General features: G+C 43.6%; 4 non-coding genes across 4 annotated transcripts; all 4 read right to left on the bottom strand.

Annotated features, from left to right (window-relative positions):
• Positions 1-87: 87 nt before the first annotated feature.
• LOC130126915 (U6 spliceosomal RNA) lies at positions 88-193 on the bottom strand. The gene has a single exon (XR_008811764.1). It is a non-coding gene; the product is annotated as a U6 spliceosomal RNA (small nuclear RNA).
• Positions 194-25,429: 25,236 nt separating this feature from the next.
• On the bottom strand, positions 25,430-25,535 carry LOC130126914 (U6 spliceosomal RNA). Its single transcript, XR_008811763.1, has one exon. It is a non-coding gene; the product is annotated as a U6 spliceosomal RNA (small nuclear RNA).
• A 21,078-nt stretch (positions 25,536-46,613) lies between these two features.
• On the bottom strand, positions 46,614-46,719 carry LOC130126922 (U6 spliceosomal RNA). Its single transcript, XR_008811771.1, has one exon. It is a non-coding gene; the product is annotated as a U6 spliceosomal RNA (small nuclear RNA).
• Positions 46,720-53,903: 7,184 nt separating this feature from the next.
• LOC130126913 (U6 spliceosomal RNA) lies at positions 53,904-54,009 on the bottom strand. Its single transcript, XR_008811762.1, has one exon. It is a non-coding gene; the product is annotated as a U6 spliceosomal RNA (small nuclear RNA).
• Positions 54,010-59,698: the final 5,689 nt, after the last annotated feature.

Raw genomic sequence — 59,698 nt, 5'->3', positions numbered from 1 at the left:
GCACACAATTCGCCACTAGAGGTCTTCTTCACGCCATTATAGCAAATGCTATGAAAGCTGAATAAATATTGCAGACATAAAAATATTAAAAATATGGAACGCTTCACGGATTTGCGTGTCATCCTTGCGCAGGGGCCATGCTAATCTTCTCTGTATCGTTCCAATTTTAGTATGTGTATTGCCGGAGCAACACATTTAAACAATTAGTCTGGGCGCTATATAAAGCCCGCTAAATCCAAAGGAATCCCCGTGAGGGTGTCAACCTTTTGAAGTACGTACAAAACACAACACAGTCAACACAAGACGTAGCAAATGGGATGTGGATTGGTTTTAAATGTATATAGTGATTTTAAACGTATTTGTTTTAACACTTATTCTGTGCGAGAAAGCCGCGAAGAACTCTGGGAGTTATTGCGTCAGTCAGCCAGGATTGGTGTAGCGGTGAGGAGACACGGCGATGGATAAACCCGCTCCCACGAGGAACAGCAGGCAGACCATGTAGAATCTCACACCACAGAAATGACAGAGGACTGCGAGCATTAATAATAATAATAATAATAATAATAATAATAATAATAAATGACACGTATATAGCGCTTTTCTAACACTCGACGTCGCTTTAAAAAATGACGATGGCCCAAAGAGGGATAGCGTCCACTGCCGAGGGAAAACAAAATAAAAACATCCAGCTGGAGTTGAGGGACGGAGCCAGATGTGCGAGCTAGCGTGCAGAGCCAGGAGGCCAGAGGTCACGTAAAGCTAACGTTAGCCGAGTGCTAGTTAGCCAGTTAGCTATTTAGGCGGCTAGCACGGAGGGACGAGAAAACGGAGAGAGAGGGGAAAGACAAGATGGTGTGAGAAGCGGAAACCACACACGACGCCGGCAGTACTCTCCGATTTAAACAACAAACAGACACACAAATAGCGAGGAAGGTAAAAAAAAACCACACACACAACAGCAAATCCAGCCAACAGACGTGCAGCGGCAAAGTGCGTCTGCTCAGGCCGCCATCTTGGGCGGATGATGCATGAGCATTAGTCGACGTATCCCCGGTCCGTCATAAATCGTTGCGATCGTAATCTGACTACCGTGGGTTCGTATGGTGGAAGTGAATAACAAAACTGAATTCATCAGTTTGAAATGCAGACCATAGTATCTTCCCAGAGAATTCACTTCAACTGTATTAGTTGGTGTTTACATGCCACCACAAGCTAATGCTAACACAGCCATTAGCGAACTTTCGCAATACATTTCCCATGGTGGAAACTCCAACCCTGACACGTCTGTCATCGTGTTAGGTGGTTTCAACCATACGAATCTTTCCCTCGAGTGACAGATATTCCAGGTGAATTGACATCCAATTTCTGGAAAAGCAAGGAGATATCAGAGAGACGTAGACAGAAAGGCTTGCAATATGCATTTGAAAGCTACATCCGTGATATAATTTGTCAGCGTGTGAATGAAGAGGAAATTAAAATCGTGACTAAAGCCTACAGGTCCCAATATAAGACCCAGGCACCCCACGTCTTAACTATTCACGTTAAGGACAAGGAGATAAATGAACAACAATACTCGTGTACAGCAGGGTATTTTAAGTTGTATTTTAAGCTGACATTTAGTTATGAGTCCATATAGCCCACTAGCTAGCTTTCACATCTAGCTAACATTAGGCTATGTTTTAGCTAGCCAGGCTAGCCAGCTGGATCAGGGGAGCTCACATGCACTTTCCCGTTTGTTTAAAGTGCACCAGGATATTGCTCACACATCGTGGGCTTGATCCATACACTGGATCTCATAAAGGCAAGAACAGAAGAGTCAGCTAAGTCCTGCACAAGTTTGCCACAACAATGGCACAAACCAAGAGGTGGTAAAATAAAGGCTGTGCCCGTATCATCGGTGGTGGTCGCAAAGGCTAGACAGGCTCGAAAGCGGAGACCAGTTGACCGTCACTACACCGGGAGCAGGTAAGTTAACTGGACTGTCACTGACTACCAGGAATGACCTGTCATATTCCCCCCAAAATGACATACTTTACATATTCAGCAGTAGTCCATATTGATATTAATAATGTTTTCATATTATTTTCCAAGGACCCCCTCAATAACGGACGAGGACTTGGCACTACTGAGACGGCAGACGGGAGCACCCATCAGCTGCTTGGCGAACAGACCGCCTGTCGATATAACTATGGGGGAAAACAAGTACCCCCTTGGAAGTGGTTTGAGCCAACAGGTAAATGAAAAAGGATTTGACTGAGTCAACATAAGTATTTATTTTGTATCCAAAAGTGACTTGTTACATAGGCAATAGTGTACAAGTAATTTCAAGTAGGTTAGTATCATACAATATTACATAGGATTAATATGACTAAAGACACATGAAAAAGGATGTAATGGACATGTACCTGTATTATAGGACAGTAATACACCTTGTAGACAGAAAGGTACGAGAGGAGGGGACCCTTAGCCACCAAGGCACCTCCTGATCACCGGTCTTTGATGATGTGTGGTTGGAAGTTGGACAGCATGCTAACCACATACCATATCTGATTTATGTTGGAAAGTCGGGACATTGGTATTCTACCAGAAACAATCTTAAACTTTTTAATTTTGGCAATTGCCCTTTCCACATGAACTCTGTGTTTGGCGATTTTTTTGGTCATCTCAACATCTGCATGTGGCATCTGACGGCGCTGCCGACGTCCGACCACAAACATAATCAAGGACTCATCTCACCCAGGCAACCACCTTCTCACTCTGCTGCCCTCTGGGAGGCGCTATAGGTCTTTCAAGACCCGTACTTCCAGACTTTTGAAAAGTTTCACCCCAAGAGTCATTAAAGAACTGAACTCTGTTAAAAAAAAAAACTCCATGGTTGCAACAATATCCTGAAACTGTGCAATAACACCTGTACATCTGGCATGTGCAGTGACTATACTGACTGGGGTTAGTGCAATACACAGACTATTTATCTAGTGTAATAGATATTACACTTTAGACACATAGGCATACATTATCTATATGCTGATTGTGCTGCATATGTGTGTCTATTTGTATTTTGACTATTTGTGTGTGTGTGTATAATATATATCGTGCACACACACACACACACACATATATATATATATATATACACACACATATACTACACACACACACACACACACACACACACATACACACACATATATATATTTATTCATTTATTTTGTACCACTGGGGGAGTTGCACTTAATTTCGTGGTACAGCTGTGCAATGACAAATAAAGGCATTCATTCATTCATTCATTCAAAATCTGACACTGGGCAGGTGCTGAGTGACCATACTGCAGTTCGTCAGTGTGCTGTCTTTTTTTACAGTAATCTGTTTAAATGTGAGCATAGAGAGCAGCAGTCAGTGTCTCAGAGTTTTTATACCGATCTCCCTCAGGTTGAACAGCAGAGTAATGTAGAGTTGGAAGCAGCTCTCTCCTCTGATGAACTCTATGCTGCTCTGCAGAGCACGCAGAGTGGGAAAGCTCCTGGAGTTGATGGTGTACCTGTTGGTTTTTACAAATCTTTCTGGTCGGTAGTTGAAGGGGATCTGCTGGCAGTGCTAAATTATAGTCTCACCAGAGGGCATCTGCCATTAAGCTGCAGAAGGGTGGTTCTCACCTTACTGCCTAAGAAAGGTGACCTACAGTCCATTAAAAACTGGAGGCCTGTGCCTCTGCTTTGCACAGATTATAAGGTCCTGTCAAGTGTTAGCAACCAGGCTGAGGGAAGTGATGGAACAAGTGATTCATTCTGACCAGACCTACTGTGTACCTGGCAGGTTGATTTCAGAAAACATCATTCTGATTCGAGACTTTTTAGAGATCTGTAAACTGTTTGGCCTCCAAGCTGGCATCCTATCAATTGATCAGGAACAAACTTTTGATCGTGTTGAGCATGAATATTTATAGCTCACATCGAGTGCCTTTGGTTTTGGTCCTGGTTCATTAACAAAATTAAGGTTCTGTATTGTGACATTCACAGTGGGCTGAAACTTAATGGTGGTTTGAGTGCTCCTTTTCAAATCCAAAGGGGAATTAGACAAGGCTGTGCCCTCTCAGGCATGTTGTATTCCCTAGCATTTGAGTCTCTGTTACATAAACGTAGATCTGAACTTCAGGGTATAACTATCACAGGTTGTAGTGCACCCTTAAAACTGTCAGCCTGTGCAGATAATTTAGTAATTCTGGTGAACAGTCAGCAGGAAATTGACATGTTGGTGAGGGACATCATCCTGCTTGGCTTAAATAAAAACTGTAGTTTATAATTATTTAAGTTCAAGACGTTACAGGATGTAATGAAACTGCCATTAACTGACACTACTGTTTTTTTTTTGACGAACAGAACGCTGGGAGACTCCCACCACCTGTTCTACCAGCTAGAGTCTATGACACCTCTTCATATCACTGACTAGAGAAACAGTGTATGACTCTATAATAAGCCTGTTGGTCTCTGTCTTCCAGCACATGGACATTATCATCATCCAACATGGCCTCCTCAGCTTGTCGGTATTAATGCTCTGGAGTACAGGTAATGTACAGTATCATCACCTCTCTGTAGCAGAGATGGACACATCATCTAAAGAATAAGTCTTACTTTTAAAAAGGGGTGATTTCATTGTTAATCTTATTTGCTTGTTCCTATTCTTTTTCATTTAAACATTCTATTGTTTGCTGTTGTGTTACGTTCATTGTCACACATGTGAAGAACCCACAGAGTCAAAGTTGTATGTGCGAATGTGTTTTGTCAATAAATCTGATTTTATCTCACTGAAAAATAGTTTTGTAATGATTTTAAACCACAATTGTACCTTGAAACAAATTTTCCATGTGTAACATTTTCAATACAGGTTTTACTGATGGAGGAATTAGAACACTAAAAGTCAATGGTGGAAATGGTTTTAAGCAAACGTCTTTGTGAATTGGAATAACTGTCTTGACTAACCTTTACTGCACATATAAACAGGTTTTATGGATGGGAGTGATGTCATCCAGACCTCTGTACTGTGGAGAAACAAGGGTGAATCTGCCACAATGAACTGCAGTCATACCAAGGGTGCTTTGTACAACCAAATGTACTGGTACAGACAGCTTCCAGGGGAAGGAATGAAACTAATGGTCCTTACAACTGCAAGTGGTAAACCTGCGTATGAAAATGACTTCAGTCAGGAGAAATTCCCCACCACCAAGCCAGACGCTCACAGTGGAAGTGTGACGGTGAAGGAGTTGGAACCAGAGGATAAAGGCTTGTATTTCTGTGCTGTCAGCCAACACAGTGATGCAGACATCCTCCATAGCTGAACAAAAACCCTCATATACTGTAGCATCTAACTGCTGCCAACTGCATGGCAGTATTCTCTCATCCACTGTAGGGGGCGTCTTCCTCTAATTCTCCCATCTACAGTTTGATTCACTCTGTGGACTTTGATCCATGTGTGTACAGGATCACACCACATCACAGACCTGTGGGACCCTCCCTCCACCTGTTGTACCAAATATAAAGCCACTGTGATAACTCCTCACATCACTGTGACCAACCTAACAGTCACATATGAGGCTCTGGTTTCTTTTGTGTTGTGGTGTTTACTTCTAAAGAACTAGCACACACAGCTGCTGAGACGAAGAATGAAGGAAATGCAACACACATTTCACCACCTAAAAGACTTTACTCTTACTATTTCACATCCCTACCAACAGAACTGTCTAGACATTTTTTTAGGATTTGGTTCTTCAATATTATCTGTGATCATCATAGCTGGACAATATGGCTGCCAACTAGGTCAGATCACATGTCACATGTTACTCTACAGGTAACAATTTCTGAGAACATTAAATATCATTATTACATGGCTTTGTTGAATACTCGATTCTGATTGGTCAGTTACAGCATTCTGTGGTCTGTTATTTCAAAGACCGTTGCTATGGATACACTTCTAACGGACAAATGGACTATTTTTAGCGGAAGCAAGAAATATACTTTTTAAATCAAATTACAGGATAATTAATACTGTGCTGCCATTCATGTAGTATTTTAATCCACATATACGTGTCTGTTGGTTACCAGCCAGGTTATGTGGATACCAGACAAATTAAACATTATATGTAACACAAGAAAAACTTTAAATACTATCTACCATTACCACCATTAGCTTTATAAGACCATGTCACATTCAGAAAACACAGGACTCTTCATTACAGTCCACTTGACAATACTCTACGAGAGGTACGGCAAGTTTTCAGCAAATGTACCGTTTGTTGTTTAAGTGAGGGGACTTTTGGTTGTCTTACAAAATGAAACGTGGACCTCAAATCTTTGTTGTTGTGTAATCCGCCATTAAATTCTATCACTATGATGCTGTTCCATGGCGTAGCCTAAGCCTAACCACAATAACATCCATTCCTGTACTGTATATGTCAACTCAGCAGCCCGAGTTGGAGGGGTAGCTGAGGTGTATATGGGGGGTAGGAAGGTGGTTTGATGACGTCACTCTCTAAGACAGTCACGTGTTCAACATTCACATAAATGTGTTGGAGAGAAAAATGGGTTTGCTAAAATGATGCGTAGCCTCACCAGAGCAAAGCTGCACAAGTCTAAAGACCATGTACTGTGTGTTGCGGAGTAATAATAATAATAATATGAACTTGGATTATGCCTCGTAGTCAACCACTCAGAACAAACAGCATGATCATCGTCTTTCTCAGCATCACGGCATATGCTTTGGTGTCAGGTAACATCTGTTCATTTATTTAGGTTTTCAAGCCGTTTCATCACCACTTAAACTTCACTTCTTCAGATTAATAGATATCAACCACCTTTAGAGATACTTACAGTCAGGCTGATAAAGTTTTCCTGACATTCAAATAAAATGTGCTGTTTTACAAATAAATGAGCCAAGATGGCTTGTAATGCCATGTAAACGTTATGCTGTGAAATGTCTCTTCAGTGCCACTATATTCTTCTATTAGGAGAGCTGCGAGGGTAAAGCATGTGACCGTAACGTGCTGAACATGGATCACATACACAACCTGTTGATTTCTGCTCCACAGGTTCCTCTCTGAGGGACCAAGTTCACCAGACTCCAGCTGTCTTGGTCCTGGACAACAACACAGCACAAACACCCACCATCACCTGTCGACACACTATTGATGGCTACAATGTAATTCTTTGGTACAAACAACTGAAGAATGGAACGATGCAATTCCTGGGATACATGAATGTGAACACCGAAAGGGCCGAACCTGGACTCTCTGTTAAACTGGAAGGGAGTGCAAATAAAGACCAAAACTGTTCACTAATAATTGAAGACATCAGGCTGGACAGCAGTGGGGTTTATTTCTGTGCTGCTAGTCTACACAGTGCTCTGCAACACTGTTCTGCAATACAAAAACCTGCTCCGTACATTCTCACATCTCTGGATTGTAGCAAACGACGCCTCACACCTGCATTAAGATGTTATCACCAATAATCCTCTTCCTTCTCATTCGCTGCCAACACACAACTGGTAGATAGATTAAGATGGCAGGTTTCCTTTCTGCATCACAGCAATACTTCCTGTTTATAGTCACCAACCACAGCATCATTATATCTATCATAGGACCACATTAGGCTTCATCACTGTTGTTTGAGAGGTAAACCATTCTCATATCTGAATACAAAAACAAGCTGTCATTCACCCAGTTCTGCTGGTACTTCTGTCTTATAGCAACAACACATTTCATGCCAAAGTGCAACACATAGAAACATGAAAAGTTGTGAAAATGACAAGGACTCCAGCACAACATTTCTGCATGTAGCTCCTCATCATGACTTTTCTTTGGGAAGTTATTGGATATTTGTCAACCGTTGCTTGTTTGCACCAATGCATCTAGATTCAGAATCCACATACAGGATTCTTAATGGTGGTCTGGTTAACAACACTTCTATGGCATGACAAGAGCAGAGAAAAGCTTTCAGCAAGTTTCTGGTTTGGTTTTATAAGAGTCCTACAATTTTGTTTTGTTTTTTTTCATCATCATCATCAGGTCGAGTATCCTCGGATGGCTCTGACCCTCTCACGCCACCCGTCTCTATCCTGCAGAGCAGCTGGAAGATCATCAGATGGATGGTTTTATAAGAGTCCTACTGTTTTGTTTTGTTTTCTTTTTGGTTGTCTAAAATGATTTGCTCATCTGAAGGCTCTTTGTTGTGTAGTCTAATTCTTCATGAAGTGTTATCACGATGATGTTGTTACATGGAAAAGCCTATGCTTAATGACAATGAAATCCCATCCATTTATCTGTACTAACTAGTCGGATGTGTAGCTGAGGAGAAAATGGGCTTTAGGTGAGATGACGGTGATATGACGTCACTCTGTAAGATAGCCAGGTGTTCAAAATGCTGATAAACAGGATAGAGATTAAATGAGTTTACTAAAATATTCTGCATACACCGGATTAAACCACGGCTCGACTTTCACAATGTTTCCATAGAAATGATGAGAGTGTGAACTTGGACCACTCAGAACAAACACCATGATCATGGTTTTATTCAGCTTGACTGCCTTTGCTTTGGCTCCAGGTACCGGTGTAATATAATTTACATTTTCAAGCCAGTTTCTAATTAACTGCACTGAACATTTCTACATTCATATTAACTACAACCTTTAATATTCCAGCCAGGCCCCAGATTTCCTTGGACATGCAATTAAAAATACATGAATAATTTGACATTCAAAGAAAACCAGAATATTTTTTAATGTCATTCTCTATCTAGCTGCAAGAAATCTTATAAGGTTCTCAGTGACTCAGTGTTTGACTTTGTGGAAATCAGAAGAACCAGAGGGCGGCCGAGGATAAAAACCCTCTGACAGTTGCAGCCTACTGCGGATGTGGAGTCATCTAGTTTGGTTAACATGTTTAGTAAGGGAGTTTCTCATAGTATAGACTGACAGCTTGGTGTATAACATGGAGGCCGTCTCCCTACCCTGCTGTATTGCTCCCAAGCTCTCCTCTCCTAAATATGTGAAGCACAATAATCACAATGAAGTTAATGAGACATGTAAGAGTGAGGAGTATTTACTTATTGGGGGAGATTTTAACTGTACTGAGGACAGCATGTTAGACAGGACCAGCCTCAAGCTGCCTCTCCCAGTCATCTGGTTCATCTTATTGAGGCTCCTGAATTGTGTGATGGATGGAGAGGTTTTCATAACAAACAGAGACAATACACCGGGACACATGTTAAGCATAACTTGATATCTAGGGCCAGGCTTGATCGTTTTCATTGTTTTAAACATCAGTTTAATGTATTCAAAAGTTGTGTTATCAGCCCTGCTGGTTTTTCTGATCCCTCACTAGTAATGGTTTCTGTCTTTATAAAATGTGTAAAACCCAATAGTGTTTATTGGCATTTTAGCACGGCCCTACTTGAGGATAAAAACTTCCAAGGACGAGTTTGTTTGTTTTTGGACAAAACCAGCAAGGTAAAAAATCTGATTTTGTGTCTGTGCAACAGTGGTGGGATATTGGAAAAGTCCAAATAACACAACTGTGTCAACACTACACTCTGTATGTCACACAAACCTTAATGAGTTCAGTGATTACTCTAGAGTCTGAAGTAGAGGACCTCCAAGACTTAGCTGAGGCCACAGGAGACCAGCACCATACTGAGGCACTCGCAGTGAAAGGGTCTCGTTTAAACACCCTGCTGGGTGTTTCAGCTCAGGGGGCTTTGGTCAGGTCCCGCTTTCCCATGTAGCCCAGATGGATGACCCATCACACTTTTTCTTTGGCCTGGAGCGTAAGAATGGACAGAAGAGGTTCACTCACAGATTAAACAGACAGAAAGCGGGAATCCTGGGGTGGGTTTTGATACAAAATGAAATGCATTAATTCAGTGTAGCCTAGCAATCCAAATGCATTCATGTACATATTCCTTGATCAATCTATGAAATTAAAAGTTGTGTGTAAACTGTGTGGTAGAAAGAAATGTCATGTCCTTTCAAACTCAATGAAATTGTTAATGTTACTTTGATCGCTCGTCACCATTTTGTTGGAGGCTTTCGACAACCCCCATAATATTCCTTCCTCTGCACAGGTGCAGGGATAGCAGCTATGGGATTCGGATAATCAGGTGTAGGCTGTCCATTCACAAAATGCTAAAATATAGTAACATTTGATAGTTAAGAGCGTGCATACCTTCGCAACCAATGTTACCAGCTAGTTTCTTTTATGTGCTAAATTTGCTATGATACTTCCCCTTTCTTTGAACTAGCTAGCTAGCAGCGCTATCGGCGTCTGTATAAGAGACTAGGGTTGTCAGATGTAATGTTAGCTGGCAACTTCTCTACATTTGAAAAGATGTTGCTGATTGAGATGATGGAAGAGTTTGGGGCACTGAGATGATAACATAACTCATAACATACAAAGTTAGGTATAAGGTTTGGTGGAACCGGACTAAAATGTAATGAGCATTGTTAGTACTAGATAGCTAACCTAGCTAGCAAGGCTAGCTAACGTTAGCAAGCTTACCTTGGAGAGAACAAATGTGTTTTTGTTTATTCTCGATGGATTCAGCTGTGAGTGAGGCCGTCCACACTGTTTGATCCACATTGGACATTTTTCCTCTTGTGTTTTAGGCTTAGGAAAAGCCCAAAATACGACCCCACCCTCCAAACTTTTAGGATATCTGCTGTCTGATTTGCAGGTACCGTAAGCACATCGCTTCGGCATTTCCTCGATAGCTTGCCAGGCCTCCCCTGCTTAGTAACGGTTACTAACGTAGCATTGGACAGTGGCTGTTCTAGGGCAGGGCTTAGCGAAGGGTCCATTGGCCAGCTACAAACTGGGGAGAAAAAGGGGGAAAAGTGGAAGGGACAAAAAAGACAGAAAAAACAATTACAATTCCTACAAAAAGAAAAAAACTGGGCATGCAAAAACAACAATTCTCTTCCAGTAACTCCAGAGCAATATGGAAAAAAACTTAAGGAAATGACAGATTATAAAAAAAGCCCCTGCTCCCCTCCAGTTAATGACCATAACATCCTAAATAAATTAAATTAAATACGTTTTATGCAAGGTTTGAAAAACCTATTCCACCAGCCATCCCCCCTACTCCTACTTCAATGTCAACCTTCTGCATCCAGGAGGATGAGGTGACAGCAACATTCAAAAAGCTGAACATTAGGAAAGCAGCAGGGCCAGACAGCATCAGTGCTGCTTTGTTGAGCCACTGTGCAGCACAATTGGCCGCAATATTTTCCACCATATTTAACACCTCTCTAAGTCAATGTACAGTCCCACAGTGCTTCAAACTCTCTACCGTCATTCCTGTGCCAAAGTCCTCCAAGATCACCTGCCTCAATGACTTCAGACCGGTTGCCCTAACATCTGTGCCCATGGAAGCATTTGAGCGCATCATTTTGTCACACTTGAAATCTTGCACCTCCCCAATGATGGACCCATATCAATTCACCTATCAAGCCAACCGGTCTGTCGAGGATGCAGTTAGCATAGCCCTGCACCATGCCCTGCAACACCTGGAATCACCAAACACCTACGCACGCATCCTGTTCATAGACTTTAGTTCCGCCTTCAACTCCACCAACCCACTCAAACTCTTTACATACTCTTGGATATGAACATCGACCCCACCATATGCCACTGGATTCGGAGCTTCCTGTGGAACAGGCCACAGAGGGTGAAGGTTAATAACCTAACATCACACCCTCTTACCCTCAGTACAGGTGCTCCTCAGGGCTCGGTTCTCTCCCCCTGGCTCTGCTCACTTTACACCACCCACCTCACATCCACGGATAGCGCTGTGAAAATAATAAAATACACAGACAACAGAACCATTGTAGGCCTCATCTCCATTTATCAAAGAGTATGCTAAAGGCGTGTAAAAAAGTCTCCAACATGAAGGAGCTTCAGAATGATGTTATAAAAGAATGTGGGTGTATTTTTAAAGATTTTTCCTCAAACAAAGCTTAAGTAAAAATTACACACCTTTTTCATGGAATTGCAGAAAGTCAAACTGTCCCTCAACCTCCTCCAACTTCACGTACTTCTGCTGTTGGCTGTTCTTCACCTGGACCAGCATTTTTACTGGGACGTGCAAGAAAGAAAGGGGGAAAAATAAAAATTTAAAAAAATAAAAAGTGGACAACTACAGACACGTGTAACGCGTGTGCGTGATGGCACACAGTAGTTGCGGTCACGTTGACTTTGAACCGCCATGAAAGAAACACACAGCGCGACCCTTCAGCTCCAGCAAAACCAAGATTTATACAGTAAAAACACAGCTTTGCTTTTCCACAGCCATGAGCTTGACGGCAACTGTTGTTCCATCGTCACTGAAGAAGCTGGAGACGGTTTTACTAGCTAATGGCTAGCTAGTGTAAATGGTTATTTTCTTGCCTGGTGCGGGATTCGACGCGAGGTGTACTGCACCACAAGGCGACGTCACTAACCGCTCGGCTAAAGGGTCAGACCCGTTACCTAGGGGCTAACGTGTCTTATTATTAGTTTACATTAGCTAGCTAGCTAGCTAGCTGACGTTTGCTAGCCTTGAAGATACGGCTGCATGGAGATAATGTGTGTATAGCTAGACTAGAGTCGACTACTCTGAATAAATGTTAGCTGGCTAGTTTTCTCAAATGTATCGAACCGCTTTGTTTTATTTAAGGTGTTTGTGAATTAATGTGAAAACGTTCCCCATTTACCTTGGAGCGAATCGAAAACGAGCACCCAAGCTGCGACAGCAGCAAGCGACGACTGCTGAGCGAGGGAGCGAAAGTGAGACAGACTGGAGCAGGGGGAGGAGGAACGATCCTGTTTAATACGAAATTTTCTTATCATTACGGGTTCATGTCTTGATTGGCTCGTCTAAAATTATGATCAGTTTAATAATTAAAAAAAATGTAGCCGGTTATTTCCCTGCCCGGTGCGGGATTCGTTATGAAGTGTACTGCACGACAGGGCCACATCACTAATCGCTCGGCTAAAGGACCACACCTGTTAGCTCGGGACTAACGTGTCTTATTAGTAGTTTACATATATTTCAAAGGCAGCTCTTTTGCGTATTTTAGATGATCAACTCGTAGTCGCGAGGCGGAGCGGCTACGCAGAATGCGTTGAGGTTGGCAGGTCTGCGATATGTTGGGCAAAGGAAATTTACAACATCTCAGGAAGGAGACACCGCCCTCTTGTGGCTATGAATTGAAACTACAGCCGTAAAAAACTTGCCATTTGTATTCCACTTTTCCCCCAAGACAGAATCCCCTGATAAATTGATTGGTAATGATTTTATTGTAAGAAACTGTCTTGGGATTCTGAATCAGATCAGAAGTGTTAACAAACTGCCTAATGTCTCAATATACACCCCTATATGTAATAACCATTCCTTTTTGCCATTACAGACGGATGGGGCGTTTGCTTTCTGGAGGGACAGGGGTATTGCGACCCTTGCAGATTTACATATAGATAAAAAGTTTGCAACATTTAATCAGTTGAAAACAAAATTTAACATCCCTAACACCCACTTCTTTCATTATCTCCAAATTAGGCATTATGTCAAAGACAAAATTCCAAATTTTAGAAAACAGGCCAGAGAGTTGCCCATTCTCTGACCTCCTGCAGCTTCCTCCGGACTCCAAACACCTGATATCTCACTTTGTGTGTCTGTTTACCACCTCTGTATCTACTAACCATCAATGCGTATTCTCTCCATCTGTATGATCATAATCATACAGATGGAGAGAGTACGCTTCCATACGTCTAAAGCACCCAATAGATTCCTGAGCATATGGGGTTCATTCATTGACGTTCTTAAAGAAAGATAATTGTTAATTAACAGTCTGTAGTGATGCAACCCGGTACTCTTTACATTTTATCTGCACTCTTGTAATACATGTGTAATTTCTTTAAAACTGCTGTGAGCCAAATTATATTACATACCATAGGCGTTTCTAGCCCATTTTTGGGGGTGCTGCAGCACCCCTAAATTGAACCCCAGCACCCCTAAAATTGAAGATATTTTTTATTTTTTCCTGTATGTCCATGATTAATAAGCTGAAGAAATGTCAAAACCATATCCAGTATATGGTTTAAACGTAATATTTTAACAACAAAAAATACAGCACCCCCCCATACTTCGAAAATGGTTTGATCCACCCCCCCCAAATTGATCTTGCCTGGCCGGCCAGCACTCTGGGTGCTCAGCACCCCTAAAGCTCTGATCCTAGAATCGCCCCCGTTACATACCTATATATGTCTGGCAGCTTTTTTTCTCCCTTTTCTTTTTGTTGCTTTTGTAAACTACAAATAAGACACGTTAGCCCATAGCTAACGAGCCGACCCTTTAGCCGAGCGATTAGTGACGTCGCCTTGTGGCGCAGTACACCTCGTATCGAATCCCGCACCGGTCAAGAAAATAACCGGTTCCTCTTTTATGTTATTTTTTTGTTTTGTTTTATCGTGTGTGTGTCTTGAATATAAAACCGAAAAAAAAAATATATATATAAAGAAAACACAGTACTCTTCATTACAGTCCACTTGACAATACTCTACGAGAGCTACGGCAAGTTTTCAGCAAATGTACCGTTTGTTGTTTAAGTGAGGGGACTTTTGGTTGTCTTACAAAATGAAACGTGGACCTCAAATCTTTGTTGTTGTGTAATCCTCCATTAAATTCTATCACTATGATGCTGTTCCATGGCGTAGCCTAAGCCTAACCACAATAACATCCATTCCTGTACTGTATATGTCAACTCACCAGCCCGAGTTGGAGGGGTAGCTGAGGTGTGTATGGGGGGTAGGGAGGTGGTTTGATGATGTCACTCTCTAAGATAGTCACGTGTTCAACATTCACATAAATGTGTTGGAAAGAAAAATGGGTTTGCTAAAATGATGCGTAGCCTCACCAGAGCAAAGCTGCACAAGTCTAAAGACCATGTACTGTGTGTTGCGGAGTAATAATAATAATAATATGAACTTGGATTATGCCTCGTAGTCAACCACTCAGAACAAACAGCATGATCATCGTTTTTCTCAGCATCACGGCATATGCTTTGGTGTCAGGTAACATCTGCTCATTTATTTAGGTTTTCAAGCCGTTTCATCACCACTTAAACTTCACTTCTTCAGATTAATAGGTATCAACCACCTTTAGAGATACTTACAGTCAGGCTGATAAAGTTTTCCTGACATTCAAATAAAATGTGTTGTTTTACAATTAAAAGAGCCAAGATGGCTTGTGATGCCATGTAAACGTTATGCTGTGAAATGTCTCTTCAGTGCCACTATATTCTTCTATTAGGAGAGCTGCGAGGGTAAAGCATGTGACCGTAACGTGCTGAACATGGATCACATACACAACCTGTTGATTTCTGCTCCACAGGTTCCTCTCTGAGGGACCAAGTTCACCAGACTCCAGCTGACATGGTCCTGGACAACAACACAGCACAACCACCCACCATCACCTGTCGACACACTATTGATGGCTACAATCGAATTTTTTGGTACAAACAACTGAAGAATGGAATGATGCAATACCTGGGATATGTGTATGAAGACACCAGAAGACCTGAACCTGGAGTCTCTGTTCAACTGCAAGGGAACGCAAATAAAGACCAAAACTGTTCACTAATAATTGAAGACATCAGGCTGGACAGCAGTGGGGTTTATTTCTGTGCTGCTAGTCTACACAGTGCTCTGCAACACTGTTCTGCAATACAAAAACCTGCTCCGTACATTCTCACATCTCTGGATTGTAGCAAACGACGCCTCACACCTGCATTAAGATGTTATCACCAATAATCCTCTTCCTTCTCATTCGCTGCCAACACACAACTGGTAACGTCTTTCACAGACAGGTGAAGTTTATGGTTCATGGTTCTTCGGGGCATTCCCATTTCTAACTTCTATAAATAAAACAATAACACTACTTGCATTTAGTCATGTATTTTCTCAAAAAATCTGACACAATCATGCGTGTAAATTAAATAACTGTTAAGCAGTTTGAGTGGTTGTTGTAGCTTGAAAAGTGCTATATACAATGGAACTTGTTTGATTGATTGATTAAGATGGCAGGATCCCTTTCTGCATCACAGCAATACTTCCTGTTTATAGTCACCAACCACAGCATCATTATATCTCTCATAGGACCACATTAGGCTTCATCACTGTTGTTTGAGAGGTAAACCCTTCTCATATCTGATTACAAAAACAAGCTGTCATTCACCCAGTTCTGCTGGTACTTCTGTCTTATAGCAACAACACATTTCATGCCAAAGTGCAACACATAGAAACATGAAAAGTAGGGAAAAATAACAAGGACGCCAGCAACATATGTTTGCATGCAGCTCCTCATCAAGACTTTTCTTGGGGAAGTTATTGGATATTTGTCAACCGTTGCTTGTTTGCACCAATGCATCTAGATTCAGAATCCACATACAGGATTCTTAATGGTGGTCTGGTTAACAACACTTCTATGGCATGACAAGAGCAGAGAAAAGCTTTCAGCAAGTTTCTGGTTTGGTTTTATAAGAGTCCTACAATTTTGTTTTGGTTTTTTCATCATCATCATCATCAGGTCGAGTATCCTCGGATGGCTCTGACCCTCTCACGCCACCCGTCTCGATCCTGCAGAGCAGCTGGAAGATCCTCAGATGGACATCCTCTGTAGTTGACAAGTTGATTGATGTAATTTCTTGCAGGCCTTCCCACACGTCTTTCCACGTGTGAGTGACCAAGGCAGAGGGTCGCTTGCAAGTTCTTCCTTGCTCCTCCAGCAATGACCAGCAAATCTACTCCTTTGTTCTCGGATAGTGTTTGAGATGGCAGGTATACGGTGACGCAGTGGTTAGCGCTGTCGCCTCATAGCAAGAAGGTCCTAGGTTCGAACCCCGGGGTTGTCCAAGCTTGGGAGATCATCACAGGTCCTTTCTGTGTGGAGTTTGCATGCTGCCCCCGTGTCTGCGTGGGTTTTCTCAGGGTGCTCTGGTTTCCCCCACCATCAAAAAGACATGCATGTTAGGGTTAATACCCCTGTCTGTGCCCCTGACCGAGGCATGGCAAGATGAAATGGAGTTGGTCCCCAGGAGCGGAACGGCAGCTGCCCACTTCTCCTGGCTACACAGCTAGGATGGGTTAAATGCAGAGGAAGAATTTCGCCAAGGGGCTCAATAAGTAGTAAAATACTACTACTACTACTACCACTACTGCTACTGCTACTGCAGCAAGTACAACTGCTACTGATACATCTGCTGCATCTGCTGCTACTACTACTGCTAAACGGCTATAACTTCAATAACCAGCACAGTATATGTAATGATATGTGCCTACCGGGCCAGTAGGTGGCAGTATTGGTATCTTGTTTATTGTAGAGGGTTAACGTTCATGCGCAGAACGTTCTAGGATCAGAACACGTGACAGCCATGTCCCACGTGCTACTTAGATACGTCTCTAGAAGGAGCTCACTTATTTTTGAAACCCACAAAGCAGCACTGTACAGTCACATAACCTACAAACGGATTGGAAGATGAAGCAGAAATGTCCAGCTACGAAATGAAGGTTCAGTTTATTATACATCTGCATGTGTAAGGTTATTCAGAGCCGGCCCAGGGCATAAGCCAACTAAGCAGCCACTTATATTTGTGTGTGTGATCTATCATATCAGTAGTAATCACCAAAAAAACAAAAACTAAATATTGTGATATCATGTTGTTAACAGACTGACAAATTAATGCTACTGGTTTAATCATTTCCGCTGCCTGTGTCAGAGCTGGGGTCAGGTTCATGTGCATTATAACTGTAAGCAAGTACATCACGACAGTATGTCACCTAAAAGGGTTTAGTTTACTTAGTTGGTAAGACTTGTTGTTTTGGGTGTTGCTTTGATTGTTTGCTCTGAGTTATTTGAGTTTGCTATAAGTTATGGTAATAAAATAGACTCAGATTTTAAGGAGACAAAACAAAGATTTTAGGGAGAATGATAAATTAAAGCACCTTATTTTGGGATATTTTCTGAACCATTTGCACACCTTTGAACACAACAGTTTTCCAAAACGTTTTTATTCATCTACATATTCTTTAATATCTATTGTAACATTGTTAGATGTTAGAAGTTCCTCTGTTCATTGTATGTCATTAAATAACTTTTTATTTAATTTATTTAATAATGTCTGTTTTTACATTTGCATTTTATATAAGAATATAATTTATTTCTTTGTTACTGTCCTGCACTTTTGCACAGTTCAAAAGCAAGTAAAGTAGTTAACTTGTTCAGTAAATGCATTGTCTGCTGGTTTATTTTAAGACTTTCCAGCACAGTAGTAAGTCATGACAATGGTATGGAAACGATCAAGCATGGACATAATGCTGTCCGTGGTGGGAGGTGGGTTTAAGGGGGGAGGCACCTTATTCACTTTATTATGACCAGCAGTTAGTATGTACTATATCTCGTCAGAATCAGAATCAGAGACACTTTACTTGTCGTTTCATTTCATGCACTGCGCACATAAGATGAAACGAAACATCATTTCCTCCAGCCCACAACAGCGCAACACAAACACAACAACACATCCAAAACTACAAGAACTACAAGAACACACACATCCAAACTAACACACATATCTAAACTGAAAAAAAAAATCACTGTCCGGGAGAGCGAATGAGCCTGGATGACTGTCAGAACTGCCAGTCAGCATGGGCTAGCAGTTAGCTTAGCCTGCCCCACTACCATGTCCTGTCAGACCAGCCTCGGTCTTCCCTCTTGGGGCGAAGCTCCAGGTCCACAGGACGCAGCAGACAAAGCTGTCCCAGCCGGTCCAGCGCCAGCTCTCCCAGCCATCAAACAAAGACAAACTTAGATGGAGACGAGGACAAAGACACTGCATGGATCAACGTCAGACATAAACTGATCCAATTCAAAGTCATCCATAGACTCCACTATTGAAAGACCAGACTACATAACATTTACCCGTCCGTTTCTCCACTGTGTGATGGAAGCAAAGTTGAAGAAGGTTCTCTCGCGCATCTTTTCTGCCTCTGTCCTCACAGATGTTGGTGTGAAATATTCCAGTGGTTCTCCAGAGTCTATGAAAGGGACGTTCCTGCTGATCCAGAGCTGCCACTCTTTGGATGCTCAGAGTCTGCTTTAAGCCATACACCTGAGGAGCAATCGGCATTGATGGCTGGCGTGGTAGCTGCAGAGAAAATGATCCTAACAGATTGGAAATCACCTGCACCCCCCTGCTTTCAGAAATGGCTCAATGCGTATTCTCTCCATCGGTATGATCATAATCACACAGATGGAGACAATACGCTTCCATACATCTAAATCAGGGTTTCCCAACCCAGTCCTCAAGGACCCCCTATCCTGCAGATTTTCTTTGCGACCCTGAATAGGTACCTGTTTGTAGTCATTCAACCAATCAGCAATGAAGTATGTCAGATGTTGCACACCTTGCATAATTAAGTGCTGTGACATGATTGGTTGAGTAAGTACAAGCAGGGCTACCTATGCAGGGTTACAACGGACATCTGCAGGGCAGGAGGTCCTTGAGGACTGGGTTGGGAAACGCTGATCTAGATTCCTGAGCATATGGGGTCCATTCACTGACATTCTAAAAGAAAGATAATTGTTAATTACAGTCTGTAGTGATGCAACCCGGTACTCTTTACCTTTTATCTGCACTCTTGTAATATCTGTGTAATTTCTTGAAAACTGCTGTGAGCCAAGTGATATTATATACCTACATACGTATGTCTGGCAGCTTTTTTTCTATTCCTTTTCTTCTTTTTGTTTTTTTTTTTGTTTAATATTTTTTTGTTTTGTTTTATCTTGTGTGTGTCTTGAATATAAAACAGAAGAACTAAAAAAAGAAAAAACAAAAAGAAAACACAGGACTCTTCACTACAGTCCACTTGACAATACTCTACGAGAGCTACGACAAGTTTTCAGCAAATGTACCGTTTGTTGTTTAAGTGAGGGGACTTTTGGTTGTCTTACAAAATGAAACGTGGACCTCAAATCTTAAATTCTATCACTATGATGCTGTTCCATGACGTAGCCTAAGCCTAACCACAATAACATCCATTCCTGTACTGTATATGTCCACTCAGCAACCCGAGTTGGAGGGGTAGCTGAGGTGTATATGGGGGGTAGGAAGGTGGTTTGATGACGTCACTCTCTAAGATAGTCACGTGTTCAACATTCACATAAATGTGTTGGAGAGAAAAATGGGTTTGCTAAAATGATGCGTAGCCTCACCAGAGCAAAGCTGCACAAGTCTAAAGACCATGTACTGTGTGTTGCGGAGTAATAATAATAATAATATGAACTTGGATTATGCCTCGTAGTCAACCACTCAGAACAAACAGCATGATCATCGTTTTTCTCAGCATCACGGCATATGCTTTGGTGTCAGGTAACATCTGCTCATTTATTTAGGTTTTCAAGCCGTTTCATCACCACTTAAACTTCACTTCTTCAGATTAATAGGTATCAACCACCTTTAGAGATACTTACAGTCAGGCTGATAAAGGTTTCCTGACATTCACATAAAATGTGCTGTTTTACAATTAAAAGAGCCAAGATGGCTTGTAATGCCATGTAAACGTTATGCTGTGAAATGTCTCTTCAGTGCCACTATATTCTTCTATTAGGAGAGCTGCGAGGGTAAAGCATGTGACCGTAACGTGCTGAACATGGATCACATACACAACCTGTTGATTTCTGCTCCACAGGTTCCTCTCTGAGGGACCAAGTTCACCAGACTCCAGCTGACATGGTCCTGGACAACAACACAGCACAAACACCCACCATCACCTGTCGACACACTATTGATGGCTACGATCGAATTTTTTGGTACAAACAACTGAAGAATGGAACGATACAATATCTGGGATACATGTATGAAGACAGTGCATATCCCGAACGTGGACTCAATGTTCAACTGCAAGGGAACGCAAATAAAGACCAAAACTGTTCACTAATAATTGAAGACATCAGGCTGGACAGCAGTGGGGTTTATTTCTGTGCTGCTAGTCTACACAGTGCTCTGCAACACTGTTCTGCAATACAAAAACCTGCTCCGTACATTCTCACATCTCTGGATTGTAGCAAACGACGCCTCACACCTGCATTAAGATGTTATCACCAATAATCCTCTTCCTTCTCATTCGCTGCCAACACACAACTGGTAGATAGATTAAGATGGCAGGTTCCCTTTCTGCATCACAGCAACACCTCCTGTTTATAGTCACCAACCACAGCATCATTATATCTCTCATAGGACCACATTAGGCTTAATCACTGTTGTGTGAGAGGTAAACCATTCTCATATCTGAATACAAAAACAAGCTATCATTCACCCAGTTCTGCTGGTACTTCTGTCTTATAGCAACAACACATTTCATGCCAAAGTGCAACACATAGAAACATGAAAAGTTGTGAAAAATGACAAGGACTCCAGCACAACATGTTTGCATGCAGCTCCTCATCATGACTTTTCTTTGGGAAGTTATTGGATATTTGTCAACCATTGCTTGTTCGCACCAATCCATCTAGATTCAGAATCCACATACAGGATTCTTAATGGTGGTCTGGTTAACAACACTTCTATGGCATGACAAGAGCAGGGAAAAGCTTTCAGCAAGTTTCTGGTTTGGTTTTATAATAGTCCTACAATTTTGTTTTGGTTTTTTCATCATCATCAGGTCGAGTATCCTCGGACGGCTCTGACCCTCTCACGCCACCCGTCTCTTATCCTGCAGAGCAGCTGGAAGATCCTCAGATGGACATCCTGTGTCGTTGACAAGTTGATTGATGTAATTTCTTGCAGGCCTTCCCACACATGTCTTTCCACGTGTGAGTGACCAAAGCAGAGGGTCGCTTGCAAGTTCTTCCTGGCTCCTCCAGCAATGACCAGCAAATCTACTCCTTTGTTCTCGGATAGTGTTTGAGATGGCAGGTATACGGTGACGCAGTGGTTAGCGCTGTCGCTTCACAGCAAGAAGGTCCTAGGTTCGAACCCCGGGGTTGTCCAACCTTGGGAGGTCATCCCAGGTCCTTTCTGTGTGGAGTTTGCATGTTGTCCCCTTGTCTGCGTGGGTTTTCTCCAGGTGGTCTTGTTTCACCCACCATCAAAAACACATGCATGTTAGGGTTAATACTCCTGTCTGTGCCCCTGACCGAGGCATGGCAAGATGAAATGGAGTTTGTCCCCGGGTGCGGCACAGCAGCTGCCCACTTCTCCTAGCTACACAGCTAGGATGGGTTAAATGCAGAGGGAGAATTTCCCCAAGGGGATCAATAAGTAGTAAAATACTACTACTACTACTACCACTACTGCTACTGCAGCAAGTACAACTGCTACTGTTACAACTGCTAAATCTGCTACTACTACTACTACTACTACTGCTAAACTGCTGCTACTTCAATAACCAGCACAGTATATGTAATGATATGTGCCTACCGGGCCAGTAGAGGGCAGCATTGGTATATCTTGTTCATTGTAGAGGGTTAACGTTCATGCGCAGAACGTTCTAGGATCAGAACACGTGACAGCCATGTCCCATGTGCTACATAGATATGTCTCTAGAAGGCGCTCACTTATTTTTGAAACCCACAAAGCAGCACTGTACAGTCACATAACCTACAAACGGATTGGAAGATGAAGCAGAAATGTCCAGCTATGAAATGAAGGTTCAGTTTATTATACATCTGCATGTGTAAGGTTATTCAGAGCCGGCCCAGGGCATAAGCCAACTAAGCACTCACTTATATTTGTGTGTGTGATCTATCATATCAGTAGTAATCACCAGAAAACAAAAACTAAATATTGTGATATCATGTGTTTTTGTTTATCCTCGATGGATTCAGCTGTGAGTGAGGTCTTCCACACTGTTTGATCCACATTGGACATTTTTCCTCTTGTGTTTCAGGCTTAGGAAAAGCCCAAAATACGACCCCACCCTCCAAACTTTTAGGATATCTGCTGTCTGATTTGCAGGTACCGTAAGCACATCGCTTCGGCATTTCCTCGATAGCTTGCCAGGCCTCCCCTGCTTAGTAACGGTTACTAACGTAGCATTGGACAGTGGCTGTTCTAGGGCGGGGCTTAGTGAAGGGTCAATTGGCCAGCTACAAACTGGGGAGAAAAAGGGGAAAATTGGAAGGAAAAAAAAAAGAAAAAAGAATTACACTTCCTACACAAAGAAAAGAACTGGGCATACAAAAACGGAAACAGAGATCAGTACAGAGCAGCCAAGTGTAAGTTGCGTGCTGCAATAAGAAAAGCAAAGTCCAGCTACGCAACAAAACTCGAACAACAATTCTCTTCCAGTAACTCCAGAGCAATATGGAAAAAAACTTAAGGAGATTACAGATTATAAAAAACGCCCCTGCTCCCCTCCTGCTAATGACCATAACCTCCCAAATAAATTAAATTAAATACGTTTTAAATTTGAAAAACTTATTCCACCAGCCATCCCCCCTACTCCTACTTCAATTCCAACCTTCTGCATCCAGGAGGATGAGGTGACAGAACATTCAAAAAGCTGAACATTAGGAAAGCAGCAGGGCCAGACGGCATCAGTCCTGCTTTGTTGAGCCACTGTGCAACCCAATTGGCCGCAATATTTTCCACCATATTTAACACCTCTCTAAGTCAATGTACAGTCCCACAGTGCTTCAAACTCTCTACCGTCATTCCTGTGCCAAAGCCTCCAAGATCACCTGCCTCAATGACTTCAGACCGGTTGCCGTAACATCTGTGCCCATGGAAGCATTTGAGCGCATCATTTTGTCACACTTGAAATCTTGCACCTCCCAAAAGATGGACCCATATCAATTCGCCTATCAAGCCAACCGGTCTGTTGAGGATGCAGTTAGCATAGCCCTGCACCATGCCCTGCAACACCTGGAATCACCAAACACCTACGCACGCATCCTGTTCATAGACTTTAGTTCCGCCTTCAACTCCACCAACCCACTCAAACTCTTTACATACACTTGGATTATGAACATCGACCCCGCCATATGCCACTGGATTCGGAGCTTCCTATGGAACAGGCCACAGAGGGTGAGGTTAATAACCTAACATGACACCCTCTTACCCTCAGTACAGGTGCTCCTCAGGGCTCTGTTCTCTCCCCCTGGCTCTGCTCACTTTACACCACCCACCTCACATCCACGGATAGCGCTGTGAAAATAATTAAATACGCAGACAACAGAACCATTGTAGGCCTCATCTCCATTTATCAAAGACTATGCTAAAGGCGTGTAAAAAAAGTCTCCAACATGAAGGAGCTTCAGAATGATGTTATAAAAGAATGTGGGTGTATTTTTAAAGACTTTTCCTCAAACAAGCTTAAGTAAAAATTACACACCTTTTTCATGGAATTGCAGAAAGTCAAACTGTCCCTCAACCTCCTCCAACTTCACGTACTTCTGCTGTTGGCTGTTCTTCACCTGGACCAGGATTTTTACTGGGACGTGCAAGAAAGAAAGGGGGAAAAAAAAAAAAAGTGGACACCTACAGACACGTGTAACGCGTGTGCGTGATGGGACGCAGTAGTTGCGGTCACGTTGACTTTGAACCGCCATGAAAGAAACACACAGCGCGACCCTTCAGCTCCAGCAAAACCAAGATTTATACAGTAAAAACACAGCTTTGCTTTTCCACAGCCATGAGCTTGATGGCAACTGTTGTTACATCGTCACTGAAGAAGCTGGAGACGGTTTTACTAGCTAATGGCTAGCTAGTGTAAACTACTAATAAGACACGTTAGCCGCTAGCTAACGGGTCTGACCCTTTAGCCGAGCGGTTAGTGATGTCGCCTTGTGGTGCAATACACTTCGTTTCGAATCCCGCACCGGGCAAGAAAATAACAGGTCACACTAACTACCATACAGTGCTAGCTAGCTAATCACCTGTACAAGTTTGTTGTACACTTCTGGCAACAAACAGCTTTGTAAAGCAAATATTATCCGTAGGTGTTTTATTGAACACGCCATCGTTTTATAATTGTTTCAGTAAGTTTAACGTAATTGCGCTTACCCTGTACAACTGCATGGAGGAGGAGAATGGAGCCGACTTGTCTCCTCGTCTCCGACCGAACAGGTGAAATACGTGGGAGCTGAATTACATCTCTGCGGAGTTGGAATAACAGCGGATAACGCTGATGTGATCAACTCTGCCACATAAACACCCAACACCTTTTAAATCACCACGTGTTACATTAACACTTGACCGCTGAGGAAAAAGCAACCGCAGCCAGCTTTCACTTCTCAAAGGGATTCCTACCGTCTGAGATTACACAGTGCAGGCACACAATTCGCCACTAGAGGTCTTCTTCACGCCATTATAGCAAATGCTATGAAAGCTGAATAAATATTGCAGACATAAAAATATTAAAAATATGGAACGCTTCACGGATTTGCGTGTCATCCTTGCGCAGGGGCCATGCTAATCTTCTCTGTATCGTTCCAATTTTAGTATGTGTATTGCCGGAGCAACACATCTAAACAATCAGTCTGGGCGCTATATAAAGCCCGCTAAATCCAAAGGAATCCCCGTGAGGGTGTCAACCTTTTGAAGTACGTACAAAACACAACACAGTCAACACAAGACGTAGCAAATGGGATGTGGATTGGTTTTAAATGTTTATAATGATTTTAAACGTATTTGTTTTAACACTTATTCTGCGCGAGAAAGCCGCGAAGAACTCTGGGAGTTATTGCGTCAGTCAGCCAGGATTGGTGCAGCGGTGAGTAGACACGGCGATGGATAAACCCGCTCCCACGAGGAACAGCAGGCAGACCATGTAGAATCTCACACCACAGAAATGACAGAGGACTGCGAGCATTAATAATAATAATAATAATAATAATAATAAATGACACGTATATAGCGCTTTTCTAACACTCGACGTCGCTTTAAAAAATGACGATGGCCCAAAGAGGGATAGCGTCCACTGCCGAGGGAAAACAAAATAAAAACATCCAGCTGGAGTTGAGGGACGGAGCCAGATGTGCGAGCTAGCGTGCAGAGCCAGGAGGCCAGAGGTCACGTAAAGCTAACGTTAGCCGAGTGCTAGTTAGCCAGTTAGCTAGTTAGGCGGCTAGCACGGAGGGCCGAGAAAACGGAGAGAGAGGGGAAAGACAAGATGGTGTGAGAAGCGGAAACCACACACGACGCCGGCAGTACTCTCCGATTTAAACAACAAACAGACACACAAATAGCGAGGAAGGTAAAAAAAAACCACACACAACAGCAAATCCAGCCAACAGACGTGCAGCGGCAAAGTGCGTCTGCTCAGGCCGCCATCTTGGGCGGATGATGCATGAGCATTAGTCGACGTATCCCCGGTCCGTCATAAATCGTTGCGATCGTAATCTGACTACCGTGGGTTCGTATGGTGGAAGTGAATAACAAAACTGAATTCATCAGTTTGAAATGCAGACCATAGTATCTTCCCAGAGAATTCACTTCAACTGTATTAGTTCGTGTTTACATGCCACCACAAGCTAATGCTAACACAGCCATTAGCGAACTTTCGCAATACATTTCCCATGGTGGAAACTCCAACCCTGACACGTCTGTCATCGTGTTAGGTGGTTTCAACCATACGAATCTTTCCCTCGAGTGACAGATATTCCAGGTGAATTGACATCCAATTTCTGGAAAAGCAAGGAGATATCAGAGAGACGTAGACAGAAAGGCTTGCAATATGCATTTGAAAGCTACATCCGTGATATAATTTGTCAGCGTGTGAATGAAGAGGAAATTAAAATCGTGACTAAAGCCTACAGGTCCCAATATAAGACCCAGGCACCCCACGTCTTAACTATTCACGTTAAGGACAAGGAGATAAATGAACAACAATACTCGTGTACAGCAGGGTATTTTAAGTTGTATTTTAAGCTGACATTTAGTTATGAGTCCATATAGCCCACTAGCTAGCTTTCACATCTAGCTAACATTAGGCTATGTTTTAGCTAGCCAGGCTAGCCAGCTGGATCAGGGGAGCTCACATGCACTTTCCCGTTTGTTTAAAGTGCACCAGGATATTGCTCACACATCGTGGGCTTGATCCATACACTGGCTCTGATAAAGGCAAGAACAGAAGAGTCAGCTAAGTCCTGCACATGTTTGCCACAACAATGGCACAAACCAAGAGGTGGTAAAATAAAGGCTGTGCCCGTATCATCGGTGGTGGTCGCAAAGGCTAGACAGGATCGAAAGCGGAGACCAGTTGACTGTCACTACACCGAGAGCAGGTAAGTTAACTAGACTGTCACTGACTACCTGGAATGACCTGTCATATTTTCCCCCAAAATGACATACTTTACATATTCAGCAGTAGTCCATATTGATATTAATAATGTTTTGATATTATTTCCCAAGGCCCCCCTCAATAACGGACGAGGACTTGGCACTACTGAGACGGCAGACGGGAGCACCCATCAGCTACTTGGCTAACAGACCGCCTATCGATATAACTATGGGGGAAAACAAGTACCCCCTTGGAAGTGGTTTGAGCCAACAGGTAAATGAAAAAGGATTTGACTGAGTCAACATAAGTATTTATTTTGTATCCATAAGTCACTTGTTACATAGGCAATAGTGTACAAGTAATTTCAAGTGGGTTAGTATCATACAATATTACATAGGACTAATATGACTAAAGACACATGAAAAAGGATGTAATGGACATGTACCTGTATTATAGGGCAGTAATACACCTTGTAGACAGAAAGGTACGAGAGGAGGGGACCCTTAGCCACCAGGGCGCCTCCTGATCACTCGTCTTTGATGATGTGTGGTTGGAAGTTGGACAGCATGCTAACCACGTACCATATCTGATTTATGTTGGAAAGTCGGGACTTTGGTATTCTACCAGAAACAATCTTAAACTTTTTAATTTTGGCGATTGCCCTTTCCACATGAACTCTGTGTTTGGCGATTTTTTTGGTCATCTCAACATCTGCATGTGGCATCTGACGGCGCTGCCGACGTCCGACCACAAACATAATCAAGGACTCATCTCACCCAGGCAACCACCTTCTCACTCTGCTGCCCTCTGGGGGGCGCTATAGGTCTTTCAAGACCCGTACTTCCAGACTTTTGAAAAGTTTCACCCCAAGAATCATTAAAGAACTGAACTCTGTTAAAAAAAAACTCCATGGTTGCAATAACATCCTGAAACTGTGCAATAACACCTGTACATCTGGCATGTGCAGTGAATATGCTGACTCGGGTTAGTGCAATACACAGACTATTTATCTAGTGTAATAGATATTACCCTTTAGACACATAGGCATACATTATCTATATGTTGATTGTGCTGCATATGTGTGTCTATTTGTATTTTGACTATTTGTGTGTGTGTGTGTGTGTGTGTATAATATATATCGTGCACACACACACACACACACACATATACACATATACTACACACACACACACACACACACACACACACACACACACACACACACACACATATTTATTCATTTATTTTGTACCACTGGGGGAGTTGCACTTAATTTCGTGGTACAGCTGTGCAATGACAAATAAAGGCATTCATTCATTCATTCATTCAAAATCTGACACTGGGCAGGTGCTGAGTGATCATACTGCAGTTCGTCAGTGTGCTGTCTTTTTTTTTTTACTGTAATCTGTTTAAATGTGAGCATAGAGAGCAGCAGTCAGTGTCTCAGAGTTTTTATACTGATCTCCCTCAGGTTGAACAGCAGAGTAATGTAGAGTTGGAAGCAGCTCTCTCCTCTGATGAACTCTATGCTGCTCTGCAGAGTATGCAGAGTGGAAAGCTCCTGCAGTTGATGGTCTACTTGTTGGTTTTTACAAATCTTTCTGGTCGATTGTTGAAGGGGATCTGCTGGCAGTGCTAAATGATAGTCTCACCAGAGGACATCTGCCATTAAGCTGCAGAAGGGTGGTTCTCACCTTACTGCCTAGGAAAGGTGACCTACAGTCCATTAAAAACTGGAGGCCTGTGTCTCTGCTTTGCACAGATTATAAGGTCCTGTCAAGTGTTAGCAACCAGGCTGAGGGAAGTGATGGAACAAGTGATTCATTGTGACCAGACCTACTGTGTACCTGGCAGGTTGATTTCAGAAAACATCATTCTGATTCGAGACTTTTTAGAGATCTGTAAGCTGTTTGGCCTCCAAGCTGGCATCCTATCAATTGATCAAGAACAAACTTTTCATCGTGTTGAGCATGAATATTTATAGCTCACATCGAGTGCCTTTGGTTTTGGTCCTGGTTTATTAACAAAATTAAGGTTCTGTATTGTGACATTCAGAGTGGGCTGAAAATTAATGGTGGTGTGAGTGCTCCTTTTCAAATCCAAAGGGGAATTAGACAAGGCTGTGCCCTCTCAGGCATGTTATATTCGCTAGCATTTGAGTCTATGTTACACAAACGTAGATCTGAACTTCAGGGTAAAGCTATCCCAGGTTGTAGTGCACCTTCAAACTGTCAGCCTGTGCAGATGATTTAGTAATTCTGGTGAACAGTCAGCAGGAATTTGACATGTTGGTGAGGGACATCATCCTGCTTGGCTTAAATAAAAACTGTAGTTTATAATTATCTAAGTTCAAGATGTTACAGGATGTAATGAAACACCCATTAACTGACATTAGTTTTTCTTTTTTTGACGAAAAGAACGCTGGGACACTCCCACCACCTGTTCTACCAGCTAGAGTCTATGACACCTCTTCATATCACTGACTAGGGAAACAGTGTATGACTCTATAATAAGCCTGCTGCTCTCTGTCTTCCAGCACATGGACATTATCATCATCCAACATGGCCTCCTCAGCTTGTCAGTATTACTGCTCTGGAGTACAGGTAATGTACAGTATCATCACCTCTCTGTAGCAGAGATGGACACATCATCCAAAGAATAAGTCTTACGTTTAAAAAAGGGTGATTTCATTGTTAATCTTATTTGCTTGTTTCTATTCTTTTTCATTTAAACTTTCTATTGTTTGCTGCTGTGTTACATTCATTGTCACACATGTGAAGAACCCACAGAGTCAAAGTTGTATGTGCAAATGTGTTTTGTCAATAAATCTGATTTTATCTCACTGAAAAATAGTTCTGTAATGATTTCAAACCACAATTGTACCTTGAAACAATTTTTTTTCCATGTGTAACATTTTCAATACAGGTTTTACTGATGGAGGAATTAGAACACTAAAAGTCAATGGTGGAAATGGTTTTAAGCAAATGTCTTTGTGAATTGGAATAACTGTCTTGACTAACCTTTACTGCACATATAAACAGGTTTTATGGATGGGAGTGATGTCATCCAGACCTCTGTACTGTGGAGAAACAAGGGTGAATCTGCCACAATGAACTGCAGTCATACCAAGGGTGCTGACCACTTCCAAATGTACTGGTACAGACAGCTTCCAGGGGAAGGAATGAAACAAATAGTCCTTACAACTCCAACAGCTGAACCTGCGTATGAAAATGACTTCAGTCAGGAGAAATTCCCCACCACCAAGCCAGACGCTCACAGTGGAAGTGTGACGGTGAAGGAGTTGGAACCAGAGGATAAAGGCTTGTATTTCTGTGCTGTCAGCCAACACAGTGATGCAGACGTCCTCCATAGCTGAACAAAAACCCTCATATACTGTAGCATCTAACTGCTGCCAACTGCATGGCTGTATTCTCTCATCCACTGTAGGGGGCGTCTTCCTCTAATTCTCCCATCTACAGTTTGATTCACTCTGTGGACTCTGATCCATGTGTGTACAGGATCACACCACATCACAGACCTGTGGGACCCTCCCTCCACCTGCTGTACCAAATATAAAGCCACTGTGATAACTCCTCACATCACTGTGACCAACCTAACAGTCACATATGAGGCTCTGGTTTCCTTTGTGTTGTGGTGTTTACTTCTAAAGAACTAGCACACACAGCTGCTGAGACGAAGAATGAAGGAAATGCAACACACATTTCACCACCTAAAAGACTTTACTTTTACTATTTCACACCCTTACCGACATAACTGTCTCAACATTTTTTTAGGATTTTGGTTTTTCAATATTATCTGTGATCATCATAGCTGGACAATATGGCTGCCAACTAGGTCCGATCACATGTCACATGTTACTCTACAGGTAACTATTTCTGAGAACATTAAATATCATTATTACATGGCTTTCTTGAATACTGGATTCTGATTGGTCAGTTACGGCATTCTGCAGTCTGTCATTTCATAGACCGTTGCTATGGATACAGGTCTAACAGACTAATGGACTATTTTAGTGGAAGCAAAAAAATACTTTAAATCAATGAAGTCACGTTTAATTCAACATGTTGGTCAAATGACTGATGATTTTAGTAAGTAGCTGTGTAATAACAGGATAATGTACAGTGAGCAGGACATTATTGTGAAATAATGTCACAATAATGACCTGCTGGCTGTACATTATGCCTTACATATATGTGAAATGGCAGGTCAGTGACTGCAGGGACTGTTGGGCCAAATGTACTTCACAACTGATTTTAAGTGTCAGAAGTTTCACTGAGGAATAAAGGTTATTCCACACTTTACCAGGTGTTTCAGTTTTTAGTTAGTGTGAAATGTCTGCACCCACGGCAGGACGGACTACAGACTGATGTGATGGTAACAGCAGTCAGCTGGACACACCGCTCTGAGACTCATTGGACATGTGAACTACAAAGATGTCACCACGGAAACACGGTTTGAGAAGCAGTTCAGAACCATCGGGGATCTGAGTGGGGCAGGAGTGAAGAACAGCTCTCTTCTAGCCGACCTGACGGGACCTGAACACAACGCAGTCTATTACTGTGCAGCCAGCGATGCACGCTGACCAAGATGCAGCTCTGCTCTTTACAAAACCACCTGCACTGGTTTGGATTAAGACCTGCACCAGAGTCTTCCTACAAACCTGCATTTGTGGATATAATTTAGTCTGACGCCTGGACATGTGGATTCTGGACTGAACTGATTATGTTGGACATGTGGATGATGGACTGAACTGATTATGTTGGACGTGTGGATGATGGACTGTACTGATTATGTTGGACATGTGGATTCTGGACTGAACTGATTATGTTGGACGTGTGGATGATGGACTGAACTGATTATGTTGGACATGTGGGTGATGGACTGAACTGATTATGTGGGACATGTGGATTCTGGACTGAACTGATTATGCTGGACATGTGGATTCTGGACTGCACTGATTATGTTGGACATGTGGATTCTGGACTGACCTGATTATGTTGGACATGTGGATGATGGACTGAACTGATTATGTTGGACATGTGGATTCTGGACTGAAGTGATTATGTTGGACATGTGGATTCTGGACTGATTATGTTGGACATGTGGATTCTGGACTGAACTGATTATGTTGGACATGTGGATTCTGGACTGATTATGTCGGACATGTGGATTCTGGACTGAACTGATTATGTTGGACATGTGGATTCTGGACTGAACTGATTATGCTGCACATGTGGATTCTGGACTGAACTGATTATACTGGACATGAGGATTCTGGACTGAACTGATTATGTTGGACATGTGGATGATGGATATTGTGAATACTGCTGGCCAATAGTGATGTACAGCTTGGTTTGTGTGTCGTGCTGTTGTGTACAACATGCCCGTGGTCATGTTATATGGGGGCTTCTTTTGCTAACGTGGGCTATCTAGACACACACATATCATCACCTCACTTAATGGAGACAAACTGAACGGCATTGAATTCTTCACCTTTTCAGGACTTTGCTTAAGATTCCTCTGAATGTGAATGGCCTGCTGGTGTGTGTGCCAGGTTTAACAGGGTGAAAGGTGTTTGTGTGTTTGTGTACCACGTGGCCAGCAGCTTCCCATGAAATATCGTCTTCCTTTGCTTGAGAAAGTGTATTTTATTTAATTTGGATTATTGTCTTAGGGAAAAGTGTTACCCTGGTCTCACTAGAAGAACTTACATTTTGAAAGAGTTCAGTCTGAATGTAGGCTACATGGAAAGTGATATTTCCCTTTTCAAATCCTTTCAACATCTAAATAAGTAACGAATAGACTATAAATTGGACTTATCCTTCCAACAACCTTGGTGAGATCAATTTTATATATTGATTTGAATAAAAGTCAGAATTTCAACAAAGGCAGAATATTGACCATTTATTTGACAATAACTGCATCTGCCTCTCAATTCAAGATCAAATCTGACAGAATTTTATCAACAAATAACATGAAAATCTATTGGTGATGTTCACATTTCCTGATGCATACTTCCACCTGCTAAATATTACATTCACACACATGAATAGCCCATATAAAGCTCGAACAGTTAGACAGTGCCCTATTCATGCATGTTAGGGTTAGTACTCCTGCCTGTGCCCCTGAGCAAGGCAGCTGAAAGAAGAACTGGAGTTGGTCCCCGGGTGCTGCAGCTGCCCACTGTTCCAATACAATAGGATGAGTTAAATGCAGAGACCACATTCACTGTAACCTGTAACCAAAATAGTCTTTCTTTCTTTCTTCTAATTGTGTATTGTGGAACTACAGGATAAATTAATACTGTGCTGCCATTCATGTAGTATTTTAATCCACATATACGTGTCTGTTGGTCACCAGCCAGGTTATGTGGATACCAGACAAATTAAACATTATATGTAACACAAGAAAGACTTTAAATACTATCTACCATTACCACCAGTAGCTTTATAAGACCATGTCACATTCAGAAAACACAGGACTCTTCATTACAGTCCACTTGACAATACTCTACGAGAGCTACGACAAGTTTTCAGCAAATGTACCGTTTGTTGTTTAAGTGAGGGGACTTTTGGTTGTCTTACAAAATGAAACGTGGACCTCAAATCTTTGTTGTTGTGTAATCCTCCATTAAATTCTATCACGATGATGCTGTTCCATGACGTAGCCTAAGCCTAACCACAATAACATCCATTCCTGTACTGTATATGTCAACTCAGCAGCCCGAGTTGGAGGGGTAGTTGAGGTGTATATGGGGGGTAGGAAGGTGGTTTGATGACGTCACTCTCTAAGATAGTCACGTGTTCAACATTCACATAAATGTGTTGGAGAGAAAAATGGGTTTGCTAAAATGATGCGTAGCCTCACCAGAGCAAAGCTGCACCAGTCTAAAGACCATGTACTGTGTGTTGCGGAGTAATAATAATAATAATATGAACTTGGATTATGCCTCGTAGTCAACCACTCAGAACAAACAGCATGATCATCGTTTTTCTCAGCATCACGGCATATGCTTTGGTGTCAGGTAACATCTGCTCATTTATTTAGGTTTTCAAGCCGTTTCATCACCACTTAAACTTCACTTCTTCAGATTAATAGGTATCAACCACCTTTAGAGATACTTACAGTCAGGCTGATAAAGTTTTCCTGACGTTCAAATAAAATGTGCTGTTTTACAATTAAATGAGCCAAGATGGCTTGTAATGCCATGTAAACGTTATGCTGTGAAATGTCTCTTCAGTGCCACTATATTCTTCTATTAGGAGAGCTGCGAGGGTAAAGCATGTGACCGTAAAGTGCTGAACATGGATCACATACACAACCTGTTGATTTCTGCTCCACAGGTTCCTCTCTGAGGGACCAAGTTCACCAGACTCCAGCTGACATGGTCCTGGACAACAACACAGCACAAACACCCACCATCATCTGTCGACACACTATTGAGAGCTACAATCTAATTTTTTGGTACAAACAACTGAAGAATGGAATGATGCAATACCTGGGATATGTGTATGAAGACACCAGAAGACCTGAACCTGGAGTCTCTGTTCAACTGCAAGGGAACGCAAATAAAGACCAAAACTGTTCACTAATAATTGAAGACATCAGGCTGGACAGCAGTGGGGTTTATTTCTGTGCTGCTAGTCTACACAGTGCTCTGCAACACTGTTCTGCAATACAAAAACCTGCTCCGTACATTCTCACATCTCTGGATTGTAGCAAACGACGCCTCACACCTGCATTAAGATGTTATCACCAATAATCCTCTTCCTTCTCATTCGCTGCCAACACACAACTGGTAACGTCTTTCACAGACAGGTGAAGTTTATGGTTCATGGTTCTTCGGGGCATTCCCATTTCTAACTTCTATAAATAAAACAATAACACTACTTGCATTTAGTCATGTATTTTCTCAAAAAATCTGACACAATCATGCGTGTAAATTAAATAACTGTTAAGCAGTTTGAGTGGTTGTTGTAGCTTGAAAAGTGCTATACAAAATGCAACTTGATTAAGTGATTAAGATGGCAGGTTCCCTTTCTGCATCACAGCAACACTTCCTGTTTATAGTCACAAACCACAGCATCATTATATCTCTCATAGGACCACATTAGTCTTCATCACTGTTGTTTGAGAGGTAAACCATTCTCATATCTGAATCCAATAACAGGCTATCATTCACCCAGTTCTGCTGGTACTTCTGTCTTATAGCAATAACACATTTCATGCCAAAGTGCAACACAGAAACATGAAAAGTTGTGAAAAATGACAAGGACTCCAGCACAACATGTTTGCATGCAGCTCCTCATCATGACTTTTCTTTGGGAAGTTATTGGGTATTTGTCAACCGTTGGTTGTTTGCATCAATGCATCTAAATTCAGAATCCACATACAGGATTCTTAATGGTGGTCTGGTTAACAACACTTCTATGGCATGACAAGAGCAGAGAAAAGCTTTCAGCATGTTTCTGGTTTGGTTTTATAAGAGTCCTACAATTTCGTTTTGGGTTTTTTTTTCTGGTTGTCATCTGGAGACTTTTTTGTTGTGTTGTCTAATTCTTCATGAAATGTTATCACGATGATGATGTTACATGGAAAAGCCTGTGCTTAATGACAATGAAATCCCATCCGTTTATCTGTACTAACTAGTCGGATGTGTAGCTGAGGAGAAAATGGGCTTTAGGTGAGATGACGGTGATATGACGTCACTCTGTAAGATAGCCAGATATTCAAAATGCTGATAAACAGGATAGAGATTAAATGAGTTTACTAAAATATTCTGCATACACCAGATTAAACCACGGCTCGACTTTCATAATGTAGTGATCCACCAGTCACCCAGACCACGGTGTTGTGGAGAAATGTTAGCCAATCTGCCACAATCGACTGCGACCACACAAAGGGAGCAGACTATAATCAGATGTACTGGTACCAACACGTCCCCGGTGAAGGGATGAAGCTAATCGTGTTCACATCAACCAGCAGAGCCGACCACGACTTTGGAGACAACAGCCAAGAGAAATACTCTGCCACCAAGACTGCAGCTGAGAGGGGGACTTTTACTGTGAAGCACTTGGAGGCGGTGGACAGCGCCTTGTATACGCCCATTTCACGCCGCGGCCATCTTGGATTAAAAAAAAACCAAGTGGTGGGAATTTAGCCACGCCCCCTTCTTACTCAATCGGAAATCAATGCAGCCGGGGCCAGCAGCAAACATGGTTTGGACTACCAACCTCGAGCACCTACCGTCATTTACCACAATATGAAAACTAAGCTGGATCTTTTCTTCTTCGAGTACTTTCTGCCTCTCCTGTGCCAGTGAGGAGAGACACACACACACAGGGCTGTATTCAAAGAAGCTGTTTAATCACAATAAAATAAAAAATAAGGGTAACACTTTAGTATGGGGAACGTAGTCACCATTAATTAGGTGCATATTAGCATGCAAATTAGCAACATATTGGCTGTTAATTTGTCATTATTACGTACTCATTAATGCCTTATTCTGCATGGCTTTATTATACAACCAGTAAGCCATTAACTATGAGGTTTCCCTCTATAACCTCAGAATTATTGCTTATGAGTAGTACCATCTCAATACGCTTTGCTTAGTATGGACTTTATAAGGTGGTAGTACCACAAGAAGAGTTATTCTCCCTTACTAACACTTAATGAATATGGTCTGTTCTTACATAACAAAACACAAAACTACAAGTGTTAATAGTGTTAAATTACTGTAAATTAAGTTTTTGTTACTTAGAATATGTTCCCCATACTAAAGTGTTACCAAGATACATTTCATTTTTATACTGTACATTCAATATTTATACATTAGATTGTCCCATCTACAATATTTTCATTCTTTGTCCTTTAACTTTAACAAAACTGTTGGTTCATTTTAAACTAAAATATGTTCGGTCAACTGTCATTCTGTTGTAGCAATAAACTGGAACTCGCTACCAACTCAGATCATCAATTGTTTACTAAACTAAGATAGTGATTGCTCATCTCAAGGTGTGGGCTAAAAAATGGGACTGTGCTGAAATGAAGTTCAATATGTTTCAATCTATCTAAGGTTTGTGTGCACTATTTTCTTGTGAGCTGAATTTAACAAAGGTTTAAAACATTGGTCCCTGAAAATTTGTTAGGAGAGCACACTCAGTCCACAGTTGGTTGACTGTTCCACTTAGTGAAAGGGGTATGACTCCATCAAAAATGTGGTACTCCTTTATGCGTCTTATTGACCGTTCGACGTGTATTCTCAAGCCAGCAATACTCTGTGTGTCTGTGAGCTCATCACAGCTAAACTGTCCACTTGGGCCTAAAAATGCAGGGATGACAAGTTTTACATCTATTTCATCGAGCAGGTCTTTGATAAGGAAGCCCTTATCGGCCATGACCTCATCACCTGACTCTAAGAGGTCCAGAACACCTGACCTCTTAGTTATCTCCTTATCAGAAATACATCCTGTGTATAGATTACTTACCAGGCTAACTGACCCTGAGGGAGTGACCCCAATTAGGGATTTCAGTGTAGTGTTACTTTTATAATGGGAGTATGTCATGGTGTTCAAAACCTTCCAACTAGCTGTCTCGATGCGGATCTCTGTGCAGTCTAGTATCACTCTTGTGTTTGGGTAGAATTCCCTGAATACTGGTGGCATTAGCTCGTCTACTGCTGCTCTACTAGGCCATATTGGGAGGGTCCCTAACATAAAGAGCAAATAGTTGGCCCACGTCGTACAGTTCCTGCTGACTGTGGCCGGCGACACATTGAATCGTACAGATAAATCCAGAGCAAAAAAGCCCTGCCTCACATGGCACAAGAACAGGAAAAACTGATCAATCAGCGATAAATGCTCTGCATGGAAGCCAGACACAGAAATGTGTTCTAGGTTATGGCTGTTCCTTTGCATTTGAGTCCATCGCACCACGGACTCTGCAGTAGGCTGTAAAGCTAGGAAGAGTGCTTTGAGGGTGTGGTAATCCTTAAAACCAGTGTAAAACCTGATCAGATTGGGCGCACACTGGAAGCGTTCTAGACCAAAACGCTCACTTTTCAGCTTTTTATTTTCGTCCTCCAGGAAAGCGATGCGTTTCTTTACTGTGTCAAGCTGGTTTTCCACAGAAAGGGGCTTCATGTCGTAGTCATGATCAGGTAGAGTCGCCCAAACCTCACTGGACGCATGAGGATATGTCATACATGTGGGAAGCAATATAAATCCACACATTTTCCTGTTATCAAGATGATGTGTCAGAACAGAGCTATCCACTATTGAAAGATTAGTGAATATATATATATATATACACATTTATCTCTTTCCCTTCTTTGATAGGAGTTGCAGGATGGTACACAGCAGTACGAAATGTTGCTTCCAGCAGTGTTTTCAATGAAGTAAGAAGGGGGCGTGGCTAAGTTCCCACCGCTTGTTTTTTTTAAATCCAAGATGGCCGCGGTGTGAAATTGGCGTATTTCTGTGCCATCTATGAGCACAGTGGTACAGATGAACTGCAGGGCTTCATCAAAACCTGACAACGTCACATAGACCCCGACGCACCTCTCCGTTTGAGGACTGCAGGGAGAGCGCTCGGTCTGCTGCTCTTTCTTACTATTGTTCCTTATTGGTCCTTCTTTATTTGTGTGCAGGGTTTGAATCAACACACACCAATAAGTCACCAACATTATATAACCGTAAGCATGGTGACTTGTGTTTTGTTTTGTGCTTCTATTCATTTATAAACGTTATGATATTTGCATATGGGCGTAAAGGATAAAAACACCTGCATCCATTTTAAAGGTTTTCGTGCTGCAGTGTAGCAACGATAAGAAAAGAGTCTGTGTCACTCTTACCACACAACGAGTACGAGGGGGCAAATTACTATTAGTACTACTACTCTACTACTACTATTGCTACTACTACTTCTACTCCTTCTACCACCTACTACTAATGTTACTACTGCTACGACTTCCACTGCTACTACTACTACTGCTACATCTGCTACTACTGCAATAACCAGAACCATGTAATGATATGTGCCCACTGGGCCAGTAGGTGGCAGTATTGGTATATCTTGTAGAGGGTTAACGTTCATGCGCAGAACGTTCTAGGATCAGAACGTGTGTCACCTGTCCCACGTGCTACTTAGATGCGTCTCTAGGAGGCGCTCACTTATTTTTGAAACCCACAAAGCAGCACTGTACAGTCACATAACCTACAAACGGACTGGAAGATGAAGCAGAAATGTCCAGCTACGAAATGAAAGTTCAGTTTATTATACATCTGCATGTATGAGGTTATTCTTCTTATGACAAGAATCTTATCACAGCAGCTGGTTCATAACCATTGCCACTCTCTCACCATAACATATATGGGCCCCGATCTTCTTTTATTTCTTTCTTTCCTTTTTTTGTTTTGCCGCACGCCATTCTTTAGAAAACTGTCGCAGCGACGGTGACGTCAGGGCATGCGCAAACCACAGGGTGATTGGGGAGGGGGGGCACCTTATTCAATTTATTATTACGACTAATTATGTATATCTCGTCAGAATCAGAATCAGCGACACTTTGTCGTTTAATTTCATGCACTGCGCACATAAGATGAAACGAAACATCGTTTCCTCCAGCCCACAACAGCGCAACCCAAACACAACAACACATCCAAAACTACAAGAACTACAAGAACACACACATCCAGACCGGGCGACACGGGGACGCAGTGGTTAGCGCGGTCGCCTCACACTAAGAAGGTCCTGGGTTCGAGTCCCGGGGTAGTCCAGCCTTGGGGGTGGTCCCGGGTCGTCCTCTGTGTGGAGTTTGCATGTTCTCCCCGTGTCTGCGTGGTTTCGTCCGGGAACTCCGGTTTCCCACCACAGTCCAAAGACATGTAGGTCAGGTGGATCGGCCGTACTACATTGCTCCTAGGTGTGTGTGTGTGTGTGTGTGTGTGTGTGTGTGTGTGTGTGTGTGTGTGTGTGTGTGTGTGTGTGTGTGTGTGTTGGCCTGAGAGCCTGCTCAGGGTGTCTCCCCGTCTGCTGGGATAGGCTCCAGCATCCCCGCGACCCTGACAGCAGGATAAGCGGATCGGCTAATGCAGGGGTCAGGAACCTTTTTGACTGGGAGAGCCATAAAAGCCAAATATTTCTAAATATATTTCATTGAGAGCCATATAGTATTTCTAACGTATAATAAATTAAATATGTCTTACTTTTAATGCGACTTCTGGTGCTGCATGGTTTTGCTGATGGCCTTGTAGTCTGGTTCATACGTGGTGAGGTTGAGCTTCATGCAGGCGTTGAGGCTTCCATCAGTTAAACGTGAGCGTAGGTTGGTCTTAATGTTCCTCACATGCGAGAATGACTGCTCACATGCATATGTAGAGCCAAACGTGGTCAATACTCACACGCTGCATTGTGTGGTGTGTCACAGGAAGCTCGTTCCAAGTTTTAAGAATCAGCTGGTCTTCAGGTTGAAGATTTTTTCATTTCTGTCCACTTGTGTCCCCTCGCCAGCTCTGCTCGCAGTCGCGCAAGACTTTCCAACCCTCCATTAAGTGACTTGAATTTACTCATCCACATGTCTGATGCCTTCAGGTCAGCAACTTCCAGCTCAACGTCTCCGATAGAGACCCCGGGGATGCATGTCAGGTCGATTTTGTCCACTGCACACTCATGTGGATGAGTGATGAACTTGAAAAGACCAGTGCGCGCACGAAATTCTCCAAAACGTGCTTTGAATGACTGCAGGAGATTGGACATAAAGCCAGCTAGCTGCTGGAGATCCAGATGTTGAGTGGAGTCACTTGCTAAGCATGCATCTCTAAATTGGTGCAGTCTTTCAAAGTGCAGAAGACGACCTGTTTCAATGTCCCTGAGAAAGACTTCCAGCTTGCTTTCAAATGCAAACACTGCTTGTTGAAGGGATGAGATTGTATTTCCAATACCTTGCATTTTCACATTGAGCTGGTTCAGAAGGCCAGTTATGTCCACGAGATAGTGAAACTGCAAGAGCCAGTCAATGTTGTCTAGCTCAGGATGCTTGACGCCTTTCATTTCAAGAAAAGTCCGGATTTCACTCAGGCAAGCTGCAAAACGGCTGAGCACCTTCCCCCTTGACAACCAACGCACGTTGCTGTGTAAAAGCAGACCGGGATAATGATTCCCAACTTCTTCTAACAGAGCTTTAAACTGGCGATCATTTAAAGCTCGGGCAACAATAAAGTTGACCACTCGAATGACCAGCGACATCACCTCACCAAGCTCCTGGCCACACGTCTGAGCACAAAGCGCCTCCTGGTGCAGGATGCAATGAAAACTTAGGATGGCTCTCTTTTCATGTTCACGGAGAAGCGCTACAAATCCTTTGTTCTTCCCCAACATACAGGGTGCACCGTCAGTACAGACAGAAATAAGTTTATCCATCGGTAGTTTTTTTTTCTTTAGCAAACTCCATGAAAGACGTGAATAAATCCTCTCCTCTTGTTGTCCCTTTCATTGGCAAAACAGCCAAGCTTTCCTCACGCAGTGTGTCACCTGCAGCATACCTGGCAATGATACTGCACTGAGATAGATGGCTAACGTCTGTTGACTCATCTAACGCGAGAGAAAAGTATGTCCCGCCGTTTATGTCCTTAATTTGTGTTTCCTCGACTTGATTTGCCATCATGATGCTACGATCGTGCACAGTTCTTGCTGACAGGGGCATGTCTTTTATTCGTTTGATTATCTTGTCTTTACTTGGGAAGTCATCAAACAGTTCATTGGCCACATCAAGCATGAATGTTTTGGCATACTCGCCATCTGTGAATGACTTTCCATTCCTTACTATTGCCAAAGCCCCCGCAAAGCTAGCGGAATTCCCGTCCCCTTGCTTGGTCCACACACGTAGTTGCTGCTGACTCGTCTGCACTCTCCGCTGTAGCTCCTCGCATGCCCTTTTCCTGCTGTCCCCCGCTGGATATTTCCATGCAAATGAAGCATGGTGCGTATCGAAGTGCCGCTTTATATTTGACCGTTTCATCGATGCAATTTTATCATTGCATATTAGACATACCGCAGATCCTGCTCTCTCCACAAATGCAAATTCCTCTGTCCACGCAGCCTGGAATGCACAGTAATCATCGTCTTTTTTTCTTTTCGCCATCTTTTCCGTTACAAGGGTTGAAGCGCATAAACTAGTTGGCTATCTGATAAAATTGATTTCTTCACCTTTACAATGACCCGGACATGCTCGCGAGCCATTGGTTCCCGACCCGACCCACGGGTAACCCGTGACCCGTGAAATTTATCTTCAAAACTAATTTCTGTTTACTTTAAAATGACACAGTATTATTAAGAAATATCACAAGTATTTTAAAATCAGTTCCAAACTGATTTAAAAAAATTTTTTTTTCAACTCAAAATTGTCTGGGAGCCATATGCCATCACCGGAAGAGCCATATATGGCTCGCGAGCCATAGGTTCCCGACCGCTGGGCTAATGGATGGATGGACATATCCAAACTAACACATATATCTAAAGTAAAAAGATTAAAAAAAATCACTGTCCGGGAGAACGAACGCCAGCCGGGATGACTGTCGGAACTGCCGGTCTGCATGGGCTAGCAATTAGCTTAGCCTGCCCCACATCCGTGACTCTTCATTACAGTCCACTTGACAATACTCTACGAGAGCTACCACAAGCTTTCAGCAAATGTACCGTTTGTTGTTTAAGTGAGGGGACTTTTGGTTGTCTTACAAAATGAAACGTGGACCTCAAATCTTTGTTGTTGTGTAATCCTCCATTAAATTCTATCACTATGATGCTGTTCCATGACGTAGCCTAAGCCTAACGACAATAACATCCATTCCTGTACTGTATATGTCAACTCAGCAGCATGACAAGAGCAGAAAAAAGCTTTCAGCAAGTTTCTGGTTTGGTTTTATAATAGTCCTACAATTTTGTTTTGGTTTTTTCATCATCATCATCAGGTCGAGTATCCTCGGATGGCTCTGACCCTCTCACGCCACCCGTCTCGATCCTGCAGAGCAGCTGGAAAATCCTCAGATGGACATCCTGTGTAGTTGACAAGTCGACTGATGTAATTTCTTGCAGGCCTTCCCACACATGTCTTTCCACGTGTGAGTGACCAAAGCAGAGGGTCGCTTGCAAGTTCTTCCTTGCTCCTCCAGCAATGACCAGCAAATCTACTCCTTTGTTCTCAGATAGTGTTTGAGATGGCAGGTATAAGGTGACGCAGTGGTTAGTGCTGTCGCCTCACAGCAAGAAGGTCCTAGGTTCGAACCCCGGGGTTGTCCAAACTTGGGAGGTCATCCCAGGTCCTTTCTGTGTGGAGTTTGCATGTCGTCCCCGTGTCTGCGTGGGCTTTCTCCGGGTGGTCTCGTTTCACCCACCATCAAAAAGACATGCATGTTAGGGTTAATACTCCTGTCTGTGCCCCTGACCGAGGCATGGCAAGATGAAATGGAGTTGGTCCCCGGGTGCGGCACAGCAGCTGCCCACTTCTCCTGGCTACACAGCTAGGATGGGTTAAATGCAGAGGGAGAATTTCCCCAAGGGGATCAATAAGTAGTAAAATACTACTACTACTACTACCACTACTGCTAATGCAGCAAGTACAACTGCTACTGTTACAACTGCTACATCTGCTACTACTACTACTGCTAAACTGCTGCTACTTCAATAACCAGAACCATATATGTAATGATATGTGCCTACCGGGCCAGTAGAGGGCAGCATTGGTATTTTTGTTTATCCTCGATGGATTCAGCTGTGAGTGAGGTCTTCCAAACTGTTTGATCCACATTGGACATTTTTCCTCTTGTGTTTTTGGCTTAGGAAAAGCCCAAAATACGACCCCACTCTCCAAACTTTTAGGATATCTGCTGTCTGATTTGCAGGTACCGTAAGCACATCGCTTCGGCATTTCCTCGATAGCTTGCCAGGCCTCCCCTGCTTAGTAACGGTTACTAACGTAGCATTGGACAGTGGCTGTTCTAGGGCGGGGCTTAGTGAAGGGTCAATTGGCCAGCTACAAACTGGGGAGAAAAGTGTAAGGAAAAAAAAAGAAAAAAGAATTACACTTCCTACACAAAGAAAAGAACTGGGCATACAAAAACGGAAACAGAGATCAGTACAGAGCAGCCAAGTGTAAGTTGCGTGCTGCAATAAGAAAAGCAAAGTCCAGCTACGCAACAAAACTCGAACAACAATTCTCTTCCAGTAACTCCAGAGCAATATGGAAAAAAACTTAAGGAAATGACAGATTATAAAAAACGCCCCTGCTCCCCTCCTGCTAATGACCATAACCTCCCAAATAAATTAAATTAAATACGTTTTATGCAAAGTTTGAAAAACCTATTCCACCAGCCATCCCCCCTACTCCTACTTCAATGCCAACCTTCTGCATCCAGGAGGATGAGTTGACAGCAACATTCAAAAAGCTGAACATTAGGAAAGCAGCAGGGCCAGACGGCATCAGTCCTGCTTTGTTGAGCCACTGTGCAGCACAATTGGCCGCAATATTTTCCACCATATTTAACACCTCTCTAAGTCAATGTACAGTCCCACAGTGCTTCAAACTCTCTACCGTCATTCCTGTGCCAAAGCCTCCAAGATCACCTGCCTCAATGACTTCAGACCGGTTGCCCTGACATCTGTGCCCATGGAAGCATTTGAGCGCATCATTTTGTCACACTTGAAATCTTGCTCCTCCCCAATGATGGACCCATATCAATTCGCCTATCAAGCCAACTGGTCTGTTGAGGATGCAGTTAGCATAGCCCTGCACCATGCCCTGCAACACCTGGAATCACCAAACACCTACGCACGCATCCTGTTCATAGACTTTAGTTCCGCCTTCAACTCCACCAACCCACTCAAACTCTTTACATACTCTTGGATATGAACATTGACCCAGCCATATGCCATTGGACTCGGCGCTTCCTGTGGAACAGGACACAGAGGGTAAAGGTTATTAACCTAACCTCACACCATCTTACCCTCAGTACAGGTGCTCCTCAGGGCTCTGTTCTCTCCCCCTGGCTCTGCTCACTTTACACCACCCACCTCACATCCACGGATAGCGCTGTGAAAATAATAAAATACGCAGACAACGGAACCATTGTAGGCCTCATCTCCATTTATCGAAGACTATGCTAAAGGCGTGTAAAGAAGTCTCCAACATGAAGGAGCTTCAGAATGATGTTATAAAAGAATGTGGGTGTATTTTTAAAGACTTTTCCTGGAACAAAGCTTAAGCAAAAATTACACACCTTTTTCATGGAATTGCAGAAAGTCAAACTGTCCCTCAACCTCCTCCAACTTCACGTACTTCTGCTGTTGGCTGTTCTTCACCTGGACCAGCATTTTTACTGGGACGTGCAAGAAAGAATGGGGGGAAAAATAAAAAAATAAAAAGTGGACACCTACAGACACGTGTAACGCGTGTGCGTGATGGCACGCAGTAGTTGCGGTCACGTTGACTTTGAACTGCCATGAAAGAAACATACAGCGCGACCCTTCAGCTCTAGCAAAACCAAGATTTATACAGTAAAAACACAGCTTTGCTTTTCCACAGCCATGAGCTTGATGGCAACTGTTGTTACATCGTCACTGATAAAGCTGGAGACGGTTTTACTAGCTAATGGCTAGCTAGTGTAAACTACTAATAAGACACGTTAGCCGCTAGCTAACGGGTCTGACCCTTTAGCCGAGCGGTTAGTGATGTCGCCTTGTGGTGCAGTACACCCCTTATAGAATCCCGCACCGGGCAAGAAAATAACCGGTCACACTAGCTACCATACAGTGCTAGCTAGCTAATCACATATACAAATTTGTTGTACAGCTCTGGCAACAAACAGCTTTGAAAAGTAAATATTATCCGTAGGCGTTTTATTGAACACGCCATCGTTTTATAATTGTTTCAGTAAGTTTAACGTAATTGCGCTTACCCTGTACAACTGCATGGAGGAGGAGAATGGAGCCGACTTGTCTCCTCGTCTCCGACCGAAAAGGTGAAATACGTGGGAGCTGAATTACATCTCTGCGGAGTTGGAATAACAGCGGATAACGCTGATGTGATCAACTGTGCCACGTAAACACCCAACACCTTTTAAATCACCACGTGTTACATTAACACTTGACCGCTGAGGAAATAGCAACCGCAGCCAGCTTTCACTTCTCAAAGGGATTCCTACCGTCTGAGATTACACAGTGCAGGTGCACAACTCGCCAATAGTGGGCTATTTTACGACGTTATAGCAAATGCTATGAAAGCTGAATAAATATTGTAGACAAAAATAAAAAAAATATGGAACGCTTCACGGATTTGCGTGTCATCCTTGCGCAGGGGCCACGCTAATCTTCTCTGTATCGTTCCAATTTTAGTATGTGTATTGCCGGAGCAACACGTCTAAAGCATGTGTCTGAGCGCTATATAAAGGCCGCTAAATCCAAAGGAATCCCCGTGACGGGGTCAACCTTTTGAAGTACGTACAAAACACAACACAGTCAATACAAGACGTAGCAAATGGGATTTGGATTGGTTTTAAATGTTTATAATCATTTTAAACGTATTTGTTTTAACACTTTTTCTGTGCGAGAAAGCCGCGAAGAATTCTGGGAGTTATTGCGTCAGTCAGCCAGGATTGGTGCAGCGGTGAGGAGACACGGTGATGGATAAACCCGCTCCCACGAGGAACAGCAGGCAGACCATGTAGAATCTCACACCACAGAAATGACAGAGGACTGCGAGCATTAATAATAATAATAAATTACACGTATATAGCGCTCTTCTAACACTCGAAGTCGCTTTAAAAAATGATGATGGCCCAAAGAGGGATAGCGTCCACTGCCGAGGGAAAACAAAATAAAAACATCCAGCTGGAGTTGAGGGACGGAGCCAGATGTGCGAGCTAGCGTGCAGAGCCAGGAGGCCAGAGGTTACGTAAAGCTAACGTTAGCCGAGTGCTAGTTAGCCAGTTAGCTAGTTAGGCGGCTAGCACGGAGGGCCGAGGAAACGGAGACAGAGGGGAAAGACAAGATGGTGGGAGAAGAGGAAACCACACACGACGCCGGCAGGACTCTCCGATTTAAACAACAAACAGACACACAAAGAGCGAGGAAGATAAATAACACACACAACAGCAAATCCAGCCGACAACAGACGTGCAGCGGCAAAACGTGCATGCTCATGCCACCATCTTGGGCGGATGACGCATGAGCTTACGCCCATTTCACGCCGCGGCCATCTTGGATTAAAAAAAAAACCAAGCGGTGAGCTAGCTCCCTAGCAATGTTGTTAGCTAGCTTTCTGGTCTAACTACAACCATAACAGTTAACATGTTGCTGACAGTAACGTTAGATATCATTTGTCATTATAGATCACAGACAACACCAGGGTGTGCTCAAAGCACTTCACCGAGGACTGTTTTCGCAAGACGTTTCTTGGGCTGACAAAACTGAAACCCGGAACTCTACTGACCATTTTCCCATGGTCAAATCAACCTACGCCGAGGAGGTAGCTAAGTTTACTAACTTTACTAGCAGACAGACATCACGGTAGGTCATGCACAGCTATAATAACGTTAGCTGGATGTTGTCATGAAAATGATTTTAGGATGTTGATGAAATGAAACATAATACCTGCCATTAATAGCTTGTATTTTTAGGGTTCCTGTTCGTGGTGGTCAACCTGCTGGGGAGGTGACACCCGAGTCAGCAGATGAGTGAGTAACGTTTACAGTTGTGCACTCATGTTTACAACTAAATTCCACATTAAGATGCCATATGGCTAAATGTTTACTCCTCCTGCTATTATTGCAACAGACATTATGGACATGTACTGTATGCATTGAGCTGCAGAGGTTGCATGTACATTTAACGTTACTGTATGCATTGAGCTGCAGAGGTTGCATGTACATTTAACGTTACTGTATGCATTGAGCTGCAGAGGTTGCACCATGTACAGCCAGTGTTGTGGATTTTCCTTATCCTTTTAATGGGCTCTTGCCCCAGCAACCTCTGGGAAGAATAATCATCGGACAAATATTGGAGCAAACGGACAATCTTTAATGCATCTGCAGATGGAGAGTCATATAACCACAGAAAAGTCAGTCTGTGAGGATATGCTCTAACTTGAGCTGGAGGTAGTGGTTTTTTATAGAGCAGTCCGTCGCGTCATACCCTATGTTTCTTGCATTAACCAAGGTGTTGTCTTACAAAGGAATGCAGGAAAACATCTACGTTAATCATGTCCTGTGTCTGGTGTGTGTCTGTGGATCCGTTACCCTTATCTTTGCTGTCCCAGGCCGGAGAGGCCCTCATGATTTAGTGGCCATGTGTGTCTGCAGTGTGTGGGATTTAGTGGCCATGTGTGTGTGTGTCTGCAGTGAGTGAGAAGTTTCATACACACGGAGAAGTGGAAAACTACAGAGTACATACGGAGTGCATATGGAGTAGAATTTGTACTCCACAATTTACCATATTTCCTTATCATTTTCTGATAGATCGGACCCTCCATATCTATCGGGGGCAGTTTACTGCCCTTGTTACCCATTCTTCTTCATTTTATTTTTTTCTCACTTAACCCTACCAGGTAACCACTTTAATTAGTGTGAAACCGAGGGTAAACAGCCGCATACTGTTGCGCTGTTTCACTTAACCCTGCCAGGTTATCACTTTAGAAGTGGGAAACCGAGGGTAAACAACCGCTTAATTGTCAGTGCACGGCCTCATACGTGTTTTAAATGATCATTTTATCCTTTAAAGAATTCTGCTTACCCGTGCGATGAATCTCCCAGGGTTTTGCTGAGGAATCTCGGCGACACCGACCAAACGGACCACCCGCCTCTCCCTTTCTTCTTCTCAAACCTGGTGAGGTTATTGGGAGATCGGTGACTATGTCCTTGTCCCGAGATGATCAGTCAGCCGGTTGTCCGTTTGGCGGGCGACGTGAGATCCCACATCTGACACCAAATTGTTGTGGATTTTCCTTATCCTTTTAATGGGCTCTTGCCCCAGCAACCTCTGGGAAGAATAATCATCGGACAAATATTGGAGCAAACAGAGAATCTTTAATGCATCTGCAGATGGAGAGTCATATAACCACAGAAAAGTCAGTCTGTGAGGATATGCTCTAACTTGAGCTGGAGGTAGTGGTTTTTTTATAGAGCAGTCCGTCGCGTCATACCCTATGTTTCTTGTATTAACCAAGGTGTTGTCTTACAAAGGAATGCAGCAAAACATCTACGTTAATCATGTCCTGTGTCTGGTGTGTGTCTGTGGGTCCGTTACCCTTATCTTTGCTGTCCCAGGCCGGAGAGGTCCTCATGATTTAGTGGCCATGTGTGTCCGCAGTGTGTGGGATTTAGTGGCCATGTGTGTGTGTGTCTGCAGTGAGTGAGAAGTTTCATACACACAGAGAAGTGGAAAACTACAGAGTACATACGGAGTGCATACGGAGTACAATTTGTACTCCACACCAGTTAAATAATATTGCGGTGACCAGTTTCACTGTGACTAAAACATTAGAAGGGAGACAGAAGTTTGACGTTGAAAAATGTTTGCTCCTGTTTGTAGTCGTATTGGTGACTTAATAGCGGAAGAAGATGAAGAGGAACACGAGGGAGATAGGTGAGTTGTTATGGTCAATACAATATAATTTTTCAAACATGTAGATTACTGCATTGTATAATATGTGTATATATATATTCACTAATCTTTCAATAGTGGATAGCTCTGTTCTGACACATCATCTTGATAACAGGAAAATGTGTGGATTTATATTGCTTCCCACATGTATGACATATCCTCATGTGTCCAGTGAGGTTTGGGCGACTCTACCTGATCATGACTACGACATGAAGCCCCTTTCTGTGGAAGACCAGCTTGACACATTAAAGAAACGCATTGCTTTCCTGGAGGACGAAAATAAAAAGCTGAAAAGTGAGCGTTTTGGTCTAGAACGCTTCCAGTGTGCACCCAATCTGATCAGGTTTTACACTGGTTTTAAGGATTACCACACCCTCAAAGCACTCTTCCTAGCTTTACAGCCTACTGCAGAGTCCGTGGTGCGATGGACTCAAATGCAAAGGAACAGCCATAACCTAGACCACATTTCTGTGTCTGGCTTCCATGCAGAGCATTTATCGCTGATTGATCAGTTTTTCCTGTTCTTGTGCCATGTGAGGCAGGGCTTTTTTGCTCTGGATTTATCTGTACGATTCAATGTGTCGCCGGCCACAGTCAGCAGGAACTGTACGACGTGGGCCAACTATTTGCTCTTTATGTTAGGGACCCTCCCAATATGGCCTAGTAGAGCAGCAGTACACGAGCTAATTCCACCAGTATTCAGGGAATTCTACCCAAACACAAGAGTGATACTAGACTGCACAGAGATCCGCATCGAGACAGCTAGTTCGAAGGTTTTGAACACCATGACATACTCCCATTATAAAAGTAACACTACACTGAAATCCCTAATTGGGATCACTCCCTCAGGGTCAGTTAGCCTGGTAAGTAATCTATTGTAACGTGCATGGATAAGAAGACACGCTGGCCGCTGGCTCGCGGGTCTGACCCTTTAGTCTAGCGGTTAGCGATGCCTCCTGTGGTGCGGGCGATACGGGTTCGCTTCCCGGTCGCAGCAGTTCCTGTGGTTGCGTTGTCCCCCGAATTCGCTACATTGGTGTCAGAAGTGGGATGGGGCGACCGTAAGGCCATCGGAAGCGTGTGCGCCCTGAGGCGTGAAGGAGCTGATATGCTTAAGCGCGGGGACGCGCTTCCTGAAGGAGGGGGGTAGTGTAACGTGCATGGATAAGAAGACACGCTGGCCGCTGGCTCGCGGGTCTGACCCTTTAGTCTAGCGGTTAGCGATGCCTCCTGCGGTGCGGGCGATACGGGTTCGCGTCCCGGCCGCGGCAGTTCCTGTGGTTGTGTTGTCCCCCAAATTCGCTACACTATACACAGGACGTATTTCTGATAAGGAGATAACTAAGAGGTCAGGTGTTCTGGACCTCTTAGAGTCAGGTGATGAGGTCATGTCCGATAAGGGCTTCCTTATCAAAGACCTGCTCGATGAAATAGATGTAAAACTTGTCATCCCTGCATTTTTAGGCCCAAGTGGACAGTTTAGCTGTGATGAGCTCACAGACACACAGAGTATTGCTGGCTTGAGAATACACGTCGAACGGTCAATAAGACGCATAAAGGAGTATCACATTTTTGATGGAGTCATACCCCTTTCACTAGGTGGAACAGTCAACCAACTGTGGACTGTGTGTGCTCTCCTAACAAATTTTCAGGGACCACTGTTTTAAACCTTTGTTAAATTCAGCTCACAAGAAAATAGTGCACACAAACCTTAGATAGATTGAAACATATTTAACTTCATTTCAGTACAGTCCCATTTTTTAGCCCACACCTTGAGATGAGCAATCACTATCTTAGTTTAGTAAACAATTGATGATTTGAGTTGGTAGCTAGTTCCAGTTTATTGCTACAACAGAATGACAGTTGACAGAACATATTTTAGTTTAAAATGAACCAACAGTTTTGTTAAAGTTAAAGGACAAAGAATGAAAATATTGTAGATGGGACAATCTAATGTATAAATATTGAATGTACAGTATAAAAATGAAATGTATGTAATTTTTTATTTTATTGTGATTAAAGAGCTTCTCTGTGTGTGTGTCTCTCCTCACTGGCACAGGAGAGGCAGAAAGTACTCGAAGAAGAAAAGATCCAGCTTAGTTTTCATATTGTGGTAAATGACGGTAGGTGCTCCAGGTTGGTAGTCCAAACCATGTTTGCTGCTGGCACTGGCTGCATTGATTTCCGATTGAGTAAGAAGAGGGCGTGGTTAAGTTCCCACCACTTGGTTTTTAAAAAATCCAAGATGGCCACGGCGTGAAATGGGCGTATTCCTGTGCCAAAGTCCTCCAAGATCACCTGCCTCAATGACTTCAGACCAGTTGCCCTAAGATCTGTGCCCATGGAAGCATTTGAGCGCATCATTTTGTCACACTTGAAATCTTGCTCCTCCCCAATGATGGACCCATATCAATTCGCCTATCAAGCCAACCGGTCTGTTGAGGATGCAGTTAGCATAGCCCTGCACCATGCCCTGCAACACCTGGAATCACCAAACACCTACGCACGCATCCTGTTCATAGACTTTAGTTCCGCCTTCAACTCCACCAACCCACTCAAACTCTTTACATACTCTTGGATATGAACATTGACCCCGCCATATGCCACTGGATTCGGAGCTTCCTGTGGAACAGGACACAGAGGGTGAAGGTTAATAACCCAACATCACACCCTCTTACCCTCAGTACAGGTGCTCCTCAGGGCTCTGTTCTCTCCCCCTGGCTCTGCTCAATTTACACCACCCACCTCACATCCACGGATAGCGCTGTGAAAATAATAAAATACGCAGACAACAGAACCATTGTAGGCCTCATCTCCATTTATCAAAGGGTATGCTAAAGGCGTGTAAAAAAGTCTCCAACATGAAGGAGCTTCAGAATGATGTTATAAAAGAATGTGGGTGTATTTTTAAAGACTTTTCCTCAAACAAAGCTTAAGTAAAAATTACACACCTTTTTCTTGGAATTGCAGAAAGTCAAACTGTCCCTCAACCTCCTTCAACTTCACGTACTTCTGCTGTTGGCTGTTCTTCACCTGGACCAGCATTTTTACTGGGACGTGCAAGAAAGAAAGGGGGAAAAATAAAAAAATACAAAGAAAAAAGAAAAAAAAGTGGACAACTACAGACACGTGTAACGCGTGTGCGTGATGGCACGCAGTAGTTGCGGTCACGTTGACTTTGAACCGTCATGAAAGAAACATACAGCGCGACCCTTCAGCTCTAGCAAAACCAAGATTTATACAGTAAAAACACAGCTTTGCTTTTCCACAGCCATGAGCTTGACGGCAACTGTTGTTACATCGTCACTGATACAGCTGGAGACCGTTTTAATAGCTAATGGCTAGCTAGTGTAACCGGTTATTTTCTTGCCCGGTGCGGGATTCGATACGAGATGTACTGCACCACAAGGCGACATCAATAACCGCTCGACTAGTAGCTAATCACCTGTACAAATTTGTTGTACAGTTCTGGCAACAAACAGCTTTGTAAAGCAAATATTATCCGTAGGTGTTTTATTGAATACGCCATCGTTTTATAATTGTTTCAGTAAGCTTAACGTAATTGCGCTTACCCTGTAGAACTGCATGGAGGAGGAGAATGGAGCCGACTTGTCTCCTCGTCTCCGACCGAACAGGTGAAATACGTGGGAGCTGAATTACATCTCTGCGGAGTTGGAATAACAGCGGATAACGCTGATGTGATCAACTCTGCCACGTAAACGCCCAACACCTTTTAAATCACCACGTGTTACATTAACACTTGACCGCTGAGGAAAAAGCAACCAGCTTTCACTTGTCAAAGGGATTCCTACCGTCTGAATTACACAATGCAGGTACACAACTCGCCACTAGGGGTCTTTTTTACGTCGTTATACCAACTGCCATGAAATTATTATAGCAAATGCTATGAAAGCTGAATAAATATTGTAGACATAAAAATAAAAAAAATATGGAACGCTTCACGGATTTGCGTGTCATCCTTGCGCAGGGGCCATGCTAATCTTCTCTGTATCGTTCCAATTTTAGTATGTGTATTGCCGGAGCAACACATCTACGGGCGGAGTCTGGGCGCTATATATAGGCCGCTAAATCCAAAGGAATCCCCGTGAGGGTGTCAACCTTTTGAAGTACGTACAAAACCCAACACATTCAACACAAGACGTAGCAAATGGGATTTGGATTGGTTTTAAATGTTTATAATGATTTTAAACGTATTTGTTTTAACACTTTTTCTATGGGAGAGCGCCGCGAAGAATTCTGGGAATTATTGCGTCAGTCAGCCAGGATTGGTGTTGCGGTGAGGAGACACGGCGATGGATAAACCCGCTCCCACGAGGAACAGCAGGCAGACCATGTAGAATCTCACACCACAGAAATGACAGAGGACTGCAAGCATCAATAACAACAATAATAATAATAATAAATTACACGTACATAGCGCTTTTCTAACACTCGAAGTCGCTTTAAAAAATGATGGCGACCCAAAGAGGGATAGCGTCCACTGCCGAGGGAAAACAAAATAAAAACATCCAGCTGGAGTTGAGGGACGGAGCCAGATGTGCGAGCTAGTGTGCAGAGCCAGGAGGCCAGAGGTCACGTAAAGCTAACGTTAGCCGAGTGCTAGTTAGCCAGTTAGCTAGTTGGGCGGCTAGCACGGAGGGCCGAGAAAACGGAGACAGAGAGGGGAAAGACAGATGATGGGAGAAGCGGAAACCACACACGACGCCGGCAGTACTCTCCGATTTAAACAACAAACAGACACACAAAAAGCGAGGAAGACAAAAAACACACACACACAACAGCAAATCCAGCCGACAACAGACGTGCAGCGGCAGAGTGCGTCCGCTCAGGCCGCCATCTTGGGCGGATGGTGCATGAGCATTAGTCGACGTATCCCCCGTCCGTCATAAATCGTTGCGATCGTAATCTGACTACCGTGGGTTCGTATGGTGGAAGTGAATAACAAAACTGAATTCATCAGTTTGAAATGCAGACCATAGTATCTTCCCAGAGAATTCACTTCAACTGTATTAGTTGGTGTTTACATGCCACCACAAGCTAATGCTAACACAGCCATTAGCGAACTTTAGCAATACATTTCCCATGGTGGAAACTCCAACCCTGACACGTCTGTCATCGTGTTAGGTGGTTTCAACCATACGAATCTTTCCCTCGAGTGACAGATATTCCAGGTGAATTGACATCCAATTTCTGGAAAAGCAAGGAGATATCAGAGAGAAGTAGACAGAAAGGCTTGCAATATGCAATTGAAAGCTACATCCGTGATATAATTTGTCAGCGTGTGAATGAAGAGGAAATTAAAATCGAGGCTGTAGCCTACAGGTCCCAATATAAGACCCAGGCACCCCACGTCTTAACTATTCACGTTAAGGACAAGGAGATAAATGAACAACAATGCTCGTGTACAGCAGGGTATTTTAAGTTGTATTTTAAGCTGACATTTAGTTATGAGTCCATATAGCCCACTAGCTAGCTTTCACATCTAGCTATCATTAGGCTATCTTTTAGCTAGCCAGGCTAGCCAGCTGGATCAGGGGAGCTCACATGCACTTTCCCGTTTGTTTAAAGTGCACCCGGATATTGCTCACACATCGTGGGCTTGATCCATACACTGGCTCTGATAAAGGCAAGAACAGAAGAGTCAGCTAAGTCCTGCACAAGTTTGCCACAACAATGGCACAAACCAAGAGGCGGTAAAATAAAGGCTGTGCCCGTATCATTGGTGGTGGTCGCAAAGGCTAGACAGGATCGAAAGCGGAGACCAGTTGACTGTAACTACACCGGGAGCAGGTAAGTTAACTGGACTGTCACCTGTAATATTTGCTAGTAATATTTGATTTGCTAATGTCCCTTACGGCTTTCCGTAGCGCCACAACAAAGTCACGTGATGTACGTAACAACGTCAGTCGGAATCCGGTCGGTGAATAAACACCCAGCACGAGAGAAGTCGTCCTTGCTTTATTAATGTTATAAGTTAACATAGCCAGAGGGCACAGATCATTACATGGTGTCAGAGTAGCGGAGTTTAAATACCCAATATGGATTCGTACGGCGTTCCAGCTCCACGGATGGACTGGGAATCGGCGAACTTACCTGAAGCATGGAGACGATTTCGGCAAACAACGGAGCTAATGTTCAAGGGCCCCCTGCGCGGGAAGAACGAAGAGGAGAAATGCAGCTACCTCCTGCTCTGGATAGGGGAAAAAGGGCGAGATGTGCACAACACTTGGACACTCAGCGGAGAACAAGCCAAGAAGCTAGAAACGTACTACGATAAGTACACTGAGTACATCACCCCCAAAGCAAACCCGATTTATGCCAGATATAAATTTCATGAAAAGATGCAGGGAGAGAGTGAATCCTTCGAACAATTTATAACTGAGCTAAAGCTCCTAGTCAAAGACTGTGGCTACCCAAATGCCGACGAGATGGTCAGGGACCGCATCGTGTTTGCCACCAACTCACCCAGAGTGAGAGAAAAGCTACTTAGCCAGGGAGCTGAGCTAACGCTAGAAAAGGCCATAGATGTAGCCCGCTCACACGAGCTAGCAAAGCAACAGCTAAAGTCTATGGGCCAGGGCAGCACACATGAAACGGTGCACGCAATAGGCAGAAAGACTTACAAACCGAACGCACCCAAAGCAGCTAACGCTAACTTCAGACAAAGGGACGTTAGCACCGCCGCCAGGGCGTGTAGCTATTGTGGAGGGCTACACGGCGCTAAAGCCACTTGCCCAGCTAAGGGTAAACAATGCATTAAATGCAAGAAGCTCAATCATTTTGCTAAAGTATGCAAGTCTAGCTCCCAGGGACAGACAAAGTACTACCGCGGCACAGTACATGCCGTCGGAGAGAACCCAGAAGAGTGCACCACTGACAGAGAACAGGAAGAACTGTACTTCGACAACATTACAGTGGAGAGCACCGCTGTGGGAGAACAGACAGAGCTGTACATAGACTGCATCTCAATAGAGAACAACGGAAAAAGCAACGAGCAGGCTTACGTAGAGGTTGGAATTGGCACACCTCCACAGAAGGTAAAGTTTAAACTAGACACTGGGGCACAGGCCAATACTATTCCCACCAACCTGTTCCAGGCGCTGTTCAAAAATGTGACACTGAAACCAGCAATACACAGACTCACTGAATATGGAGGAGGCGCGCTGAGCGTGAAAGGCACATGCAAACTCAAATGTAAGTACAGAGACAATGCAATGATGCTGGACTTTTACGTCATTGACACAAACGCCCCACCAGTCATGGCAATGAAAACATGCCGTGACCTAAACTTGGTAAAAATAGTGATGGCTGTGAGCGAGGAAAACAATGTCACATCACAGAGCATAATGGATGAGTATGCAGATGTTTTCCAAGGAATAGGAGAGTTCCCAGGCGAGTGCACCTTCCGCGTCACACCAGATGCAACGCCGGTCGTCTGCCCGCCACGCAGAATCCCCATCGCCCTACGCAGCAAACTGAGGGACGAGCTTGACAGCATGGAGAAAGGCGGCATAATCTGTAAGGTAACAGAACCCACAGAATGGGTGAACGCACTCGTCATTGTTGAGAAGCCAAAGACAGGCAAACTTAGAGTGTGTTTAGACCCCAGAGCTCTTAACAAAGTGATACAACGACCTCACTACCCCCTCCCCACGCTGGAGGACGCCACCACAAAGCTTGCTGGAGCTGAGTACTTTAGCGTGTTAGACGCGCGGTCAGGCTATTGGGCCATCAAACTGAGCACTGAATCCTCAATGTTGACGACATTTAACACAGTGTTTGGCAGGTATCGTTTCCTCAGACTGCCATTCGGAATCGTGTCCGCTCAAGACGAGTTCCAGAGACGCGTGGATGAAACATATGAAGGATTGGACGGTGTGACGGCCATAGTGGACGATATACTAGTGTTCGGCAAGACTAAAGAGGAACATGACCAGCGTCTCAGAGCGATGCTGAAGCGCACAAGGGAGCGAGGGGTGAGGCTCAACCCCGACAAGTGTCACATATGCGTGTCCGAGGTAAGCTACTTCGGCCACACGCTCTCACACGAAGGCATCAAACCAGACCCACACAAGGTGAAGGCGGTCAAGGACATGCAACCCCCACAGAACAAAGCAGAGCTGGAGACAGTCCTCGGCATGATCAACTACCTCGCCAGATTCGCTCCACACCTCTCACAGATAAACTCACCCCTCAGACAGCTTCTGAAACAGGACAGTGAGTTTGTGTGGGATGCAGTCCACGACAAGGCGTTCCAAGAGATGAAGAATCTCATTACACAGCACCCAGGTCCAGTACTCTCATATTTCGACCCGCAGAAAGAGCTGCGACTCCAAGTGGATGCATCCAAAAGTGGCCTTGGGGCTGTCATGCTCCAAGATGGCAAACCAATTGCCTATGCGTCCAAGTCACTCAACAGCACTGAAGAAAACTACGCACAGATAGAGAAGGAGCTCTACGCTGTGGTCTTCGGCTGCAAGAGGTTCCACGAGTACATGTATGGACGAAAAGTGATTGTGGAGTCAGACCACAAGCCTCTGGAGGCAATACTAAAAAAGCCACTGGCAGCAGCACCACCCCGGCTGCAACGGATGATCCTGGCGCTCCAAAAATACGACATCCAAATCATCCACCGCCCCGGTAAGGACATACCGGTGGCCGACACACTGTCACGCAAGTCAATAGAACACCACGACAGTGACCTACAGGAAGGGATGGAGGCCCAAGTGCACACAGTCCTCAGCAACATCCCTGTGAGCGACACAAGACTCACAGAAATCAAGCAGGAAACAGCGCAAGATCCACAGCTCACCGCACTCAGACGAGCCACACTCACTGGCTGGCCAGACACAAAGAAAAAGTGCCCGCCCAGCATCCAGGAATACTGGAACCACAGAGCAGAAATCTCAGAAATGGACGGTATCCTGTTCAAAGGTGAGAGAATCATTGTCCCCCAAAAGCTTCGCAAGGACATGATACAGCGCATCCATGCCAGCCACCTTGGCGTGGAAAAAAGCAAATGCCGAGCAAGAGACTTACTGTTCTGGCCTGGCATGGGGAAACAGATCGAGGATGCGGTAGCAGACTGCAGCATATGCCAAGAACGGCGCAGCGCAAATGCAAAGGAACCAATGATGTCACACGCCATACCCGAGCGGCCGTGGCAAGTGATAGGCACAGACCTATTCACATGGAACTCACAGGACTTCATAGTCACTGTGGACTACTACTCCAGATTCTTCGAGCTAGAAAGACTTTACAGCTGCACCTCATCTGCCGTCATCATGAAGCTGAAAGCAGCAATGGCTCGACACGGAATCCCCGAGACTATCATCAGCGACAACGGTCCGTGCTACAGCTCTGGTGAGTTCCGCAACTTCTCACAGACATGGGGTTTCTCACACACCACCACAAGCCCCCACTACCCACAGAGCAACGGCCTCTCCGAGAAGACTGTCCAGACGGCCAAACGCATCCTGGACAAAGCCAAAGCTGAGAACAAAGACCCCTACATGAGCTTACTGGAGTATCGCAACACACCGGTGGACAACCTGAAATCACCGGCACAGCTACTGATGAGTCGGAGGCTGCGGTCCATTCTCCCATCAACAGCAAAACACCTGCAGCCACAGATCGCCAGTCAGGAGGATGTTCACAAAAGGAGAGAGGTATGTCAACAGCGCCAGCAGGCATACTACAACCGAACAGCCAAACCTC

This window comes from Lampris incognitus, chromosome 16 (genome assembly GCF_029633865.1).
Source record: "Lampris incognitus isolate fLamInc1 chromosome 16, fLamInc1.hap2, whole genome shotgun sequence".
Lineage (NCBI taxonomy): Eukaryota > Metazoa > Chordata > Actinopteri > Lampriformes > Lampridae > Lampris > Lampris incognitus.
Note: the sequence above shows the minus strand (reverse complement) of the source record. Positions and strands in the feature narration are given on the sequence as shown.